This window comes from Brachypodium distachyon, chromosome 5, assembly GCF_000005505.3.
Source record: "Brachypodium distachyon strain Bd21 chromosome 5, Brachypodium_distachyon_v3.0, whole genome shotgun sequence".
NCBI lineage: Eukaryota > Viridiplantae > Streptophyta > Magnoliopsida > Poales > Poaceae > Brachypodium > Brachypodium distachyon.
In genome coordinates this window covers 7,501,373-7,573,461 of record NC_016135.3, presented here as the reverse complement: position 1 = coordinate 7,573,461, position 72,089 = coordinate 7,501,373, and the positions used below count along the sequence as shown (strand labels likewise).

Here is a 72,089-nt window from a genome sequence, read left to right as displayed (position 1 = left end):
ACGGACAACAAGAAGAACTACTGCGAATAAGGCTACCCACTAAGAATGGTGCTGCAACCTTCTGCCGCGGCAGAGATACGGCAGAGAGGCTGCTTAGAATACCGTTTTGCGACGACGATGCAAAGCACGAGATGAACCATCTACGGCTACTGTCTACAGAGAAATTATAGAGGAACATACACTCTACAGTATGGTGAAATCTAGAGCACATAATGATCAGAGGTTTGCTAACAATCAACGCAAGAACCGGGCTACTCGAAGAGAATGGAGATGAACCAAACCATACCCCAAATCTCACTGGAGATGAACGGAATCGACGAATCGAAGCTAGGGGACGAAGAAGAAGGCTTGGGGGAGGTTCACGGCGTCGCGGGGATCACGAAGGCGGTGGCGGCTCGGCGAACGGGGCAGCGCAGCTCCGGCAATTTCTCGCCGGAGTTGGGCGGCGGCGGCGGCGGTTTTGGGCACGGGGAGCGGCGCTCGGGCAGGGAGAGTGAGGGCGTGCGGGGCGTTCGTGAGAGGGGCGCGAGCGGATTTTATAGGACTCGGGGCGCGTGGGCGGGGTGGCCGGCGGTTGCCGCGCGACATGGAGTCGGGGGCGCGTGCGGCGACAGAGGGTGCGCGGGCGCGAGCGTGGCCAGGCGCGGGCGGGCGCGGGCGACGCGGGCTGCGGCGGGGTCGGCGGGGCGGTGCGGGGCAGCGGCGGCGGCAGTTGCGCAGGGAGCGGCGAGCGGCGGTTGGCCGGAGATCGTGGGCGAGTGGCCGGAGGTAGGGGATGACGGGTGGGGCCCACCTGTCAGTGAGAGAGAAGGAGAGAGAAAGAGAGAGAGAAAGCGTATTTCTCGTAATACGTTTTCCTGCGGAGAAACCGTAATACCAGAGAAAAAGAAAAAGAATAAAAGAAAAGGATTAATAAATACTTTTCAGGATCTATAATTCACCTGAAATTCCATTTAAATCATTTAAAATACCAAATGGCTTCAGAAAAATTCCCAAAAATTCTATAAAATAATATATTTCATTTAGAGTCCAGGAAAATTATTCCCACACAAAAATAAATTAGTGAATATAGTTTTAATGCTTTTAAGCTTTAAATAAATCCAAATAAAATCCTAAAATGCATTTTTAAATTCTAGAAAATTCTCAAATCAATTTCTATCAACCTACAACATTCCAAAACACCATTTTAAACACTTTCAATAATGCATCATAACGGACACCAAAATTTTAAGATATGATCAAGGTGATATGTATAAGAAATGAAAAGGTGCGAACTGGGAAAGCATTTCGGCATGGCTTCTACTGGCCAACAGAATTAGCCATACCGAGAAATTAGTCAAGACCTGTGAAGCGTGTCAGTTTCACGCAAAGAAGAGCAACCAGCCGGCTCAAGCCCTGCAAGTCATCCCGTCCTCGTGGCCGTTTGCGGTCTGCGGCTGGACATCGTCGGCAAGATGCCGTGTGCTTTGGGCAGCTACGAGTACCTCCTCGTTGCCATCGACAAGTTCTACATATGGGTCGAGGTGGAGTCTGTGCGAGCTGTCACGGCACATGCGGCCATCAACTTCTTCAAGGGCTTTGTGCGCCAGTGTGGTGTGCCCAACAGCATCATCACCGACAATGGCACGCAATTCACAAGTGCGGTGTTCCAAGCTTACTTCGAGGACATGGGTATTACGATCCACTTCGCCTCTCTCGCTCACCCAAGGAGCAATGGGCAGGTGGAGCGCGCCAACGCAGAAGTGCTGCAGGGGCTCAAGACGAGAACCTTTGACAAGCTCAAGGGCCACGAGAAGAACTGGGTCGAAGAACTCCAGCCCGTATTGTGGTCTATCAGGACCCCACCAAGTCGGGCAACGGGTCAAACTCCGTTTGCCCTCATCTACGGGGCAGAAGCTGTGCTACCCCTCGAGCTCAAGCATGGGTCACCTCACGTACGTGCGTACGGCGACGGGAGCCAACACGCGCAGAGGATTGACGACCTCGGCTTCTTCGAGGAGATTCGATGCCGGGCTGCTGTGCGAGCCGCGGCCTACCAGCAGGGGCTCCGTCGTTATGACGACAGGAGAGTCCATCCCCAGGGGCTCGAAGTTGGAGACCTGGTCTTGCGCCGGATACCAGGATCGAAGGCCGGGAACAAGCTAAGTCCAAATTGGGAAGGCCCTTTCCGGGTAGTGCAAGTGACCAGGCCGAGGGCTGTCCGGTAGAAACTGAAGAAGGCTTGTCGGTGCCATAGCTGGAATAATGAGCACCTACACAAGTTCTACCCGTGAAACGGTGGCGCCTTACCCACGGGTGACGCTGCTGTAGCATGCCTCTTTAAGCTAGTGTAGTCGGGTAAGGCCCGATTGTAATCCGCTAGCAAAATGTGAATAAAGATAAGTGTTGCTTCAATTCATGTTCTTTTATGCTGTTAATATTTGCTTCTGTCTCCTGCTCTATGTGCACAGAATTGTCTCCTCATCCTTGGCTGTGAGCAGGGGGCTGCCAGAACCCTGAAAACCAAGCTCGTTGCCGGGAACCCCGGAACGAGGCCAAACCGTTGCTGGATCTTGGAAAGCACCTTGGTAGGAAAGAGAATGCTCACACCCAAGTCTGAGGTCGACTCTTCTGTGCCCGGGGGCTCAGGCACACGGTGATGCTCGTGGAGCTGTCACGGGTGTTGTCGTTTTGCGAGTAAGTTGTACATATATGGCAATTACTTTGAGGCTTGATGCAGGAAACCGAGACAGGGCCAGTGCCTCCATGTGTACGTTGACGGCTCGGCGTGCGTGGCAGCAAGGACAGCGCTTCGGCTATTTAAAGACCGGAGTAAGCGCGAGTCCATCCACAAGCAAGAAAGCGAGTGATGTGACAGAGAGGCGATGGTGGTGTTAGGTTCCCTTTCCATATACTTTTCATGAAGTAAGGCTACATTGCGCATGGTCATGGTGATAAGTCCACGGTTCTCGCTACTGGTTTTATTCTTCTAAATAAGACTTACATTACTTGTGTAAATGTTCTGTATGTTGCTCCAGCTAATATTTCTTCTTTGTTGTGTTGCATCAGATGGTAACCAATGACATATCCATACTAAGCATTTGAATTATTCAGTGCCATTCTTCCATGCAGAAAACATAGTGAATTTGCTTAGCTATTTGTACTCTTATACTTTGTTGCTTTCCTGAACATGTCAACCGTATTCTACTTTGGCTTTGCTGAAGATGAAATGGTATATTTTGGTATGAAACCAGTGATTAGATGTATGTATATTACAATGTTTTCTTCTTCATATTCTCTCTTGAAGCGTACATTCATAAAAAGGGAAACGATGAGAGACTCTTTAAGAGTGGGAAATAAGGTGAGGTAACAAAAGGAGGAAGTCCATGGTGGAAATATTGCTCCGTTGTATGCTACTCGTATGAATTTGTGTAGCATGCCCAATTCATTCTTTGTATAGTGCCATGTTGCAGCAACACGACAATGAAAATTTGATTGTGCTATCCGGAGGAATGGAATTTGATTTCATTTCCCAAAAAGCACGATAGACCAAGCTGATTTCAAACAGCACGAGGCTCCCTCCTGGACTCCTAGCAGTATAGTAGCAAATCACTAGCCTGATAACACCAGCGCAGCAAAGCGCGCTTTCCCATCTAGTACAACTCTATATGCATTTGGTTACATATTAATGTTATCTGCCTGTGTCATATTAATTTTTATATATTGTTTAGGAGAACACAATACCAATTTGCTGTTGTTTCCATTCATTGTACAGGAACATAAAAAGGTTCAGGTGATCCTACTTCCATGTCTACAGATATTATAGAAGTCCAAAAATCTAAACATATATTTGCCTTCCTTTGACCACTAAGTTTCTTTGCCTTCCTTTGAACATCTTGAGAGTTTATGTATAGAAAAGATAAAAGGAGTATTTAAACCTGATGCCAAAATGATGCTTGCTCCTTAGGAGTAAAACAGAACAGATCGACGAGAGCAGTTAAATCTGCATGCCTAAGCCTTAACAGTTTGAACCCCAATGAACTAAAATTTCAGTTGGCAACAAATGCGTTTGCAATTTGCGTAGTGCATGCACCTTCAGACACAGAATTCATCTGACATTGAATTGCATCAGAAAATTGATGAGGACGAAACTGGTAACCTCGAAGGCGTTGTCGGTGTGATTAGCGGCAGACGGGCCCTGCCCACTCGCAGGGGCGCAACGGTGACAAGCAGATCCCAATTGTGGCGTGGCGACGGCAGGGGACGGAGGTCACAGAGCAGACGCAATGACGGTGGGTTGCGAGCGAGGTGGGGAGCGCGGGAGGGGACGGCGGCGGATCACGAGCAGGGATCAACGGCGGCGGGGCGCGAGCACGACGACGAGAGGATTGGCAGGGTGGTGGCGTGGAGACAGCGGGAGATCGCGAGGGCGCGAAGGTGTACGGTGGCAGATCGCGGCATGGAAGGGGGGCGGGGCTTGCGAGAGGCGGGGTACAAAAAATTAGACTATTCGAGTGATGATGATGTCAGGCTGAAAGAGTCTCCCGCCAAGACGACTGTCAGCCTCCACGGATTAATCACTAAGCGCACACGATTAGAATGTACTACTTGCTTAGTGAGTGTGTTTAGTTATACTGCTTAGTGGGGCTATTAATAGTCCGTATGTTTAGTGGGGTGAAGTTGGAAAGAACAAGTTCATGATTTTATAAGCAGTAGTAAAGATGTAGCCAAATCTAGTTCAGCCCAACCCAAACCCATCCACCCCAACACCACAGTAAACCTAAATACCACTCGTGGACCCTCTTTGTGAACCCTCAAATCCTACAACCTCCATGCCTCTAAGGCGCAGCTGCTCCCGTCCTATTTCATACCGCTGCACTAACCGGGGACCAGCGCAACCTCTTCATTGGCGCATAAACGTTGGTGTTCTTCACCGCGGCATGTCGTCCGCCCCTCGGACTTTTGTATTCCGACAGACATTCAATTTTGTATCCGTGTTCGTGCATATATTCACTCCATATTCCTTTTCCATAGTATCTTGCTGAAACATAAATGGAATGGCAACACTGGACAATGTTTGGATCATATACCCAAGAAATACAAAGCAACTCCTATTATGACTAAGAATTACAACGAAATCTCTTGAAAACATCTTTACCATGATATCAAACTTTCCAACACGGAATTATGTCGATGCTTTAGTAAAGAAACCGCAATTAGACTTGAACGGCAATACTATCACTCGTACCCCTGCACGAAGTTGACTACTTTCAAAAGTTTCAAAAAGCCTCTTGAGTCGCCCATCCAAAGAGATGGGAAGCCCTGAGCATTGAACGTACTTGGGTCAGAGATGATCCTAAAAGTACAGGTCATCGAAGCACAAGATGTATACCAGAACACGAAAAAAACTCCAAAGACACACAAGACCATACCGAATAAATCCCCGTGACACACTAACATAAAATCATCAAATCCATATGAACAGATCGGCGAGGACACAAACTCAAAATCCGCAAAATCAGACGCATCGAACCTGTGAGTAGAACTTTTTGGTCAACACCAGAGAAAAAACCAGAGTACCTTTATTCTCAACGGCATCACGCCCTCCGCCATAACGTTGCCGATGAAGACCACACAACTCGTAATAATAAACACTTCTCGATGCGTTTATCAGGACCCAAGGTTCCCCTCACCTAACAGCACCAAGATGGTATCAGGAGGCGAGGGAAACCTGCGAATTCTGAATTGAAAACCTAATTTTTCTGACCGCCGCCGCCAGGCTCTTCCGAAACAGTACATTTTCTTTTTCGTTTATCTTCTATGTAATCTATTAAGCTCAACCCGAGTCCATCCACATCGACCATACCCACTGGAAACCCAAATACCCAATACTTCTCCAAGAACCCATGATCCTACAACCTCCATGCCTTTTGCATACCTCTACGCCGACGAGTAAGTGCCGGCCTGTCGTCCATCCCTCAGACTAGACTTTTGTATTCCAACAAACATCTTTACTAATTAATTTCTAGTTTGCGTAGGTCCGTCGTCCGTACGTCGTCCCTCCGCGCCCGCACTATTGCGAAAGAAACCGTTTCTCTGTCGACCTGCATCGCAGCGCCCGCTCGATCTAAAAAAACAACCACCCCACCTCGCATCGCAGGACCAGCCGCCTCCCTACGGCGCCCCTGGCCTCCCTGTCGCGCCCGCGGCCTCCCAGCCCCGCCAACGCCTTACCCCGCCCCGCCGCAACCTTTCCAACCACGCCTGCCCGCCCCGCCTGCCACCTCCTCTTGCCATGCCGCAACCTTCTCCGGCCGCCCCAACCTGGCGACCACTGACCTCTCCCCTCATCCGTGAAGACTGCTGGAGGCGGCCATCCTCCAGGCTCTCAAACAGCCGGGGTCGGACAAGAAGGAGTAGAGAGCGGGAGAGGGGTGAAAAGAGCTATAGAAGTCGGCGGCGCAGGCAAGGGGTCAAGCGGTGGGCGCAGATGGTTCAGACCCAGGCTCTCAGCCATTCGCCCCCTTCTCGTTCGCGGACGGCGATGCAGGCACGGAGGCCCCGGCTTCTGCTTCCTCCCGTCACCACTACCCCACGCGGGGAGACGCTACTCTGCGCGCCCACCCTCACATTTGGACAACAGGGGCATGCCCCCCCTCGCCTCCCCACCCCGCCTGAAGGTGCCCATCTACACCTATCCCCTCTTCTCAGATAGCTCCAAGGCTATTGATCAATCTTCAGTGATAAACATGTGATTCAATAACATTGGTAGAAATGCATTTTTTGTGAAATCGCATGTTTATCGGAAAGACACCGCCAAGCAAGTTTTACTGGTCATACCATCTGAAGTACGTTGGTTGGGTGGTATATTTTGTGGGCGTGCCATAAAGATTATACGGTAGAGAGAAAGATTGTTTAATTGTGTACTGTTGACATGCTCATGAATGGGGGTGATATTCTTGTGGATAGGGATGACAACACTGATTTTAGAGAGGAAGACATCCATTACGTCTTAGAGGTAACTCGATGGTATTTCCTTTTATTACTGCATATGCGCTCGGTAGTGAAATTTCTACCAGAACACCATTTAAAAAAATGTAGTCGTCGTGCAGATAATTTTTATGTTTCTTCAGAAAATATTGCAAATAAGTTACAAGCACACCAGAAACAAATGAGGGGTGTTAAAAAGCCTGATTATTGGTACCTACAGTCGTTGCATATGTTTGAAACAAATTCTTACTTTTACAGGATTATGTATATTGTCAATGCAGATCATCAATTGGTCATACTGTTATAACGACTGAAGGTAATGAAATTGCAGATTTTTAAGCTGCATTTTCAGCATTGGCCCAAGAATTGTGTGCAAAAGTTATATAAGGCATGGTGTGAGACAGTGGCAGCTGGGAGGACCATAGTTGATTTTTATTGTGAATGAAAATGAGAATGAATCTCTGTGTTCTATTCCATTGATTGACGATGATATTTATACAGAGTGAAGAGGCACCAATACATGCATTGGTGTCCCAAACTTTTGCCTTCGCGTCCCAAATTTTCCAAAATTTGGGACACGAACAGTTACATAAGCAACTGCCTAATAATTCATTAACTAACTAATAATTAATCTAATTGATCATAAATAATTATCCTTAACACTCCCCTTTGATCAATTTGCTTTGTTGATTTGTATATTCTTGAATCATCATGGAATCTTGTAATCTCTTAATTTCCTCCAAAAACCCTGTGGGAAAAATATTGAGAAAATAATAATAATATTGATATGTTATGAAAAGTCCCTTTAAAAAACCCAATGGGAAAATTATGGAGAAAATGGTATAACATATTTTGAATATTGTCTTTTGATAATTCATATTGAATTATGTGGACAATAAATATGCCTTGTATATTATCAATAAAAACACCGGTGGGGAAAATAGAAAATATGAAATATGATCTTATGTTAATATTGTCTTATTAAAAACCTTTTATGAGAAACAAGTGAGTAAAACTCATAATAGGAAAAGAGTGCAATATGATGTTATGTACAGGTTAAACTCAGGTGAATACTCCCCCTGATGCTTGCAAATTTTTTAAGTTGTCGCATACCAATCCCATATATACATTTATGAAATGTGGAGTTGGGCAAGGACTTAGTAAACAAATCTGCGAGGTTTTCACATGATTTGGTTTGCAAGATATTTATCTCCCCATTTTGTTGTAATTCATGAGGATAGAATAGTTTAGGTGCAATATGTTCAGTTATATTGCTTTTTATATAACCTGATTGCATCTCAGTAACACAAGCTGAATTATCCTCATAGATAATCGTTGGTGATTCAATTGAACCAATACCACAGGATTGTTGTATGTGGTTAATCATTCTTCGTAGCCATACACTTTCACGAGATGCTTCGTATAAAGCTGTTATTTCCGAATGATTTGTTGATGTAGCCACTAGGGTCTGTTTAGAAGACTTCCACGATATGGATGTCCCACCGTGTAAGAACACGAAACCGGTCTGAGATCTGGCATTGTGGGGATCAGATAAATAGCCAGCATCAGTGTATCCGATTAGTCCAGAGTCTTGGTTTTTCTTTTGAAAATATAGACTTAGATCTTTAGTTCTTTGTAGGTAGCGAAATACTTGCTTGACTCCTGCCCAATGGCGTTTTGTTGGAGCTGCGCCGTGTCTAGCTAGTAAATTTACCGCAAATGTAATATCCGACCGGGTGCAATTTGCTAAGTACATTAATGCTCCAATGGCACTAAGATATGGGAATTCAGATCCCAAAATTTCCTCTCCATCACCTTTTTGTCTGAATGGATCTTTCTCTACGTCTACAGATCGAACTGCCATAGGTGTTTTGCATGGATAGGATTTGTCCATGTTAAATTTCTCTAAGATTTTCTGAATATATGTAGCTTGGTGAACCAATATTTCCGAAGAAGGTGCTCAAGTTGTAAACCTAAGCAGAACTTGGTTTTACCCAAATCTTTCATTTCAAATTCCGTCATTAGATGATTACGAGCCTCATCAATATCCTGTTTGTTGCCAATGAAGTTTAAATCATCAACATATACAGAGATAATGCAAAATCCTGTTTTGGATTTCTTGATGAATACATATGGGCAGTCATCATTGTTAAAGTAACCATTTTTAATGAGAAACTCACTTAGTCGGTTGTACCACATCCTACCCGACTATTTTAAACCGTATAAAGATTTATTCAACTTTATACAGTACATGTAACGTTTTGCGTTAGCATTCAGAATTCGGATTCCATCGGGAACCTTCGTGTAAATATCCGAATCTAATGACCCATAAAGATATGCAGTCACGACATCCATCAACTGCATAGATAGACGATTTTGAACAGACAATGAGATTAAATATCGGAAAGTAATTCCACTCATAACCGGAGAATATGTTTCATTGAAATCAATGTCGGGTCTCTGCGTGAACCCTTGTGCTACTAGTCTCGCTTTGTATCTCACCACCTCATTGTTTTCTTTCCTTTTCTGGACAAAAACCCATTTGAATCTCATTAGGAAAACATTTGGAGGTGTAGGTATTACTTCTGTAAATACTTTTATTTTATTTAGCGAGGCTATTTCTGCTTGAATTGCATCCTTCCATTTAGGCCAGTCGGAGCGTTTTTCACATTCGGCTATGGTCTTTGGATCATGATCATTTAGAAGGTTGTCTGCAATCTTAGTTGAGAAATATGTGTCGACGAATGTAGTCTTTCTATTATATGTTTCTCCCGTATCTAAATAATTTGTGAAAATTTCATTTACCTTTGGTGACTATTCGCGATTTCCCGTTGCGGTTAAGTCTAGGTTTTCCGATGTCCCAGCATCAGTAATTGAGTGCACTATTGAGCTGGGTTGTGGATGTTGGTTATCCATAGGGTGTATATTACCCAATTGATCTCGGTCAATCAAATGTTGACTCACTTTTGTTGTTGTTGTTGAAGGAGGTTCAGAAGGTTTATTCTTCTGTTTTCTTTGCTGCAATTCCTTTGTTTGTTCCTTTTGTTGCTTGCTGGAAGCTAGATCATTTTTCGTTGTCGTACTTCTCCCCCTCTTCCTTTGAACAGTAGGTGCAGGAGGTTGAGTGGTTTTTATAGGTACCTCCACTCTTTCTGGTACGTTCTGTGCAGGATTATAGGATGTAGTTACACCTTTGTAATCAACAAATGCGTTTCGTAAATTGTTTGCAATATGTTGCAAATTTATAATTTTCTGAACTTGTTGTTCAGTTTCTTGAGTATGTGGATCAGAGGCGGAAATGTCTTAGACATTCCAATTGATTTCCTGGCATTCTAGTTTTTGGTACTTTAAATCTCTCCCTAATGTCGGGAAATGTTCCTCATTAAAAATACAATTAGCGTACCGGGCAGTGAATAGATCCCTTGTGAGAGGCTCTAGGTACTTGATAATTGACGGTGATTTGTACCCCACATAGATCCCCAATTTTCTATGTGGTCCCATTGATGTACGTTGTGGTGGTGAAATTGGTACGTATGTAGCACAACCGAATTTTCGCAGATGGGAAATACTTGGTGGATCTCCATGTACTATTCTAAGAGGAGAAGTAGTGTGATAATGCAGTTGGTCGCAATTGAATTAAATCAGCGGCATGTATAACCGCATGACCCCAACAGGTTGTTGGTAGATTACAATTCTATACTAAAGGTCTTGCAATAAATTTAGTTCTCTTAATAAAAGATTCAGCCAAACCATTTTGTGTGTGGACGTATGGGACCGAGTGCTGAACTTCGATCCCTAATGACATGCAATAATCATTGAAGTCGCGTGAGGAGAATTCAGCGGCATTGTCCATTCGAATTGTTTTAATTCGATGCTCTGGATAATGAGCTTTTAATTTAATTATTTGGCTCATTATCTTTGCGAATGCATGGTTACGTGTGGAAAGGTGACACACATTAGACCATCTTGTAGATGCGTCAATTAATACCATGAAATACCTAAATGGTCCAGACAATGGTTGAATAGGACCACAAATATCATCTTGAATTCGTTCAAGAAACTGTAGTGGTTCCGCTTGTATTTTAAGATAAGAAGGTCTTAAAATGAGCTTGCCTTGTGCACATGTGCATAAAAAATCCTGAGATTCTAGGAATTTTGCTTTATTAAGATTATGACCAACAGAATTATTAATAATTTTTGTATCATCCCAATACCATGGTGACCAAGGCGATCATGCCAAGTCTGGAATGTATTGACATTCTGAAAAATTATTTTATACGCAACATGGGCTACAGGTTTTATGTATGTATAGTACAATCCGGACGAGAAGAATTTTTTCAAGAATTTGTTTGCCATATCCGTTACTTTCTGTAAATAGGAGAAATTCCTCATTGTTGTCATCGTGGGTTTCTATATGAATCCCATTTTGACGGATAGCCCTATAACTTATTAGAATAAGAGTTGAATCAGGATACAATAAAGCGTCCTCGATTATTACTTGTGTACCCATAGGAAGTGTGATGATGGCTCGTCTAGAATCAACAATTAACGTGTCGCGTCCAGCGATTGTCGAAATATTCCCTTGCGTTTTAGTAAGGGTTTGAATATATTTTGTTTCCCTAAGTATAGTGTTTGTGGTGGCGCTATCCACAAGGCAAAGTTCTTCGTCCATTTTGGATTGACTCCCGTAGAAAAACTATATATGGAAAGATACAATAAAGCGTCCTCGATTATTACTTGTGTACCCATAGAAAGTGTGATGATGGCTCGTCTAGAACCAACAATTAACGTGTCGCGTCCAACGATTGTCGAAATATTTCCTTGCGTTTTAGTAAGGGTTTGAATATATTTTGTTTCCCTAAGTATAGTGTTTGTGGTGGCGCTATCCACAAGGCAAAGTTCTTCGCCCATTTTGGATTGACTCCCGTAGAAAAACTATATATGGAAAAGGAAGAATTTTAATATCATTCTTAATAGATATATAGAATACATACAAATATATTTATGCATTAAATTGATAATATAATCGTAATTTACAATACATATGTCAAATATGTTGGTATCAAAGTGCTGATACAATAATGTAATATTACAATATAGATAACAACGATCATTATAATTTATTTACAACAATACTTATGAACGTAAATATAGATAATATCTATTTTGGAGATAGGTGAACTATTCTAGGTCTCCAAACACATCATTTGAAGTGAATTCAATGATCATGTTCTCCGTGCTTATTAGATCCCCGAACGATCGGATTGTCGGGTTGTTGCTTGGTTTTTCTTTGACATCATGCGAACAACCGGCTTCCTTGGAATTGTCGGATTGGAAATTGAAGTGTGATTCAAATCTTGGTCCTTGATGAGCAGGTCGCTTGCGTCCTACGGGTACAGATCTACCAAATGTCATGGACTACGACATTTCTTTGTAATGTACTTGTAGCACCCACATTTTTGACAAACTTCACATTTGTCATATTGTGGTTTGAAATTGACTTTCCCCTTATCCTGTACACGTGGCCTGTTTTTCTTGTTGTTGCCCTTTTGCTTGCCTTTGAAGTTGTTTGGTCGATTATTGAATCCATTGAACTTGTTGTTCTTCTGAAAATTAGCATGTACTTCAGGTAAAGGTACAGCGCCTACCGGACGCTGATGATGAGTTCTCATTAAAAGTTCATCATGCTTTTCGGCCTGAAGTAAAACAAGGATAAGATCAGAATATCTATTAAATTGGCGTGCACGATATTGTTGCTGAAGGATCCTATCGGTCGGAAGCATAGTAGATAAGGTATTTTCGATCTTTTCCGCTTCAGAAGGTTCCTTATCGCAAAATTGCATCTTTGAACAAATTTTATGAACGGCATGATTGAACTCTCCTATAGATTTAATATCTTGTAGGCGTAGCTGAGTCCATTCATGTGTGGCTTCAGGCAAAATTACGGCCTTGTGCTGTTCATATCTAGTTTGAAGGACAAGTCATAGTGTGTATGGATTTTCTTCCATGAGATACTCTAATTTGAGATCAACGTGGATGTGGTTCCTTATAATGTATAAGGCATTATATTTATGCAGATCTGTGATGGGCTCTTGTCCCTCTATAAGAGGTTGTATGGCCGCTGAAAGTCCGCGTGACGCAAGGCTCACTTTTACGTCCATTGCCCAAGTTGGATAGTTTCGACCGTCGAGCGTGAGTTTGTCAAACTCTTTCCCGGTCATTTTGTCCTACATGGGATTGAAAAACCATTGATTTTGTCAATTACTAGTAGGTAAAGCCAAAATATTGTGGTCATTGTTGTAAGTAAATTGCAATAAAACACATGAAATTTAATCAATGTTAAATTCATATAGTGTAGACCTCAAATAACACTTTGAAGATAATCACCGATTTATTGGTGTAGATCTCTCAACTCTACGCGAAATAATTCGCTGCTTTCAATAAGGTGTATGCTCCCACGGAACATTCAACGTAATATATCGTTTTACCGTTATTGAAAGACTGTAGCACCTTGTGTTATTTAATATTGGAAGAGCATGTTGAAAGTAGTCATTGTGCGTATTCACACAATGTAGACCTCTCAGCACTACGCGAAATAATTCGCTGCTTTCAGTAAGGTGTATGCTCCCACGGAACATTCAACGCAATATATCGTTTTTACCGTTAGTGAAAGTCTATAGTACCTTGTGATTCGTATATATTAAATTGAGGTAGTCACATGGTGATAATTTTGTTTATCACGAATGGAGATTTTTCTTGAATCAAGTCAATTTTTGGGCATTTTTGGTGCCTTTTTCGGACTTAATTGTTGAAGCAAAACTCTCAAAAAATGCAAGAAATAAAGATCTTAATTGCAAAGTGTAAATATCACATGTAATAGGGGATGTATATTATACAAACACATTGACCACGACAATATTTACATTGACATTTACATAAGAATATGTCTTTAGTAGGAATATATCCTAAAAAACCACTGGAATCTAAATAAATATAAGTGCAGGGACCTATATGTATGTAAGATACAACTATTAAATAGATACATGGACCAATTCGCAAATAGCCGGAATTTCTGGACTTTTTTGCAAAATGGCCTTAGCCAGTGGAGGGGGACGCCCGCAGGGGAGGGGCTTCGGGCGGAGTGGGCCTAGGCCTTGGTGGCCATTGGGCCGGCCCAGGTCGGGCTAGGGTGAACCGTCATATGCGGTTAAGAGGAGGGGGGCGGGCTCGGGCACGGGCGGTTAGGGTTCCCCCGTCCCGCCGCCGCCGCCGCCGTCTCCTCTCCCCAAATCTCGCCGCCGTCCGCCGCCGTTCAGCCCCCGTCTTCCGCCTCGCTCCTCGGCCGCAGCTTGATAGGGGAAAGGTGCCCGATCTTTCGATGAGACGGTAACTATCGATTTTTGGGTGGATGTCGACGTTGACGAACCGGCTACAAACGTGCGAGACGTTGCACCTTAGCGATCGCTACACCAACTTCCGAGGTTATTGACCACGCCGAAGCTAGATCAACCTGATCAGGAAGGATCAATCTCTGCATGCAACCGAAGAACAAGCAAGAATTATAGATGCAATCAAGATATTGCGAATAAAGGTGAAGCTTTATTGATGGGATTATGCAAGCGCGTAGTACAGAAGATCGATTTGACACTTGTGCCTGTGGCGAAGAGTAGCGAATAGCTAAGTCTTAAACTAAACAAAATCTGAATATAAACGAAGACCTAACGGGGGTATATATGGAGGACTAGAGGGGTATGCGGCCAGCCTTGGGAGAGGAGGCCGAAACCCACTCTAGGTTGGTTTCCTTCACCTATACGGACTCTAAAGTTCAGCCCATGTATGTGGACGAAAATTACATGGGCCTAGCCCAAACTTAAAAGGTGACGCAGCACCATATAATTATGTGGACGAAAATATGAAGGGAAAAGCTCTATATTTCGCCCACGTCTTCATCTCTCATTATGGTGGCTTCAACGTTCTGAAATCTCCCGTTGCGGCGCCATCTTCAGTCCTCACACGCTTGCTGCCTTCATCTCCATGCGTGATCATGCTCCAATGCTTGTCCTTCTCATCCATGCTAGGTCCATCATTCCTAAGTATGACAAACACATCTGATTTAGGCAGCATCATATTCTCATGTATGTGAAGAATCGTTCCAAGAAACGAAAGTACCTGATAATTAAGTTGGCGTGCGCGAGCTCTTGTGATAGGTCCTTGTAATGTGACTGTAGGTGCTGCGGGTGTATCGACATGTGGGATGTCCTCATCATCCTTCCCTTCTTGAAATGAAGTCGTCCCCGACGCAATGTCATCTTCTTCCCCCAAATATGGCTTCAAATCTGCAATGTTAAATGTCGGACTTACCGTACCAAAATCTGCAAGAAGCTCAAGTTTATATGCATTATCATTAATTCGTTCTAACACCTTAAAAGGACCAGCAGCCCGTGGCATCAATTTTGATTTGCGCAAATCAGGAAAACGATCTTTGCGCAAGTGCAACCAAACGAGATCGCCAACATCAAACACAACATGCTTTCGGCCCTTATCTCCAATAGTTTTAAACTTAGCATTCATGTGTTCTATATTTTCCTTAGTAGTAGCATGCAACTTCAAGATTAATTCAGCACGTTGTGAAGCGTCCAAATTATTTTGCACCGAAGATGGTAAAGGAAATAAATCAATAGGTGCACGAGGAACAAAACCATACACAATCTCAAAAGGGCACATCTTAGTGGTAGAATGCAGCGAACGATTATAAGCAAATTCAATATGAGGTAAACATTCTTCCCACAATCTTAAATTCTTCTTTAAAACAGCCCTCAACATAGTAGACAATGTTCTATTGACCACTTCGGTTTGTCCATCAGTTTGGGGATGACATGTAGTACTAAACAACAATTTAGTCCCCAACTTAGCCCATAAACATCTCCAGAAGTGACTAAGAAACTTGGTATCATGATCTGAAACAATAGTATTTGGCATGCCATGCAAACGAACAATTTCACGAAAGAACAAATCAGCAACATATGCAGCATCATCACTCTTGTGACAAGGAATAAAATGTGCCATCTTTGAAAATCTATCCACAACGACAAAAATACTATCCCTCCCCTTCTGTGTACGAGGCAAGCCTAAAACAAAGTCCATCGAAATATCCTCCCAAGGAACACTAGGAACAGGAAGAGGCATATATAAACCATGTGGATTAAGGCGTGACTTAGCTTTTTGACATGTCGTGCAGCGAGCAACGAATCTCTCCACATCCCTACGCATCCGCGGCCAAAAGAAATGTGTAGCAAGTATATCCTCCGTTTTCTTCACACCAAAGTGACCCATTAAACCTCCTCCATGCGCCTCCTGCAACAACAAAAGACGAACGGAACTGTCTTTCAGCAACATGAAAGCGTCTTGTTGTGCATCACCCCAAACAAAGGGAACATCTTTCTTTGTAAGCTCGTTTAGCGGCGCAGCAATGGATCCGAAATCTTTGACAAAGCGCCTATAGAACCCCGCTAGTCCAAGAAAACTCCGCACTTGTGTGACTGTTTTTGGTGGAGGCCAACTCGAAATGGCCTCAATCTTGGCAGGATCAACTTCAATGCCCTGCGCCGTCACAACAAAGCCAAGAAAAGCAACTCGATGGGTGCAGAAGGTGCACTTCTCGAGATTACCAAACAAACGTGCATCGCGTAAAGCATTAAAAACAGCACGTAAATGATCCAAATGTTCCTCTAACGATGTGCTATAAATAAGAATATCATCGAAGTATACCACCACAAAACGCCCAATAAAAGCACGTAAAACTTCATTCATTAATCGCATGAATGTGCTAGGAGCATTAGTTAAACCAAAAGGCATTACTAACCACTCATATAAACCGAACTTTGTTTTAAATGTTGTTTTCCATTCATCTCCTAACTTCATACGAATCTGGTGGTAACCACTACGCAAATCAACTTTAGAGAATATGGTGGAGCCACTCAATTCATCTAGCATATCATCTAATCGTGGTATAGGATGACGGTAACGAATGGTAATATTATTGATAGCGTGACAATCAGTACACATGCGCGATGAACCATCTTTCTTTGGAACGAAAATAATAGGTACAGCACAAGGGCTAAGAGACTCACGAATGTGACCTTTGTTGAGTAGTGCTTGAATTTGGCGCTGAATTTCTTTGGTTTCCTCCGGGTTGGTACGATAGGGCGCACGGTTGGGCAGCGATGCTTCAGGAATTAAGTCAATTTGATGCTCGATTCCGCGAATAGGTGGCAGTCCTGGAGGTACATCTTGTGGAAAAACATCCACAAACTCCTGCAAAATGTTAGCAACAGCAGGTGGCAAAGAGGGAGGCATCTCCTCGAATGAAAACAGGACCTCTGTGCAAACAATAGCATAACATGTGGTAGTACTCACATCAATTTGCTAGCAAGCAAGCAAGTACTCTTCAAACGAATTTCATTAGCGTGTTTAGGTGCAGATTTGGAAGTACTTTTAGAAGGCATAAGTTCCTTAGCAACCATCTGATTTTCACTCAACTTTTTTTCCTCATTATGTGCTCTACTAGCTTTAGCAAGATCGTCTTTTAAAATACTTTCAGGAGACATAGGGAGTAGCACAATTGGCTTATCATTATGAACAAGAGAGTATTGGTTTGTGCTACCATGGTGTACAGAATTTGTGTCAAATTGCCATGGTCTACCAAGTAAAAGAGCACATGCTTGCATAGGTACAACATCACACTCAACATAATCAGCATATGCAGCAATAGTAAAATGCATACGAGCAGTACGTGTTACCTTAACTTTGCCGCTGTTGTTAAACCATTGAATGTGGTATGGACGAGGGTGGGGCCGTGTCATGAGAGAAAGCTTCTCCACCATCTCCATACTCGCCAAATTGTTACAGCTCCCACCATCAATAATAATGCGAACACATCGATCTTTTACCACACCCTTGGTATGGAACAAATTATGGCGCTGATTTGGTTCGGCCTTCGTCACTTGTGCACTCAAAACTCGTTGTGCAATTAAGCTTGGGTATTTCTCAGCATCTTCGGCAGCCATAAAGTGGGAATCGTGCTCCTTGTTTGCTGCAGCGCATTGCTCCTCATGTGCAAGAAGAGCTAAAGTGTCCTCATCATAATCATTGGCGTAATCATAACCACCGTCCTCAAGAGCGATCATCACACGAGCGGAGGGGCAGTCACGCGCAAAGTGGCCAAGCCCGCTGCATTTTCGGCATTGAATCTGGCTGGTTTTGCCCGTAGACGCCATGGATGAAGAAGAACTTGGTGCGGGTCCAGCGGAGGCACGCTTGGCGGCAACAGGAGGCGATGTAGTAGTTGTAGCTCGCATGGGTGGGGGCGTGGAAGTGGATGGTGCAGTAGCCCGTGACGACGAAGGCGATGTTCTCCAAGAATTAGAACGCCCTGCAGAAAAGTTAGTTCGGGTCGCCTCTCTTCGATCCTGCACTTCACATTCAGCATTGCAAGCAAGGTGGAACAAACGAGTTATAGTATGGTATGACTTATATCGAAGAATGGTCTGAATCTCCTTATTTAACCCGCCGAAAAATCGTGCAAGTAAAGGTTCATTATCTAACACTATGCCACAACGCATCATACTAGTTTGTAATTCTTGATAGTACTCTTCTACAGAATTTTTTCCCTGATCTAAACGTGTTAATTTGTTGAGCAAGGTACGCTGATATGATGGTGGCACAAAACGCGTTCGCATGGCCCATTTCAAAGCATCCCATGTAGTGACTGGATTAGCATAATTAACACGACAATATTCAGTCCACCAGATGGAAGCAAAACTAGTGAACTCACAAGTAGCAGCACTAACACGTCTATCCTCTGGATAATTTAAGCATGTAAACGTTGCTATACTTCTAATTCCCATGAAAGGTATGCATCAGGATTATATCTACCATCAAACATGGGTATATTCAATTTTAATTTCGCAACATGGTCACCATCACGTACCAGTGGCACATGCGGGCGTGCGTGGCGAATGTAGGGGCGTGGACGACCACGCGGTTGTTGTAGAACTTCCCCCTCGTCCTCTCGCTCGCCCTCGGACTCGTCGTCCCCGTAAGACTCCTCATGTTGCTCCTCACGAGCAGCAGCAGCCGAGGTTTGACCTTGGTGAACGGGAACACGCTGTGCCCGCCCAGCGAATGCGTGGAGAGGGGGAGCTGATATGGGTCGGGGTGGCCCGATTTTTCGATGAGATTGATAACTCTCGATTTGGGTAGGAGGTGACATTGACGATCCGACTACGGCTTAGGAGGCAGCGCCTTAGCAATTGATACACCAACTCCAGAGGGTTATTGATCACGCGGGGGCACGATCAACCTGACCACGAGGGTCTTTGTTCCTGCAAGCAATCAAAGAACAAGCAAGAACAAGATAAATAGCGGATGCAATCTAAAATTGCGAGTATACTATATCAAACCAATGTCTCAACGAGACGATAAGTTGGAGTCTTGACGAAGGTAAAACAGGTGGTCTAACCGACACACGCGATTACACGAAAGTAGCAAAGATGGCTAAACTTTATCTAATCAAAATCCCAAGGCTGCTTAGGGGGGCTCATGGGGTATATAAAGGAGGAGGGAGAGATATTTTCGTCCACCTTGAGTAAGGAGGCCGAAATCCAACTCTATCTCTAACTTTCCTAACAAATTACAACTCTTTAGGAAACAAAAAAACAGATCCGTCAGCTTGTTTTGTCCGCCACGGTCAGCACAAGTCGAATCTCTTGATCGGCCAGATCCGTTGGAAAGGTCTTGTAATTACCTTTCCAACAAGTACTTGTTTGCTTGATTTGGACTCCGGATGCAGCCTGGGTGATTAAAACAAATTCGAGTCTCCTGACAGCTCGGACCCGAATCGGATTCAACTTTAATTCGTGATATCTTTCTCTAGCAAGCTCCGAATCATGTGCCGTTTGATTTATTGGAAAGTAGACTTGATAGGCTTCACTTTGAATCTCCCTTTGCAGGCTATCACACTTCATCTTCACTTTAGACTTGTAAAGTTCAATAAGATGTCTACATAATAAGATTACACAAGATAGTAGCTCCGCCTCTTTGCAAGTAACATATTGAAAACATTTTGTAATTGAATTCACCTGATTATAATTATTAGATACACCAACAACTAGGGTTCTAATGGTCGTATCCATGGTTAGCATGTCCATATCAGGAGCCCGAGTGGCGGTAGGTTGTGGCAAGCGCGCCATCAACTCCCGGAATTTGGCGTCGAGCTTGTCGGTGAAAGATGTTTCGAGGCCCTCAAGGTGTTCCATCGTATCATTAAAGCGTTTGTCGACGTCCTGCATGTGAGCGTCCAAAAGCTTGGTGAAGTTCGCCTGTACTTCGGCGCTTGTTGGTTTTGAAGTCTCCTCCCCACCTGTCATGATTAGGTATTCAAAAAGCACAGCAATATGGGTGTATATGTTTCGGGCAAGTGGTGGAGAATGCGTAATCTGTTAAGCAAACCAAGATTCTTACCCGTTCTTACCCTGCAGCAGGTGGTGACTAGCAACCGGTGTGATTAAACCTCAGGAAGATTGAATAAAGCGATTGCCAGGCGGTGTCAACGCACGGTGTAGGAGTATGTGGAGCTCTGGGTGGCTGTATCCTAATATCTGGAGCAACAATTCAAAACAGCAATGCCACAAGTTGAATAATAGCTCAACGACGGTACCGTGCTGGCCCTAGGCTATACCGTGCTAGAGACACGAGCCTAGAACACCTGGGAGTCACACCGCGACACCAAAAGCAACAGGTACAGTGCTGGGAAACGGACAGATATATACGAAAACTCACTATGATGGAACGTGACTCAAAACGAGAAGCAAGGTCTAAAACCTAGATAGCCTTGAAAAAAATTGTGGCCAAAAACTGAAACTGCGAAAGAGCTGCTTTGGAAAGCGTGCAGACGGCTCAAAATTTCCGCTATGATGGCGGATAGCTAAAAACGATCCCGGAAGTATAAAACAATGTATGCTAAATTTTATTTTTTTTACTCCCCGCCTCTTTCCTTGCGGCCGAAACTTTCTAGACTTATATCAACTTACAGATCGGATCGAGATCTCCTCGTACGGGAAGCAAACTCTAAAAAGGAAAACAAAATAAACCTGATTTGATTCGGTATATGAAATCGACAATGATACGGATATGGAGATGTGGTGGCGGAAGATGGTAAGTGGAACCGAAATTGATACGGTTAGGGATATGTGGTGGCGTGGAAGATCGACGAGCGAGGCAAGGTGGTGTGACGGCGGCGTGACGGCTATGAACAGAACTCGAAACTCTAAAGGTCTAGACTCTAAAACCAGCACTCGACACGACGATGCAGACTAAAATTCAACAATGCACGTACTGAAAGAAAACATGCAAAGGCTCGAAATTGTTTGTAGGACAAGATCTAACCCTAATTTTTTTTTTTGGCTTTTTCGTGGACTGTAGGGATAAATCAGATGCAACTAAGCTAGGAAAACAGTAAGATCTCACCGAGCAACCTGAAATCTGATACCACTTGATAGGGGAAAGGTGCCTGATCTTTCGATGAGACGGTAACTATCAATTTTTGGGTGGATGTCGACATTGACGAACCGGCTACAAACGTGCGAGACGTTGCGCCTTAGCGATCGCTACACCAACTTCCGAGGTTATTGACCACGCCGGAGCTAGATCAACCTGATCACGAAGGATCAATCTCTGCATGCAACCGAAGAACAAGCAAGAATTATAGATGCAATCAAGATATTGCGAATAAAGGTGAAGCTTTATTGATGGGATTCCGCAAGCGCGTAGTACAGAAGATCGATTTGACACTTGTGCCTATGGCGAAGAGTAGCGAATAGCTAAGTCTTAAACTAAACAAAATCCGAATCTAAACAAAGACCTAACGGGGGTATATATGGAGGACTAGAGGGGTATGCGGCCAGCCTTGGGAGAGGAGGCCGAAACCCACTCTAGGTTGGTTTCCTTCACCTATACGGACTCTAAAGTTCAGCCCATGTATGTGGACGAAAATTACATGGGTCTAGCCCAAACTTAAAAGGTGACGCAGCACCATATGATTATGTGGACGAAAATATGAAGGGAAAAGCTCTATATTTCGCCCACGTCTTCATCTCTCATTATGGTGGCTTCAACGTTCTGAAATCTCCCGTTGCGGCGCCATCTTCAGTCCTCACACGCTTGCTGCCTTCATCTCCATGCGTGATCATGCTCCAATGCTTGTCCCTCTCATCCATGCTAGGTCCATCATTCCTAAGTGTGACAAACACATATGATTTAGGCAGCATCATATTCTCATGTATGTGAAGAATCGTTCCAAGAAACGAAAGTACCTGATAATTAAGTTGGCGTGCACGAGCTCTTGTGATAGGTCCTTGTAATGTGACTGTAGGTGCTGCGGGTGTATCGACATGTGGGATGTCCTCATCACAGCTCGTCCGCCTCCCTCGCCGTGTGCTTCAGTGGGAGGATGGCCCTCCCTCTTCGGATGAGGGAAAACAGAGGGCGGAGGAGTTCCACCCGCCGCCGGCCGGTCCGGGTTGGTGGGTTGCCATGGCGGCCACGAAGCGGCGGAGGAGCCGACGCGCCTCCGGGTTGACATCCTCAAGTCCGCCGTCTTGGTCCGCCACAGTGGGGCCGCCGCCGGTTGACTTGACGTCGATGCGAGGCGGGGTCGCCGGCGGGGTCGGGGATGGAAGCGGCAGCGCCGTGCCGTCGCGCGTGGGGCACAGGCCATGCCCGTGGATGGGGCAGTAGGTGGCGAAGCAAGCGCAAGGATAAAATCATCTTCTTCTTCTATCATCGGTGTCGCCGGTCCGACCATCATCCATTCCATGGTGGGCTCGTAGATCGGGGAGGCCGGGTCAGTTGGTGCGGGGGCCGGCGGCGCAATGGCCGGCGAGGCGAGGGCTAGGGGCACGGCAGCCGCGGGTGCAGGAAACGGCGCGGCGGCCTCCAGGAGCGGGGTGCCCGGAGCCTGGGGCGCGGCGTCGCGGGCGAGGCGCGGGCGGCGCGCACCCGCGTGCGTCCGATGACGGGTCACCCACCGACGGGGCGGGGCCCACCGGCGGTTGTGTCCTCGGTTGCTAGAGAACTCAAGAACAGTTAGGAAAAGGGGGGGCAAATCCTTGATTGCCATGATTGTAGAGCAAACGTGGCTGATAACGTATTGTGAATGAAAATGAGAATGAATCTCTTTGTTCTATTCCATTGATTGATGATGATATTTATACAGGGTGAAGAGGCACCAATACATGCATTGGTGTCCCAAACTTTTGCCTTCGCGTCCCAAATTTTCCAAAATTTGGGACACGAACCGTTACATAAGCAACTGCCTAATAATTCATTAGCTAACTAATAATTAATCTAATAAATAATAATTCTTAACAATTTTGTGTACCTATCGGTTCCATCATGCATGGCAAGTGCTTATAATTTCATCGTCTTCTACATGGACCATAGTGGGTAATGTTTTATATGTCAAGAGAAGCTAATCTCTTCTGTCTTCTCGAGCCGCTTTTTATTTCTCTACAAGATGATCTAACATTGTTCTCTTATGCTCTGCTCTGTATTTCTCTCTTCTCATCACTTAATTGGTAAAAGCTGATCATATGATCTTCACTTGTATGCCTTTTATTTCTCTACAAGATGATCTAACATTGTTCTCTTATGCTCTACTCTGTATTTCTCTCTTCTCATCACTTAATTGGTAAAAGCTGATCATATGATCTTCACTTGTATGCTTTTTATTTCTCTACAAGATGATCTAACATTGTTCTCTTATGCTCTACTCTGTATTTCTCTCTTCTCATCACTTAATTGGTAAAAGCTGATCATATGATCTTCACTTGTATGCTCGTGATATTTCGTATGACTTTGTATCAACATTGTATCAATTTTCTTCATATATGGAGGAACGTGCTGGATAGAAATGGATCTTTTCAAGACGTAGCTCCTGCCAAGAAAAAGTGGAGATTGTCTATATTTGTTCAATGAATACATATGAAAGCAAAAGTAACGAAGAGGCCACGCAAGGACATTGTACTTGTTCACTTTTGTATCCGAACAGTGTTCGTGCCATTAATACACTCCATAATTGTTTCCTATAGTATCTACTTCCGTTTTCATTTCCAGAGTTTTGTGATACGCTAGGTTCATCTGTTTTCTCTCCGTTTTCAACCCTAGTCAGATATGTATCACCCGAGTATTGGCCAAACAATGAAGCAAATATTACTTGCGGTGGAAACTTTGTGGACACATCCCAGGCCAACCCAACATGAAGCCAATGAGTTCTGTCCATCTCCTCCGGTGAGTCGAGGTTGCCTCTCCCTTTGTTAAGTACAAAGATGAAATCCAATGTGTCCTTGACATCCAGAGGGAGTGTTAGAGCATCTCCAACCGTTCCCCCAAAAGGCCCCCCAAACGTCAAATGGAGCCACCGGCAAAACCTCACCCAGTTCACTTTCCTAAATCCAAAATATAGCCTGCGCTGCCCAAAAATTTAGCCGGTACCCCCATGCCGCTCCCTACTCACAAGGAGGCTAGCGGGGGCACCGGCTGAAGCTGAAAAGCAACGCGAACCACCACTTTCAGTGAGACAAACCAAATTTGAGGGGGCGACGTTTGGGAGGTGCGGCTGGGTGCCGACTCCACCTCAAATGAATTGCTTGCGCCGACGCCCCCCATATGGCCAAGCGCCGGACGATTCATGGGGGCGACGAGTGGAGATGTTCTTAGTGTAAGTGTTACTTCAAGGTCTTCAAGCTAGGACATGCCCATGTTTGGGCAAGAAACGGAGGGCAAGGAACAATCCATTGGGGAGAGAGCTTGGGCAAATGATTTGCAGAATGAGTTACTCCGTAGAAGCTTAGTTGCAAGACTTTTTTTTTATCAAATATAAAGTATTATTCAGTTCGAGAAAAAAAAATGTAAATCACATATCACTGTTGTTGGATTTGGCTATCATGTGTCCGCGCTGCATAGAGACCTGGCTAAATCTTGGCAGATGCTGAACACTACTTCACTATACTTCCTAAATCACTTTCTCATGTTCAATTGACACGTGTGAAATACCCATTTTAACACTACCTATAAGTAGAGAATAGGCACAAAATCCAAAAACTTACAGTTCGTTTGGCACCTCTCATTTCATTTCATTTGGTAGAAATGAAATGAAATCTAATTTTCGATAGGATTTCATTTGGTTAAATTTGAATTCCGGATCCAAAAATCATGTTTGGCTACCACATGGATTTGTAGAGTGGGAGATAATTCCAGAGAAATGATGTCTTTTAGAAAGAAATTGAGGTTAGTCGTAGTGTAATTCTATGGAATTGCAAATTGAGTTCATGTAGCCAATTCCGTACCAACCAAACAAGTTAGTTTTTAGAATTCAAAATGAATTCCACAATTCTAACCCTAAATGATGGGTGCCAAACGACCTGTTAGGGCAAAAAAGGTCATCTTGCCTTCGCTAACAGAACTCATCATTCTAAAAAAGAACTACATCCACAAAAATTAGCATCAACCAGATTAAATCAAATATTTATGCATGAATAGAAACCAGATGAGACGCAACACGAGCAGCCAGGTGAAGAAAAAATGTATTCCTCTCATGCAATTTTCTAAGCAAAAGGAATTAGATATTCCTGCCAGCTCATAAGTATGATGGGTAGAATACCAGAGCAAAGTTATTACGAATCATGTTCAGAACTAACAGAAAGTCTTCAAAGATCATCCATGATCAAGAAATCTATTCCACCCTAGATGAAGTTTATGTTTAACGGTTGAAATGAGCAGGAAATTGGAATGGTATAAATGAATGCTAATTGTAAACAAGAGAGTACAGTAACAATTAACAACTTAACATATTCAGAGGGAAAGAAAAACTGTAACACATTATCACTACAATAGCTGCAGATATAGTAACACACTTTCTGCATAAGGATACAAAAAAGGATACAGTTTGAAGGCTAACAACCCAGATGCCTACTGCAAGATCATATCAAACAGCAGTGTAAAATTAAGTGCCAAACACTAAAGAGCCAAAAATAATGCAAGCAAGCATACCTCACATACTCCCTCTGTTCCTAAATACTTGTCGCTGTTTTAGTGCAAGTGTACTCGGTTTGCTTCAGTGAGCATGATCATGTTTTTTTATGTGATGTACAAGAGGAGGAATCTCATGATGGTGTCTTTCTTATACATCATAACACGTGCTTGTTGGAGGATCTTCATCAGAATATCTTTTCCGGGGGTCATATCAATCACTGAACTGATCTGGATTCACAGGCATTGATCTATGTTGGTTCTGAGTAGTTCTGTTTCTACCATTGCTTCCATCTCCTGACATGGTGTCCTATTCTCTCTCGGAGGACCTTGATTCAGAATGGTAATCTGATTTCCTGTCATCATTGGTGTTTCTTTTATATGCATCGTTCTCTTGCTGGTCAGAATAGCCTTGATACATTGTGCTTTCGGATTCTTTGGTCCCTCCTTTTTCTTGCCCAGACGCATTTTGGCAATGATGTCCACGATGTTCGTATCTCATGTTCCCATATGAATCCCTTGTGTCATGGCTCCTTGATGAAAATCTTCCAAAGGAATCAGTAAATGGTGTGTTCTCACCACCAGGCAATCGAGAACCCAAAAATGCCTTATCGCAAGAGCTGCCCATGGGATAAAAACTTCCTTGGTATGCACCTTCATGAGAATTGCTCGTAAGCATGTCTTTTGCAATGTCACCAGGAGCTTCCTCAAAACAATCGACACCTCCTGCCTGTTTTATTTCCTCCATGTGCTCATCAATTATGTCTCTCAATATCTTGAAGTGAGGCAAAAAAGCCATCAAAATATCAGATCAACATCATGACAAATATCCAAATCAACTGAACAAGTGGAGATGCAACATGCACAAGGATTGCATGAACAGTATGACATCAAATTGATAAAATTTTAAGAAAAAGAAAATAAAAATAAATTAACATAAAATAGAAAAAACAAAGAAATGAGACCTAATCAGATTTCAATAGGAAGTTATATCAAGTTGACATTCCCTGTCAAAAGTGCTCACACAGTGAATAATGTTGTAGAACAACAGGATGTCAAGTAATGTTCCACCTATTACAAAATTAACATATATAATCTACTTAAAGACATGAAATCTTTGCGAATGTTGAATAATGTTCCATCAAAAAAATACCATATGTAATCTACTCAAAGATTTGACATCTTTAGGATATGAAAACAGATGAAATAAATTGGAAAACGCAAATGCACCTCTGTTGGATTTCGTTTCATTTTCTTGCCACGGTAAGACATTCTTCTTCGCTTGTAATCTCGTTCTTCAGCTAAGAGCTCCTCCCTTGTCTTGGATCTACCAGATTCCTTTTAAAGTAGAGAGATAAGTAATTTTTAAAATAGCCTTGTACAGAAATTAAATTCTAGCAAATTATACAAAAGTGACAATTTATGAAATTCAATCATCCGTTGATATTTTTAAAGAAAAAGTATATTGAAATCACTGTGTACATACAATTTAGCAATACATTGAGATAATCTATTACATTTCTTGATATGGGCAAGCATTGCACTAGTAAATAGTAATTAGTAAATAAAGAGAGAACAAGAATGCATATATCAAATAGACATAGAGCCTAGAGATCAATTAAGGTTCAGAAATTTTATAGCGTTGCAGACGTTACTGCTGCAATGGCCCAGCATAAATTTCAAATACGTGATGTTCACAAGATTCTACCAATAATAGGTTAGTATAACTCAACAGAACACAAGACATGTAGACAGATCAGTGTGTTATCTGGTTTCTGGAGAAGTACTTTCAATAATGTGGCTGCAGCCTGCATGTCTTTTACCTGGTTATCCACTCGGCGTGATAGAATTCCATCATACTCCAGAACAGCTCTATAGTTTGGTCGCTTACACCGCTCCTCATGGCCTCGTTGCAGTACTTGTGAATATTCGAGTAACCTATCAAGAAGCAAATTTACTGGTCATAGTTGGAAGATTTTTCCAGACTGAGCAAAAAAAATCACAAACTGCAGAAATACACTCTGAAGATGATTACTCAACATCAGTCGTCACAAATCACGCTGCTTAATAATTTGGTGCGTTGACTACTTATAGATAAGTATTGAGCTAGAAATGTACTCAAGGTCAATCTGTACTTCAAAATATTGCTTAAAACACCGGGCTTTGGTTTTTACTGAACAGTGACATGTTATTCCTTAATATCTGCATGAGTATATCCATTTGGTCTGTCTAGTATGAGTACATTGTAACAATAATAGATTATTAAGTGGAACATAAAGTTTCAAGAAAACATACCGCTGGTACTTGGATGGGTGTGGTGCTTGCAGAGACCTGATCTTCTCCTCCAGGGACAACCTCTCATGTAAGGCCGTAACGGCAGCAGCAACCTGGGAAACAAAAATAGGGCCTGGCCCAGTATCTCTCAACTCACTTCGTTCTTCACTAGCAGTCCCACCAACACCAACAGCCAAAAAAGACCCTGACCGCAGAATCGCCTCCTTCACAGCCATAATCGCAAAGAACCTGCCATTGCCCTCCCCATACAAAATCTCAAGCTGCACCGCCAACCACGAGACACCACCAACCAGCCTGGGGCAGTCGAACCTCACGGCCCTCGGATCAAGACGGAACTCCACACTCTCCCCCTTGAGCGGCTGTTCCAGAGAGCACCATGCCTCGGCCGCCGCCGCCTTGAGACACAGCATGACCAGCACAAACACATGGTCCCGAGTCACCGCATCAATCGCGACACCGTACCTCGGCGAGCTCGCGAGCAACCACCGTCGCAGTTCGGACCCCCACTGCAGGGAACCAAGACGCAGTGCCGCCAACACGCGGGATGCTGGGTAGGAGTAGGCCCCCGGGAGATGGTGGCTGCCCCAGGAGTCCACCTCCCGGCGCAAGAGGCAGAGCTCGGACGGGAGGATGCGGGGAGGAGAGGAAAGGGTTGGGACGGTAGTGGAGGAGAAGAAGTCTGCACACTCGGCCGCGAGGAAGGAGGGGAGGGACGAGACGGCGGGCGGTGGATTGGTGGTGCGGACGACGGCCGGGCAGTCGTAGTACGGGGCATGTGCAGCCGGGAGGGGGAAGGGGATTGAGGAGGTCGGTGAAGAGGGGAGGAGTGGGAGCGGGGTGGTGGACGGAGGTGTGGGGTGGGTGGAGGAGGAGATGGCGGTGGTGGTGGTGCATGGTAGAAGAGGGGAGGGGAGGGAGGATAGAGCGGAGGAGGCAGCGGAGAGGAGGGTACGAAGGTGGGCGAGAACAGACGGCGGGATGGGCGGTGGAGGCACAGGCTCCATTGATGGGCTCAGGAGGACGAGGGTTTGCAGGGTCGAGGAGAGGCGACGGGCGACCACTTCGGGCGTTCAGAAATGAGTCTGACTAGCAGCCGGTCCCTGGCGCACGGGCCAAAGCGGGGATCTTGCGTATGAAATGTGCAACACTAAGTTGCTCCCTCTGATTCAAATTTTTGAATCAAATTTGTCCAAATATGGATGTATCTATTCTTAAAATGCGTCTAAACACCTGTAATATTTTGACAACAATATAGAATTGGAGGGAGCAGTAAATAAGAAATCCGAAGGTATTCGAGAAGCAGGCTAAAAGCTATGCACTCGGGGTATTAAGCACGTCAGACATAGCAGCTGATTGCACAATTGACAAAATACATACAACGCCAGCCAATTATTGTCCCGGTGCAGGAAGCTCTGTGATATTGGAGCGCTTCGGTAGCCTGGAATGTATGCTGTTGCATTCTCATAACAGAACCGGCACTTGGAGGAATTCAGAACTGACCACAGTAGTCTAGTTCCATTGAGATTGCAGCTGTACTAACAACGTGGACATACAACAAGTAAGGGCAACAGGGCACGCAAGCATCGGGCAAGAAAGCAAAGTAAATTAAACTTGGCAACTGATATGGGTCGGGGTGGCCCGATCTTTCGATGAGATTGATAACTCTTGATTTGGGTAGGAGGTGACGTTGACGATCCAACTACGGCCTAAAAGGCAGCGCCTTAGCAATCGATGCACCAACTCTAGAGGGTTATTGATCACTCGGGGGCACGATCAACCTGACCACGAAGGTCTTTGTTCCTGCAAGCAATCGAAGAACAAGCTCCGAATCATGTGCCGTTTGATTTGTTGGAAAGTAGACTTGATAGGCTTCACTTGAATCTCCCTTTGCAGGCTATCACACTTCATCTTCACTTTGGACTTGTAAAGTTCAATTAGATGCCTACATAATAAGATTACACAAGATAGTAGCTCCGCCTCTTTGCAAGTAACATATTGAAAACATTTTGTAATTGAATTCATCTGATTATAATTGTTATTATATACACCAACAATTAGGGTTCTAATGGTCGTATCCATGGTTAGCATGTCCATATCATCCTCCCTTTCTTGAAAGGAAAGCCGTCCTTGGCGTCGTTTATGCTGAAAATATGCTAACAAAAGAGACAAGGTATGCGCATGGTATATGTATATATCGTTATTTTTAACTCCACTCCCATGTTGCACAATTAATGTTTTATAACACAATCTAATGAGATAATTAGTCAAACAATCATCATGAATATCATTCCAGCCAAAAGATTGACAATATGTTTTGCATATATAAGTGAAACAATATCTTGTATTTGGTTTGCACCCCTCACCATATACCATCCCAACACTGGAGAATAATAATTAATGTTACCCAAATTAGTTACTACAAGATGCTGAAATTTAGAGCATGTCAAAGCACTAATATTCAAACAATCGTGTAAAGAACTACTTGGCAAATAATCAACAACAATATTGGAGCTCTTATCAAAATGATTAGGCATATGCAAAAATTTATTTTCTCTCGAGAAAGGAAAATTATCACAAGTAATGCAAATTTCATCCACAAAAAAGTTATTGTTCACATCATGTTCTCCAATTAAATGAATAACGTATCCATGAGCATTAGCAAAAGATTTTGAAATTGTTAATTCAGAAACTTTATCCATTGCATGTGACAAATACATAGGTGTATCAAGTGTAATATAACACAAATAATTAATAGGTGGATCCTTATCAATCATTTCATGTCTAATCAACTCGACACAACCTAAATCAAATTTATCTATCTCACTTGTTTCTTCCAAAACATTAGTTATTTGTGCACTCATCAATATCAAAATTAATTTGTGCACTCAAATCATTAGAACAATTAATTTCAGCAGTAGGTGCACTTGAATCACCATGTACGACAATAATTTCACATGGTGCAGAAAATTCAACAGGTATCACATTTATTTCATCACATGCCCTTTTTAGTTCAGCAACACAATCCTCTGTATCATTACCTTGTGGGCTCGACTCATTTGTAGTAGACCTTCGCTGTAATTTCCCCTCAACTTTACGAGCAAGATTAAGCAAACACAAAAGAGAGTCGTATTTTTCATATTCAATCATGTAAGAAATATCAAAATTAAGCCCACAATAAAACCTATCCATTTTTCTTTGTTCGGTTTCATCTAAACAGATCGCAAGGTTATAATTTGGAACTCATTGTAGTAATCATCAACAGTTTTATCATCTTGTGTCAAACGTCGTAATTTTGAACGCAAGTTAAAAACATAACTAAAAGGGACATATTTTTCTCTCATTATTTTTTTCATATCAACCCGTGTGTGGGGAATTTTTTTTTCTCTATCTCATTCCACTAAGATAAAGCAGCAAAAGTAAATTTACTACTATCAATTTGAACCTTGCGACTATCAAGTACATGGAAGCATGTGAATTGTTCACTTAAACCTAGCTCCCAATCTATATACGTTTCAGCATCATTTTTTCCCCTCAAAGAAAGGTACACACAATTTTATTTGTATTAGAAGGATTGTTTTGTACCGTTGCCGTGGCATTGTCAACAAGAGACGTGGAGGATGGCCGTGGTGAAAAGCACTCATCGCGGTCACGGGATAGCATCGGTCTAGTTGCCATGCTTCATGTCGCAGATGTCTGATTGCGTGAAATTTCCTGAAACGGTGATCACGCCATTGGGCCCTGGCATTTTGAGCTTGAGATAAGTGTAATGCAGGACCGCCATGAAGCGAGCCAACGCGACTCGGCTTTGTACCACGTGGTACTGTGAAGGCCAGTCGACTACCTCGAAGTCAAACTTTTCACGCCAAAAATTGTCAGGTGAACCGAATACGACGTCCAGGCTGATTCTTCCAAGTGGCGTGGCTGCTTTGCCCGGTATTATGCCGTGGAAGGTTGTATCCGTTGCAGGAAGCTTGGTCACGGAATGGTTCATCCCGCGGAGGGTGTCAGCATAAATTAGATTAAGACCACTTCTGCCATCAACAAATACTTTGTTCCTCATACACCCACCAATCTGGGCTTCGAGCACCAGGGCAGTGTGTCCGGGTCGTGGGACCCTGGGAGGGTGATCTTCTCAATAGTAACTGATTTGCGTTTCAGACCAATCCAGGTACTGTGGCGCTGCTGCTGGCGTGGCCACATCCATATGTACTTGTCGGGTTATTAACTTATGAACCCTGTTTTTTTGTTGACCAAAAACTGTAGGGAAAACCCCTACAGTAACTTAAAACGAAATAAATACAAGAACTATACAGCGGGGAACAACACCCAAGAGAAAACTAAACCTTACCTACTCATATACAACAAGGACTCAAGCCAAGCAGCAAGCCGAGGGGCCAGCCCCGGCTTAAACCTATGACCTAGCAAAGAAAGATCATGCACAAACACCGCACGCCGCAAACGAAAAGAAGGTATAATTCCTTCGAAAATGAGGCCATTCCGTTGCTTCCAAATATGCCAACATGCGAAAGCAGTCACCTCCAACAGAAAAGGTTGTCCGAAAGAACTCATCGCTCGCTGCACCACAATATCAACCGAAGGCCCTGAACGCCAATAAATCTGAAGGAAGGACCAGATCCTCCGGCTGAAATTGCAAGTGAAAAACAGATGTTGCCAATCTTCAAGCACCCCCGCATTGCAAAGCACACAACGATCATCATCATCCCTTAACCAATGCCTGCGCCGGAGCATGTCTCGAGTGTTTAGTCGGTCCACCAAGAGAAGCCAAGAAAAAACTTTGACCCTGAGAGTGCATCTAGAACGCCAAAGCCAAGTGAAAATCTTGGGAGCAACCACATGCTTAAAACCCAGGGCATAGAACTTAATAGAAGAATACCGTTCTCCCCAAGCAAACCCCAGCAAACCGACTCCACAGATAACTGAATAGAGAGACGCAAAGACTCCAAATGACCAAGCTGCAGAAAAGCTTCCTGGGAAAGAGGCAACCTGAACAGCGAGAGAATGTCTGGGGCAAAGCAGACATCAGCCACCAAGAGTTAACCGTCCACCGCAAAGGAGAAAAGATGCGGCCATTCCACTTTAAGAGCGATCCCATGCCACTTATCATGCCATGTAACATCCCAAATTTTTTTCAATTTGCATGCCATGTCACCTGCATATCATTTTGGTCTTATTTGAAATTTTGATGCCAAATAACTATCTTCCCACGCTTGGTGATTATTGAGATTGGGGATAACATGACTTTCCCAAATATTAAAGTTGGAAATATTTATTTTGGCTTACTTGGGCTTATTTTGTGTTAGAAATGAAATTCTGGTTTTGCTGGAAGTAAGAAGGTTTTATTTGGAGTTAATGTGGTATATTAAAAAACCATATTTCAATTCCTATGATTTGTGTAATTAGAAAAAGGGTTAAAATACATAAACCCACGTCTGGCCCAAGCCCATTTTCATCCTAGCTGCAGCCCAGCCTCCAGGTTTCATCTTATTAGATCTCTATCGATTAGATCCTTTTTCACCAGTAGATATTCGTTTCTAGACACCTACTGTGCACTGTTCTAGAGTAGCCTTCTTTCAGTCGTTCATTAGTTCAGTTTGTAGTTCCGTCTAATATGAATCTTGCTGTAGATCCTAGTGAGTTGAATATTTCTGTAATTCAAAGTGTAGGTAACACACACGACACATTAGGATGCTTCTTGCACATAATCTAGTTTGCTAGTGCGTTGTCGATTAAAACTAGTATTCCCAGGACGCTGTTATTGATTAGCTGTTTTCCCGAGTCTGTAGCTTTTGTTTCGCAGAACCAAAGTGGACGAATCTTTCTGTTCTGTAAAGTTTGGATTATCATCTAAACGTTAGTACACTTCCCACATGTTATATGCTACGTTGTCATTAGTGCAATCTCAATGAGAAACTCTATCTGTTAACAGCACACAGCCTGTCAAATCTTTCCGTTTCAAACTCCAGTCTGTCCAAATCATCACTCCAGCTTCTAGATCCTTACCTAGGACTTAACTAACAGTAATTATGTCCTATTTAGGAAGTATTTTTTATTATTATTCTTTTGGTTGGAGTTTTGTTCGAACTGTTATTTATTATATTCGTTCTTCCTGCTAGATTATCCGGAGTGCGATTGTGAGGGGTGCCAGGCAACGTCTGACCACTTCGACTACTCGGGATCAAGCAAGTTACACTTTTGAACATGTAGACACCTATATTTCTGCTTATGCTATTTTGATTTACCATGTCTAGAGATGCATGTGTAGGAGTATTTACTTATGAAGTATGTTTAAAATGTGTTTGCAACTTGTTTAGTTATAGTCCTAGTAGAATGCTTATAGGTCTATTGTCATGCCACCAATTACCCTATGATGTAATCTATGTTATTTGCAAATGCTCGCTATATTATTGTATCGGGAGGGTACAAAACTATCTTCAAAAGTATTAAGAGCTCAGCACGAGCGAGTATGTTTTTGAAAACTGTTTTCGAAATAAAACAAAAAATGTTTTTAACTAGACGGAGTGGTATGTTTCTGACCATATGTGGTTGTCTACAAGAGCTGTAACCCCGTAACGGGTGCAGACTCAGGACTTCGGTGGGGACCGCCGTCCAGTGCCAAAAAGTTGAAGTCTTTTCCATGCACCCAAAAGCTTATCATACAACCACTTGTTATTATGGGCTCTAGCTTAATTGAGTAGCTAGCAGGAAACCCTTGCTTTGGTACCGTCATCCGGAAAGGGGCCAATGTGTCCATAGGGGGCGGGCAGTGCTAGGACTAAGTATAGGGGGCCACTAGTGAAAGACTTCGTCACAATCTTTACCTGTTGCGCACGCTTGTCGTCAGGCAACACCTTGGACTGATTGTGTCAAGTGGGGAAAGCGGACAAACCTCTCGAGAGTGTCAACCTAATCGATTAGCCATGTCTCTGGTTACGGGCGAATTTTGAGCTACTAAGTCTGGATAAGGGGAGATCTTCTAGTTTTGTTTTCAAAAACCTAAAAACTTTTTTGACCTGATGGAGCGGCATCCACAGAATGGGTCACGGGAAGAAAGGGATGCTATGTGAGTGTCAGCGGCATGACCCAGAGTGCATAGCTAGGTCAGTGGAGCAGTATCCACAGATGACCATACTTACATTTCCAAAACTATAATTTAGGAAATTGTAGAGGTAGAGTTTTCAAAGGAAAATGTATTATGAGTAATTGAAAAATCCAAACATGCTGTCTTTGCAAAAGGAACCATAAAAGCCTAACTAGGAACTACCCTTAAGCATATATTTGCATTTCTCCTAACATCACAGGTGTGACTTGCAAGTACATTCAATGTACTGACCTGCACGTATCATGTGCAGAGAATGACGCTTGATGAGGGATCATACGCAGGGTCGCGAGTCTACACACAATAAGCCTGTGGCATTGGTGGACTCTATTTTATTTTCTACTTGGATCTTCTGTTTGTAATAAGTTAATACTCTGGATTCTACTTGTTGCAAACGATGTATTAAAGATGTGAGTTGTGATATTCATCTTGGAACTGTGTGTACTAGCTATTGATCCAGGGACTAGTACAGAATACACAGAGATTCGGACCCCTACGGGTCTGGGTCACCACAGATGGTATCAGAGCCCATGTTGTTTGTAGGTCGTGACCTTAGAAATGGAATGCCTTAAGGACTTTAAATATTATTTTTACATCATATGTTCAACATTCTTATATCCTTGTCTATCATCTTTGAAACTAATCTGACACACTCCTTTTTTCTTTGTCCAAATTTTAGATGGATTCTTACGACCACTTTCACCAAGCGGGACATGCTCACTTCATGTTTGAGGATATGCTGTTCAACGTCACCTGGCACCTACGCCTACCAGCGCCAGAGTTTCGTGGATCACGGGACAACAATGTTGGGAACCGGATCGTCGTCGCCATTGTGATCCATGGACGGCAGATTCACCCGACGACCACGGACATTGTCTTCACCACAACTGCAGAAAGTTGGGAGGCAGGATTGGTGCAGGCGATGCAGGTGGCCCTCAGCCGAGTCTGTGGGGAGTACACTAACGATGTTCGCCGCAGCGTCTTTGGCGAGTTTGGGAAGAAGGATCGCTATGGACTCCGCCAACGCACTGGTGCATGAGGATATGACCCGCTACCTCGGTGATGTCCAGGCTCAGTGTGAAGTCAACAAGGTCCTCTCCGAGACACACCTCAATGCCCGGGTTGAGCTCACGGAAGAGCTAGCCCAGATGGAGGTTCAGCTGGAGGCGCTAAAGCAGGAGAACAACCTCCTCAAGACCAAAGGCGTTGAGTCACAGCAGCAACTCCAGGCACTACAGGCTGAGAACACTAACATCAAGGAGGAGCTGGAGCAGCTTTAGGAGACAGCTGTCATACAGCAAGAGGAGCTAGGGGAAGCCGCAGATGAGAAGGAGGAACTAAAGAACTAGATCCATAGCTTTGAGATGGAGGTGTACCTTCTCAAGGGAATCATTTCCACCCTCAAGGAGGAGCTGGAGGAGGCACGTGACGATGGAGAGGATCTCCAGGATGAGGATGAGGCATTCTTGAGCAATGATGAGGATTACGGGGAGGAGATGCAAGTCAGGGTGGAGGAGTTCGACTATGAGATAGGCGACAACTCCGAGGACGAGGATGAGGAGATGGATGAGGAGGAAGAAGGCCCTGAGGAGCTGGATTTCAACATGAGCGACGATGACGAGTAGAGTCATTCCCTTAGAGTCCTCCATCGACAGCTTCGGCTTAATAAAAATTTCGTGTTAGATGCTGACCAATCGACGTGTGATTGGTAGACTTATGCTATGAGTGAACTTGCTTTAGTCTTCTCATTAGTTTAATAAAGTTGAGGTTGAGTTTTATTTGGGTTTTTTTCATGCGGCCATGCATAAGGGTAGACTTAATTCTCTTAGCCCCATCTCTCTTGACTCTCTTCTTTTCAGTCAGATGGCCAACCGCAACACCAGGGGTTCCAACAGCAACACTGGCAACAATGGAGGGAACATACCTGGGTTCACCGAGTTCCTTCAGGCTCAAACTCAGCTTGTGAATCTTTTGACTCATAACCTGAACCAAAACAACAACAACAACAACCCACCACCACCACCACCAGTTGACCGTCTCACGAGGTTCCTGCGCCTCCATCCTCCCACGTTTTCAAGCTTAGCGGAACCGATTGATGCAGATGATTGGCTCCGCACTATCAACTTGAAGCTCAACACCATCCAGTGCACTGACGCGGAGAAGGTGTTGTATGCCTCTCACCAGCTTGAAGGATCCGCTGCAGCTTGGTGGGATAACTTCAAGATTGGACATCCTGAGGATGTTACTTGGGAAGAGTTCACCGCAGCTCTCCGCATTGCCCACATTCCAGCTGGTATCATGGGTCTCATGAGGAGGGAGTTTTGCTCTCTGCGGCAGGGCTCCATGAGTGTCAAGGAATATCTTGAGAGGTTCAACAGATTGGCACGTTATTCACCAAGAGATGTTGCCACCGATGCAGACCGACAAGAGAGGTTCCTGGAAGGATTGAACGATGAGCTCAGTCTGCACCTCACTTCTGCAGATTTTGACACCTGTCAGGGGTTGATTGACAAGGCAATTCGCCTTGAGGGCAAACAGAAGGAAATCGACAGGCGCAAGAGGAAGGGAAACCACCACGGGTTGGATGCAAGGCAACACAGCGAGCCACGCACATCATCACCTCCAAGGCACCATCACACTAGTTCATCTTCTGGGAGGTTCCATGACCAGAAGCGCCACCACTAGAACCAGCATCAGATCCAAGGCCATAGGAGTCAGCATCGTGGGAACAATCATGGTGGCAATGTCAGCAACAACCATAATGGACACCGTCACCATAGGAGTGGGTCGGTTCCTGAAAAGAGAGACATTAGTCAAGTGGAATGCTACAATTGCCACAATATGGGGCAGTATTCATCTCATGGTCCTGAGAAGCAGCATGGACGCAAGGACCAGGAAGATAAGAAGCCCAACCCCTTCGTGAAGGCCAAGCTGAATCATGTCTCGGCAGAAGAAGCTTATGAAGCGCCTGATGTCATAGTTGGTACGTTTCCTATCAACTCCAACCCCGCAGTCATACTCTGGATAAGCATGTGGCATTGGTGGACTCTATTTTATTTTCTACTTGGATCTTCTGTTTGTAATAAGTTAATACTCTGGATTCTACTTGTTGCAAACGATGTAATAAAGATGTGAGTTGTGATATTCATCTTGGAACTGTGTGTACTAGCTATTGATCCAGAGACTAGTACAGAATACACAGAGATTCGGACCCCTACGGGTCTGGGTCACCACATGCCAGAAAAGAGCCGATTGACCAGAACCAACCAACACCGAGGAGATGTCAAGAAACTGATCCACTAACTTCATAATATCTTTCCACCAAACAGAGCCACATAGCTGAGTCGCATGCGGAACGATCCAATGATAGTACGAAGATCAAATAAGCTGTACCCAAGGAGTGGAGGTTCTGTTATAGAATTTATGTAATTGCTTGAGAAGAAGACCCTCATATTGTCGTTGAAGATTTACCACTCCCAACCCTCCTTTAGCCTTGGGCTGACAAACCCTTCTAGACCCTGTTCGTTGGCCTGCTCTTCTGAATCATGCAGACGTGGCCTGCTTGTGATGGATACGACTCGACAGCAGCAAGTGTTTGCCCTGAAGAGTGGTTCATTACCTCGACCAGGTTAGCCTGTAGTATGTGAGCCGATGAGGCTCCCATGATCGGAGTCGCTGATGTCGTCATGACGGCCCTATTGCCGGGGTGATGGGAATGACTCATTTGAGAGTTTGTCTATTGCGCTCTGGTGAGCTCGTGGTGTAACTCCTTGAATCGTCTGCACTTCTTCAAGGGATGGCTAGGCTTGATGTTGCCCTGTTCGTCTTTGTAGACGTGGAACGGGCAAGAAGCCATCAACTGCTGAGAGAGCGTAGGTTGCCCTTCCCTGCGTCGCCACTGAGGTTTAGACTCGCGGATTTCACCACTGCGGTCACCCTCCGAGTGGGAAGTGGCTGCGATGAAATCAGGCGAGGCTAATTCTTCATGCGTGCGATCCTTTCGTTTCCTTCGTCTCCCGAAGGCGCGATCTGCGTTGTTAGCTGGGGATCGACCTCGTTCATTTCGAACTGAGTCTTCTCCATCCCTTTGTAGATGTTGATTCCACCGCTGATGTGACTTGCTGAGTTTTTTGGATGCTTTTTCTGGCTACCATCAAATTAAGATGGCGGTCGAAGACGAAGAGAAAAAAGCGTTCATCACCCCGGTTGGATGCTACTGTTATACATGCATGCCTTTCGGGTTGAAGAACGCGGGCTCAACATTTCAGCGCGCGCTGCGCGAATGTTTGGGACCCCAGCTAGGCCGGAACGTGAAGGCCTACATGGAGGACATCGTCATCAAATCGAAGCGCGGGGACTCGCTGATTGATGACCTCCGCAGGATCAAACTCAAGCTGAACCCCGAGAAATGCACCTTTGGTGTGGACTCGGGCCAGCTTCTGGGTTTCTTAGTTTCGCACAGGGGGATACAAGCCAACCCACAGAAGATAGAGGCTATCGAGGAGATGGAGGCTCCCCGCAAGGTGAAGGATGTCCAGCGCCCCAACGGCTGCGTTGCCGCACTGGGCCGCTTCATCTCAAGGCTGGGCGAACACGCCCTACCTTTCTTCAAGGTGATGAAGAAGAAGGGCCCGATAGAATGGACCCCCGAGGCCGAGCCGGCATTCCAGGATCTGAAACAGTACCTGAAGTCGCCTCCCGTCCTCGTCGCCCCCAAGCCGGGCGAGCCGTTGCTACTCTACCTCGCAGCGACTGACCAGGTGGTCAGCTCGGTGCTGGTTGCCGAAAGGGAGGAAGATGTTCCGGGGACCGAGGTAACAGGGCAGGGGGCTGAACGGCCCCCGACAACCACCTCGGAACCTGGGACCACCCCCGAGCCGGCAACTCCAGCACCGCGCATCCCGTGTACTTTGTCAGCACAGTGCTGCACGATGCCCGTACAAGGTACCCGCAAATACAGAAGCTCCTCTTGGGGATTCACCTTGCGTCCAGCAAGCTGCGCCACTATTTCCATGCGGTGGTGTCGAGGTTCTGCCTTGAGCGAGCCCTCACCAACGGCGAAGCCACCGGGAGGGTGGCCGAATGGAGGATGGAGCTGTCGGAGTGCGACCTCCACTTCGCCAACTCCAAGAGCATCAAGAGTGCGGCCTGGGCGAACTTCGTCGCGGAGTGGACATCGACGAGCGTGGAAGACGATGAGCCAGAGACCAGCCTGCCCGGCAAGCTGGACGAAGACCACTGGGTCCTCTACTTCGACAGCGCATTCAGTCTCCAAGGAGCTGGCGTCAGGGTCGCCATCGAGTCACCGACAGGGGACCAGCTGAGGTTCGCTGTCCAGCTCGATTTCCCGAACTCCACCAACAATACGGCGGAGTACAAGGGTTTGCTCGCCGGGTTACGGGCAGCGATCGCACTCGACATCAAGCGCCCGGTTGTTTGCAGGGACTCCCAGCTTGTGATCAACCAGGCGAACAAGGACTACGACTGCCCGCAGATGGCACCGTACGTGGAGGAAGTCCGCAAGCTAGAACGCAAGTTCAAAGGTTTGCGATTCGAGCACGTCAAGCGAAAGGACAACTTCACGGCTGACGAGCTGTCCAAGATGGCAGCAGAGCGCCGAAAGCCCCCGGCGGGGGTGTTCTGCCAGAAGCAAGTGGCTCCTTCAGTCGCCCCCGAGCCAGTTGCCGGGGACGCCCCTCCGGCAGCCGAAGGAAACCCCGCAACAGCAGGGGTCCATGCCGCTGACATAGTGGCATGCGTTGGTAGGGAGACCCCTCCGTGGGCGGTGGAAATCGCCCGCTACTTGAAGGGGGAGGCTCTCCCGGAAGATGATGTTGTTACGGAGCAAGTAGCGCGGCAAGCCAAAATGTACACTGTGATGGATGGAAACCTCTACCGCAGGCGTGCAAACGGGGTCAAGCTCGTCTGCGTGCCGCAAGATGAAGGGCCCGCGCTGTTGGAGGAGATACATCGAGGCACATGCTGACACCATGTGACCTCCCGGGCTTTAGCCGGCAAGGCGTTTAGGCACGGTTTCTACTGGCCCACGGCCCTGGCCGACACGGAGCGGCTGGTGAAGACTTGCGAAGCATGCCAGTTCCACTCGAAGAAAGCAACCAGCCGGCGCAGGCCTTGCATGTCATCCCAGCCTCCTGGCCGTTTGCGGTCTGGGGGCTGGACATCGTCGGCAAGTTGCCAAGGGCAGTCGGTGGCTACGAGTACCTGTTCGTGGCCATCGACAGGTTCTCCAAATGGGTGGAAGTGGAACCAATGCGCAAGGTGACCGCCCAGGCGGCCATCAAGTTTTTCAAGAACATTGTGTGCTGGTTTGGTGTGCCTAACGTCATCATCACCGACAATGGCACGCAATTCATGAGCTCGGTGTTCCAAGCTTACTGCGAGAGCATGGGCACCAAGTTACACTTCGCGTCCGTTGCTCACCCGAGGAGGAACGGGCAGGCGGAGCGAGCTAACGCAGAAGTGCTGCGGGGGCTCAAGACGAGAACCTTTGACAAGCTCAAAGGCCACGGGAAACACTGGGTTGAAGAACTCCAGCCCGTGCTGTGGTCAATCAGGACCACACCCAGTCGGGCAACGGGCGAAACCCCTTTCGCCCTTGTCTACGGGGCAGAAGCAGTGCTGCCCCTCGAGCTCAAGCATGGATCTCCCCGAGTACGCGCGTACAGCAACACTAGCCAACACGAGCAAAGGGTTGATGATCTAAACTTCATCGAAGAGCTTCGATGCCGGGCTGCTATGCGAGCGGCGCGCTACTAGCAGGGACTCCGTCGTTATCACGACAAGCGAGTTCGTCCCCGGGGGCTCGAGAACGGAGACCTTGTCCTGCGCCGGATACAAGGAACGAAGGCCGGGAACAAGTTGACTCCGAAATGGGAGGGGCCCTTCAGGGTAGTGCAGGTGACCAGACCGGGGGCTGTCCGGCTGGAAACCGAAGACGGCTTGCCGGTGTAAAATAGTTGGAATATTGAGGACCTGCGCAAGTTCTACCTATGAAGTGGTTGAGCCCGACCCTCAGGTGATGCCACCGATGCATACCTCTCGAACTAGTGTAGCCGGGCAACCCCCGTGTGTAAACCACTAGTTATTGTGAATAAAGATAAGTACCTTTGCCTCAATTTTAAAGTTACCTTGCAAGGCAGATGGACTTGCGAGGGGGGCTTCCCCCGCCTCACCCGTGCCGGCGGGAGCCTCTGAGAGGCTTGCCGCGGGCGAGCTGCCACTTGCTGAAAAAGAAGGTACGATTGTATGGTTAACTGACAACTGAAAAATGCAGCAAAGGAGGAGCGAAGGAGCCGTACCAGTCGCCGGCCCCACCCCCGTTGGGGCTGGGTCTTCGGCAGGCACGATGACGGCGCCCCTAGCCCCTGTGTCAGTCAGGTCAGCGGCGCCGCCGGCGTCCGCGCGCGCCCTCTTGCTCGGCGTGGCGGACGGGGAGTCACTCCTCCCCCTCTTGCTGGCGCCCACCGGCGAGTCGGTCCTCGGGGGGTTGCGTCAGAGCGCAAAGCCCCGGAAGACCCCCCGAGCAGGCGGCACTGTGGGTGCCCGCGGGGTCGCAGCGACCCTAGGCGTCGCGGGAGTCGATGACGAAGCCGCCGCGGCGTAAGGGGCCGACCTCGGGAAGGCTGCCGCTGCGGCCCCGGTAGATGTTGCTACTGACACCGTTGCCGGGTCGCGGATGGTCCCCGCCGAGGCATCGGCAGATGCCCCCGGGGCAGCTGCCACCGCGGTGCTGGCGGCCGCTGCTAGGGCGGATGTCGCCGCCGTGGCCCCGGTGACCCCCGCGGACGTGTGCGCTGCCAAGGTACCGGCGGGCGCCCCTGAGGGGGCCGCCGCCGCGGTGCTGGCAGCCGCCGCTGGGGCGGATGTCGCCGGCGAGGCTCCGGCGACCCTTGCGGGCGTGGTTGCCACCGAAGTACCGACGGGTGCCCCTGAGGTGGCCGCCGCCGCGAGGCTGGCGTCCGCGGCCGGGGCGGATGTCGCCACGGGGGCAGATGCCGCCGCGGCCGTCGAGGAGATAGCCGCAGCTGCTGCGTACGTCCTTGATCTCCGAACGACCAGGGGCACATCGTTGCTGTCCTCATCGTCGTCGTCCACAGGGACGACTTCCGGGGACGCTGCAGCCTGGCCCGCCTCGTCATCCAGGGACTGGAGGGAGGGCCAGCTGATCTCCGACTCGCCCCCGCTCTCCTTGAGCACCTACTTCCCGCGAGGTGCTGGCAGGGGAGCGCGGGGGGTCCGGGTGGGGGTATTGTCCATCAACCCCCACTCGTTGTAGGGTGGGAAGGCGGTGACGATGTCATTGAGCGCCGCAACGCCGGCATGGAGGGAAAAGGCCCCCGGCGGGAACCTCGTTGATTGAAGGTTTCGCTGGAGATTCCCCTCACCCACACCTTGAGGTTTCCAAATCCACGCCATCCTGGTGGAGGCGTGTCCTGTCCCCGGGACCCGTGTACATCCACGCGGGCCGGGAGCGCAGTTGGAGCAGGGCAATGCGCCGGTTGATGAAGGTACGCGCCACGTCCACGTCGGTGAGCCCTGCTAGCCGCAGCGCCTTGATCTTCTCCACGATGGGGAGGAGATCAACGTCGCGGTGGTACCTGTCCTGCCAGCCGCTGTGGGGTTGCGGCAGCTCCGTGGGCGAGAGGATGAACTCCTGGGGGTCTTCCACTCGGACCCAGCACCAGTTGCCCCGCCACTCCTTCTCAATCTTCTTTCCCGACCGGATGATGAACTCGGACTTCATCTGGTCGCGGGCGCGGAACACCACCCCCGACGACATCGCTTTCGCGTTGTCGATCCGGGAGTAGAAATAGTGACGGAACAACGCCACCGATGACATCACCCCCACAAACGCTTCGCAGAGGAATTGGAAGGTGGCGAGGAGGAACAGCGATCTGGGGTGAAGCTGCGCCACCCGCAGCTGGTACGACTCCATCAGCACGTGGAGAAACAGCGAGAATGGCGGCACCAGCCCGGTGAGGAGGAAGCGCCTGAACACCCGGAAGTCATTGTCTTGGTGCTCGGCGCCCGCCGGGAAGATGTGGGTCTCCCGTGCTCATTGAATTGGAAGGCGACGGCGTGCTGGACCTTGGCCAGCGCTTCGCCGTTGTAGCCCGGCCGGTAGAAGGCTAGTGAAGCCCTCATCTCCCGCCTCTTCCGGTCTCTATCGGCGGCTGCTCTGGCTGCCGCCTCGCTCTGGCCAGCCGCTGCTCTCCCGGGGGCCTTCCCCTCTTTTCCCTTCTGGTGGTGGGAGGTGCCATGGGGAGTACGGGCAGGGGTTCGCAAGAACACTTGAGCGCAGGATGTGAAGGAGGTGGAAGACGAAGGTTGTGGGGGCAAAGTGTTTTTCCCCTTGGGACAGCAGTAAAATCTTTATAGCACCCGGCCGTTTGGTAACGGCCGGTTCCGCACCCTGCGCGTGCACGGGGATAATTCCTAATCAAGGGAGTAATGCGGAGAGTGGCCTTAACATCCTAGTTTAAGGGGGAGGTTATGGCAGAAATCACGCGCCCACTACTCCATCAGTAACGGCAAGATGCGAGGGGCAGCGAACAGACGCGGACCCGAGCCGAGTCGGGACCCACGCGTCGGTTGGGGCGTAGCCCGGCAACCGGCCAGGGGAAAACTCGTCCGAGAACGGGTGTTGCCAGCCCACGCCCGGGAGCTATTGTCGCACCAGTGGCACCCGGGGTACCGTCGTTGCGCGACGCGTGGGTCGCGTCACTAGGTTCCCGGGATGGCATCATCCCGGGAAGCAGTTAACGTGCTACCCGGCAAGCCACCAGCCCGGGAGGGCTAGGGGGGCTTCGGGGAATATTCCCGCCTGGTAACCTCCCGGGAAGTCACTTGCCGGAAGGGGGGTTCTCGGATGCAGGCTCCCGTCATGAGGGCGGGGCCAAGAAGGCAGAGCAGCGGCGCCACGTGGGCGCGCGTTAGGCATCGAGTGCGTAGTTCCGCCAGGTCGAGGAGTGGAGCACACGGTGCATTTAATGAGCCGACAGGAGGGAAGTTGCCCGTCTAGTCAGGTAAAAAGTGGCTGTCCAGGGCTAGTTCTTAGGCCTTAGGCCCCTAGCTGAGGAGTTGGCACTCATGCATGCCACCAGCGCACCGAGGGGGTCATGAGGACATCCCCACTAATGATACAACCATAGCCCCTACAGCACCTACACCTCAAGTATCGGAGATACATGGACCAATTACTAGAGCTCATGCACGACAACTAAATTATCAGGTACTTTCGTTCCTCGGTACTTCATTTAATATTAATGAGAATATGCTGCTGCCTAAGATGGGTTCTTGTATGTGTTTTAGGAATGAAGGACCTAGCTTGGACCTCAAGGATCAGCGTTGGACAGCAAACCATGGAGGTGGCAGCAAGGTGGCGGGAGCTAGCTCAAGTGATGATTTCAGAACATTGCAACCACCATAACGAGAGATGAGAAGAAGGCCGCATCCTCTTCATCAATGGGATTTCGGCCAAGTGGAGGATTCCTCCTCCAATGGGTATCTATGGGCCAAAGATGAGGGTTATAACCTTGCTTTATTGGGCCTAAGGCCATGTAATAGGGTCCAGCCAATTTTTAGATGTTTTCGTTGTGTTTTAGGAGGATTCCTAGGCCGTTTCGGAGTCCCTTAAGGGCCTGGCCGAAAACCACCTAGTTCCCCTCCTATTTATACCCCATGAGCCCCCTATGGAGCCTTGGGTTTTGATTAGATAAAGTTTAGCCTTTGCTACTTTCATGTAATCGCGTGTGTCGGTTAGACCACCTTTTTTACCGTCATCAAGACTCCAACTATATTGAGTATTCAGATTCGTGAACCTTCATATCTTCTATTCGCAATTTCAGATCGCTTTTCATCTTGTTCTTGCTTGTTCTCCGATTGCTTGTAGGAAGAAAGACCTTCGTGGTCAAGTTGATCGTGCCCCCGCAGGATCAATAACCTTCTGGAGTTGGTGTATCGATTGCTAAGGCGCTGCCTCCTAGGTTGTAGTCGGATCGTCAACGTCACCTCCTACCAAATCGATAATTAGGTATCTCATCGAAAGATCGGGATACCCTCGAGGCTATCGGGGGAGTTGCCCAGCCTCCCTGCTCGCCACTTGTAATCCATGCACTGTGGCACCTGCGGTATCCCCTTGCCTATAAAAGCAGGACCCCCGCCAACGGTCGAAGGGTTCGTTGGGTCTTTGGTTGGTTAGTTCGAGCTAGGTTCAGTTGGATCAGCTCACAGCTAGCTCCTAGCGATAGCAGAGAGTAGAAAGGAACACTTAGCAAAAAGGGAGAGAGTGCCCGGGAACCCACCCAGCAACCTGTAAACACTTGGTTTTGTGATTAATACCAGCTCAGACAAGCAGGACGTAGGGTTTTACACCTCCGGGTGGCCCGAACCTGGTTAAAAACGTGCGTGCATGTGTCCTTAGCTTGCATGTATTCTGGGTACATTACTTTGCAGGTTACGTACACCATCGGTCACGCCGGTGATCGCCGGAGCGATCCTTGACGCCCCTGCCGAACCTAAAAGGGGGTGTGCCAGCACGTCCCAGGTGTCTGTAACATCCCAAAAATTTCAAACTTTTACATGTGCATTGTATCCATAAGCATCATAGCACATTTGAATTCAAATTTGAATCCCAAAAGCCTTTGAAAATATTTTATTTCAATTTAAACCCTAGGGTTTACACCCATTTGAGCTTTGGATCTTCAAAACCAATAAGGTTTTGAAGCGATCCTCCCTCTTACAAGGGTTCGATCTCTGTGCTTACTGTGCTAGTCCCTGAATCGACTCACTAGCACACACAGTTTCATGGTGAAATATACAGAAACAAAGGTCAAAGTACTTTATTACATCGCATCATCCAAAATTTAATACTACTTACAACCTCGCATGACCTCTTGGGCCAGCATAATCAAATACTATTTCAACATCATAAAACATTGTTTTCAAAAACTGCAGCGGAAAAGGGTAGAACATAAGGGCCTCAACTACTCAAAGGTGAGAGCATGTTGGAATGTAGGCACATGACCCACAACAAAACGACGAACCTCACTCATCATCGGATCCACCCTGCATTGTTAATTGCAGCCACTATGTGGTCAATACATTTGAATGCATTGGCAAGTTCATCTGCGTTATAAAGGACCTACCAAGTACATGCATAATTTGGCTATGTGGAGTATGGGTGTTTGCATAAAAGCATCATAGTTCAATCCTATCATTTTTAAACAAATAGTTTTAAATTCTATTGGACACGGGGTAGAAACACCCATGCTCCTATTAACCTAGGCACATTGAGTAGACACATCAATGCTCCTACCCAGTTCAATCCATTCATTTTATTAGGAAATTGGAATGAGTGAGACCTTCCTTACAGCCCCCATATCTAGTTGCTCATAATTGTCCGTAACCGGGGACACGGCTAAGTACTTAGTTTGACACTCTCGAGAGGTGGTACACTTTACCCACAAGAAATCGACGTGTTAATCCCTTGCTGTCCTCAGGGTAGAGTAGCAACGGCATCGATTACAAGAATTTTCATACCATAATCACCCACACCACCTGAGGGACGCGTTCCAACCTACACTGCTACATACCGATGTCACCTCGGATCCAGGATCATATGTCTTACATCCATCCTGGCAGAGCCCATATTACCATGTGGTTGTACTGAAAGCTACTAAACAGGAAACTAGTCCAGTCTCTGCTTACCCCGGGTGGCATTCCACATTGTGACGCAGGCGCTCCCCGAATCGCACGGGGAGACGACCATGGACGCTCCCGAATCTCACGGAGAGACGACTCAGCGGGCCCCATAGAAATGGACCTAACGTCACGACATCCGAAAACTCAAAGCCGCCCACCCAGGACGATTCATTGAATTACTTGTTTTGCCATACACTAGAAAAATCATAATGTAATTCAATAGTATCACATTGTAATCATACCACCCTCGTATATTATCATAGCATAGCATTTTACTACTACGATGGCAATTGGTGGTAAGGGCATGACAAGGGTATCCTATACTACTAGGATGGATCATAGCTAGCATAGATACAATAATTGTCGTTGCTCGGTGCTCCGACATCGGGGGCGTGCGGCCACGTCCCCCTCTTAGGTTCGGTAGGGGCGTCTGGGGCAAAGACCCGGCGATCGCCGGCACGGCCGGTGAGGCCCTGCGGGGCCGGCAAGACGGAGTGCTAGGGGTGCGCGCTAATCCAAGAACAGATGCACGCACGTTTTTTTTACCCAAGCTCGGGCCACCCGAAGGTGTAAAACCCTACATCCTGCTTGTCTGAGCTGATATTGATTGCGGATCAAATGTTTACCAGTTGCCGGGCAAGCTCCCGGGCTTTCTCTCAACGGCTAGGTACTCCTCACTGCTCTCTGCTAGCTGTCTACTGGAGCCCACTAAGCTTCTGCCGAGCGAGCTGAGCGAACTTGCTGAACTGAGCCAAAAAAATGCGGAACCCCCTGACCGCTGGCATGGGTCCTCCTTTTATACTCAAGGGGATACCACAGGTGCCACGGTGCATGGGCTACAAGTGTCCAGCAGGGAGGCACACAACTCCCCGGTGAGCTGGTGGCGTCCATGGGTGCCACCTCCGCTGCTAGGAGCCTAAAACCCTAGGGTAAGATTGGACAACCACTGTTCCTTTGATCGGAAAGGTAACTACCCGTCTTTCGGCTCATTTACTGAGCCGTGCGCCTCACTCCTTGCCTTGGTGGGACCGCGCGTCCCACGCCCGCCACGCGCCCGCATGGCGCTGTCCACTGGGCCCCATGGCCGAGGCGGGGGCACGCGCCCGAGAACCCCCACTCCTAGCAAGTCGACCCCGGGAAGCACACGGGCCCAACGCACCCGGGAACCCCCTCCCGGGAAGCAGCTTCCCGGGAGGTGCCGAGGTGGGAATATTCCCTGAAGCCCCGCTAGCCCCTTCCGGGCTGGTAGCTTGCCAGGGAGCTCATAGACGCTCCCCTGGATGAGACCTTCCCGGGAACTCGGGAACGTGGCTCACGCGTCGCACAGCGGTGGTACCCCGGGTGCCACTGGTGCGACAGTAGCCCCCGGGCGTGGGCCGGCATCACCTGTTCCCGGAAGGGTTTTCCCCTGGTCAGTTGCCGATCAGTCGCGTGGGCCCCGATCAGTCGCGGGCCCGCGTCCCTTCGCCTCCCCTTGTACGGAGCCATTACAGACGGACTAGTGGACGCGTGATTTCCGCCCTAACTCCCCCCCTAAATAGGGAAGTTAAGGCCACTCCGCGCATCACTCCCAGTGATTAGGAGTTATCCCCGCGCACCCGTAGGGTACGGAACCCTCCTTGGGTACCTGTTCAAGGGAAACGATTTCCGAGGGATGCGGTAGGAGCGCGGGGGCAAGATCGCCGCCAGCGGCAACCACCGACGACGATGCTACCACCACGCCCACGCGGCAACCCTTGCCTTCAGGGACGGACCCCGGCTCAGGAGGACTCCGCCCCGGGAGCAGCCGCAAGACGGCTATAACGTCCTCACCACCAGTTGCGCCCCACCCCGAACGGCGGGCACGGGTGGCGAGGAAGTTATAGCATCCCGGCGACAGCCCCCGCAACCGGGGAGACCTGGTTTTTTCTGGGGAGCTCGTCCCAAGGGATGTGACAACCCTTGTTGCCCGGAAGCAAAACTGCTCGAGGGCCGTGGCAGGGACGCGGTGATGGGCTGGAACGGGCGACGAGCGCCGGCACCGGCGCCATCACAGCGTCCTCGCAACGACCCGCGCCCGAAAAAAGGCTCTCTCAAAAGGAATGCAGCCGGGTCTCTATGATAGTGCACCCGACGGCACAAGGCACGGAAGGCATGCACTACCATAGAGTCTCCGCGGCAGCCCCTGTTCCTTGCGAAGGTGTCCATGGTTGGGGCGCGCCTTTTATAGGCGCAGGAGGGGGGTTTGCCATCGCGCGCGACGGACCCGCGCAGCACCCGTGGCGCCCTTCCCTCGAACGCGGCACGGTTTCTGCCGCCATGTTTACCAGGCACACGTGGCGGCAACCTGCCAAGTCAGAAGCCTCGGAGTGCGGTGAGCCCCTTGTGTTGTGGTCCTCCCGCACCACAAGGCACCGGTATATGGTGCGACCCGTGGGCAGCCCACGGGCACCACAGTGTACAAGATTCCACCCTTTCCTGCAGGTTAGACTATTACCAGGCCCGAGGTGCTGCAAAAAATTTCAAAACTTACGAAAGTAAGCAACACAGACAAACCCCTCCTGCCGCCTGCCTCCCAGCCCCCGGGCGGACAACCCCCGGCTTGGTCACCTGCACTACCCGGAAGGGCCCCTCCCAGTTCGGAGTCAACTTGTTCCCGGCCTTCGTTCCTTGTATCCGGCGCAGGACAAGGTCTCAGTTCTCAAGCCCCCGGGGACGGACTCGCCTGTCGTGATAACGACGGAGTCCCTGCTGGTAACGCGCGGCTCGCACAGCAGCCCGGCATCGGAGCTCTTCGATGAGGTTTAGATCGTCGACCCTTTGCTCGTGTTGGCTGGTGTCGCCGTACACGCGTACTCGGGGAGATTCGTACTTGAGCTCGAGGGGCAGCACCGCTTCTGCCCCGTAGACAAGGGCGAAAGGAGTTTCGCCCGTTGCCCGACTAGGTGTGGTCCGGATGGACCACAGCACGGGCTGGAGTTCTTTGATCCAGTGCTTCCCGTGGCCTTTGAGCTTGTCAAAGGTTCTCGTCTTGAGCCCCCGCAGCACCTCTGCGTTGGCTCGCTCCGCCTGTCCGTTACTCCTCGGGTGAGCAACGGACGCGAAGCACAGCTTAGTGCCCATGTCCTCGTAATAGGCTTGAAACGCCGCGCTCGTGAATTGCGTGCCGTTGTTGGTGATGATGCTGTTAGGCACACCAAACCGGCACACAATGCCCCTGAAGAACTTGATGGCCGCCTGGGCGGTCACCTTCCGCATTGGTTCCACCTCCACCCACTTGGAGAACTTGTCGATGGCCACGAACAAATATTCGTAACCACCGACCGCCCTCGGTAGCCTGCCGACGATGTCGAGCCCCCAGACCGCGAACGGCCATGAGGACGGAATGACATGCAGGGCCTGCGCCGGTTGGTTGCTCTTCCTTGAGTGGAACTGGCACGCTTCGCACGCCCTCACCAGCCGCTCAGCGTCATCCAGGGCCGTGGGCCCATAGAAGCCGTGCCGAAACGCCTTGCCGGCTAAAGCCCGGGAGGCCACATGGTGTGAACATGTGCCTCGGTGTATTTCCTCCAATAGTGCGCACCCTTGGTCCTGCGGCACGCAGATAAGCTTGACGCCGTTTGCACGCCTGTGGTAGAGGTTCCCATCCACCACAGTGTACATCTTGGCTTGTCGCGCTACTCGCTCCGCGGTGACGTCATCTTCCGGGAGGGCCTCCCCCTTTAAGTAGCGGGCGATTTCTTCCGCCCAGGGGGGAATCTCCCTGCCAAGGCATGCCGCTATATGAGCGGCATGGACCCCCGCTGCTGCAGGGGTTCCTTCGGTTGCTTGAGGACAGTCGTAGTCCTTGTTCACCTGGTTGATCACGAGCTGGGAATCGCCGCGAACAACCAGGCGCTTAATGTCGAGGGCGATCGCTGCCCGCAACCCGGCAAGCCGGCCCTCGTACTCCGCCGTGTTGTTGGTGGAGTTCACGAAGTCGAGTTGGACAGTGAACCTCAACTGGTCCCCGTTCGCTGACTCGATGACGACTTCAGCGCCTGCTCCTTGAAGGCTGAACGCACCGTCGAAATAGAGGACCTAGCGGTCCTCGTCTAGCTTGCCGGGTAGGCTGGTCTCCGGTTCGCTTTCTTGTACGCCCGTGGACGTCCATTCCGCGACAAAGTCCGCCAAGGCCGTGCTCTTGATGCTTTTGGAGTTGGCGAAGTGGAGGTCGAACTCCGACAACTCCATCCTCCATTCGGCCACCCTTCCGGTGGCTTCACGGTTGGTGAGGGCCCGCTCAAGGCAGAACCCAGACACCACCATGACGCGGTGCGCCTGGAAGTAGTGGCGCAGCTTGCGGGACGCAAGGAGAATCCCCAGGAGGAGCTTCTGTACTTGCGGATACCATGTCCGCGCGTCGCGCAGCACCATACTAACGAAGTACACCGGGTGCTGCATCAACCGCTTCCGCGGAGCCGAAGTTGCCGACTCGGGGGCGGTCCCCGGGTCTGAGGCGGTTGCCGGAGGGCGCTCAGCCCCCTGCCCCGCAGCCCCAGTCCCCGGTCGGCTCATTTAGTGAGCCGTGCGCCTCCCTCCTTGCCTTGGTGGGACCGCGTGTCCCACGCCCGCCACGCGCCCGCGTGGCGCTGTCCACTGGGCCCCACGCCCGAGGCGGGGGCACGCGCCCGGGAACCCCCCGTCCCAGCAAGTCGATCCCGGGAAGCACACGGGCCCAACGCACCCGGGAACCCCCTCCCCGGAAGCAGCTTTCCGGGAGGTGCCGAGGCGGGAATATTCCCCGAAGCCCCGCTAGCCCCTTCCGGGCTGCTGGCTTGCCGGGGAGCTCATAGACGCTCCCCTGGATGAGACCTTCCCGGGAACTCGGGAACGGGGCCCACGTGTCGCACAGCGGTGGTACCCCGGGTGCCACTGGTGCGACAATAATAATCCTAACAATGCAACTAATAAAAGCTAGTGCGTAATAAAATAATGGGATGATGGTCAAAGTGAACTTGCCTTGATAGTAGTTGATATTCAAACACTCTTCGCAATCACACAGTTCTCTCTCCGAGAAAACTATACAAACAAACAAACACACACACACCATTCAAATCACGACAAAAATGTATGCTATGATGCAGTGCAACATGTGACATGAGTGGGTTGATTTTATTCGGTGATCAACTGATCTTAAGCATTGGTAATTAAAACAAATGCATTTCGGTTTTAAACAAAAGGCACAAACTATTTATTAAAAACCCTAAATAAGGTTTTTATTGGCATCAGCCAATTAATTTAGATCAAAATATTTATTTCTCTGTGGACGGAGGATAATAAAACAAATTTTTGGGCACTGGTTTCATTTAAAAAGGACCCCTAAATAATTAGTTATGATTTAAATGGCATTAAACTTTATTCTGTAAAATGACTATGATTCAAATGTTCAAATTTGAAATTGGACAGTGCCAAAAGATTCTACATCTCCTAAGGATTCCAGAAAGGTGTGGATCATCAAATTTGGCCAAACAGATTAAAAGATATGATCATTTGAAGTTTCGGGGGCTTTTCTGCAAAAGTGCCATTTCTAATTATTTGGGGAATTAAAATTAGATTTTCATTTTATAAAATAGGTGCCACGTGTCAGCTCCTGATTGGTTGGTACCGGTTCGATTAAAAATAAAAAGTGAGATCTAATCTCGGCCGTCAAATGAGAACGGACGGTTGAGGGCTCTCGGGCTCACCTCCGGACGGCTAGGGTTTCGGCGGACGGCGTCCGGCGGCGGCGCGGCGCGGGCGGGGCAGCCGCGGGGTCTCCGGTGAGGCGGGCGACGCGGGGAAGCGCGCGGGAGGCGCGACACGGCACGGCAAAGTCGCAGACGCGGTCGGCGCAGCTCGGGACGGTCGGGGTCGTCGCGTAGGTCGAAGATGAGGCGGTGGCGCGGGTGGCGGAGCTCCGGCGAGCTTCGGGCTCGGGCATTGGGGCGCTGTAGTGCATGAAAAAGAAGAAGGAGCGCGTCACTGTGTGCGCGAGAGAGAGAGGAGAAGAGGGAGAGAGGTGGCTTCGAGGATGGCTCACCGAGGCGAGAAAAGCGGCGGCGTCCGAAGCTTCAACGGCGAGCAATTCCGGCGGCCTGGCGGCGAAAACGAGGGGGAGAGCAGAGGGGAAGAAGAGAGGGGGTGCGAGCTTTATAGGGATGCGGGTGCGCAGCTTCGGGAAGGCTGGAGGAAGCGGGGACGGCGATGGCGGCGAGACGGGCGCGACGGGTTTGGCACGCGAGATTTCCGGCACTTGCCGTCCGAGGAAGACGACGAGTCTGACGTGCGGGCCCCGCTCGTCAGCGGCTCGGGCGCGGTGCGGGCGCCGGTGGGCTGCGGTGCAGCTTGGGCCGGCGGGCGCGCGCGGGCGAGGTAAGTTGGGCCGGTTCCGCTCATTTGGCCGGGCCGGTCCGGTTTTCTCCCTTTTTTTTTCTTTTAGCCTTTTCTTTTTCTCCATTTCTCATTTCTTTGATAACTTTTGATTTTGAACTCCAAATTGGTCCAAATAAATTCCAGAAAATTTGTAAAATCATGTTTTACCATGATACAACTTTTGGGAGTCATTTCCCTTGAAAATAAAATATCTAAAAATACATTTGCCCTATAAATGCCTTTAGGGCTATATAACTATTTAAATAAAATACTTTTTCAACTCCAAATAAAATCTTAAATTTTTTGGGATAGCTCATATATGCAATAAACCCCTTTTATAAATAAACCCTATTGGTTTGAAGATCCAAAGCTCAAATGGGTGACAACCCGAGGGTTTAAATTGAAAAAAAAATCTTTCCAAAGCCTTTTGAGATTCAAATTTGAATTCAAATATGCAATTGTGGCATGATGCTCATGGATGCAATGCGCATGTAAAAGTTTGGAATTTTTGGGATGTTACAGGTTTATTTATAAAAGGGATTTAATGCATCAATAAGCTAACCCATAATTTTTGGATAATTATCTAGAGTTGAAAAACTATTTTATTTAAATAGTTATATAGCTCTAAAGGCATTTATAGGGCAAATGTATTTTTAGATATTTTATTTTGAGGGGAAATTACTCCCAAAAGATGTATCATGATAAAACATGATTGTACAAATTTTCTGGATTTATTTGGACCAATTTGGAGTTCAAAATCAAAAGATATCAAAAAAATAAGAAAAACAGAAAAAGAAAAGGCTAAAAAAAAGGAAGAAAACCTGACCGGCCCGGCCAAATGGGCCGAACCGGCCCCGCACCGACCGAGCCGGCCCCGCGCCAGCGCTTGCGCTCCCGCTGCCACTGACAGGTGGGGGCCCCCTGTCAGGGCGTTCGTCCCCAAAGGAAAGCGCTCGCCGCCGAGTCCGCGCCGGACTCCCCGCGCCGCCGCAATCTCCGGTTCCCGTTGATTCCGACCTTCCCAGAGCAGCCCGAGTGCGTCCCTATAAAGCCATGCCCCTCCTCAGTTCTTCCCCTCTGCTTGCCCCCGCTCGCACGCGCCCACGCCACCGGAATTCTTCGCCGGAGCCGCACGCGCGCCGCCGCCGTTTTCGTGCCGCGCCGACGAGCTCGGTGAGCCATCCTCGTCGCCGCTTGCGCCTTCATCTTCCTCTCTCTCTCACGCACACCGTGACGTGTTCCTTCTTCTTTTTCGTGCACTGCAACGCCCTGATGCCCGAGCCCGAAGCTCGACGGCGCTCCGCCACCCGCGTCGCCGCCTCGTCTTCGACCCAGGCGACGATCCCGACCGCCCCGAGCCGCGCCGACCGCGTCCACGACTTCGCCGTGCCATGCCGCGCCTCCCGCGCCCTTCTCCGAGCCGCCCCGCCCGTGCCGCATCGCCGCTGGGGCCGCCCGCCGGTACCCTAAACCTCGCTGGTGAGCTCCATCTTCGATCCCGACCGTCCATCCCTAATCCACGGCTAGGATTAGATCCCGGTTAATTCTCATAAACGAACCGGTATCATCCAATGAGATAGTGACACGTGGCACTGCTTAAATAAAATAAAAATCTAATTTTAATCCCCCGGTTTAATTAAATGGCACTTTTGCAGAAAAGCCCCTGTAACTTCAAATGATCATAACTTTTAAACCCTTTGGCCAAATTTAACAAACTTGACCTTTTTGGAAAGCTCTCAACCTGTAGAATATTTTGGCACTGTTTAAATTTGAATTTGAATATTTGAATCACATTCATTTTACAGAATAGGGTTTAATGCCTTTAAATTCATAACTAATTATTTAGAAGTCCTTTTTAATTGAAACCAGTGCCGAATTTTTTTTTTATCCTCTGTCCATTGGGACAGAGAAATAATTATTTTGAAATAAATTATTTGGCTGATGCCAATAAAACTATAATTTAGGTTTTTGTTTAATTGTTATGCCTTTTGTTTAAAACCCTAATGCATTATTTTTAATTGCGAATGCTTAGGATCAGTGGATCATCCAAATATAATAAACCAAGTCATGTCACATGTTATACATTGCATCGTGGCATATATTTTTACTTTTGATTGTATTGTGTGTTTATGTATGCAATGTTTGTATTTGATTAGTTTTCTCGGAGAGCGAACTGTGTGATTGTGAAGAGTGCTTGAATACCAACTGCTATCAAGGCAAGTTCACTTTGACCATCATCCCATTATTTTATTAGTTGCATTATTAGGATTATTATTGTATCTATGCTAGCTATGATCTGTTCTAGTAGTATAGGATACCTTTGCCATGTCCACACCACCAATCGCCATCGTAGTAGTAAAATGCTATGCTATGATAATATACGAGGGTGGTATTATTACAATGTGATACTATTGAATTACAATATGGTTTTCCTAGTGTATGGCAAAACAAGTAATTCAATGAACCGTTCTGGGTGGGCTGCTTTGAGGAATAGGAGATGTATGCGACATCAGGTCCATTTCTATGGGTCAATTTCTATGAGTCGTCTCGCCATTTCTATGGGAGCGCCTGCGTTGCAATTGAGGAATGCCACCCGGGGTATTCAGAGACTGGACTAGTTTCCTGTTTAGTAGCTTCCAGTACATGGTATTATGGGCTCTGCTAGGATGGATGTAAGAAATATGAATCCGGATCCGAGGTGACATCGGTATGTAGCAGTGTAGGTGGGGGCGCGTCCCTCAGGTGGTCTGGGGGATTATGTTCTGAAAATTCCTGTAGTCGATGCCGTTGCTACTCTACCCTGAGGACAGCAAGGAATTAACACGTCGATTTCTTGTGGGTAAAGTGTACCACCTCTCGAGAGTGTCAAACTAAGTACTTAGCCGTGTCCCCGGTTATGGACAATTATTAGCAACTAGATATTGGGGCTGTAAGGAAGGTCTCACTCATTCCAATTTCTTAATAAAATGAATGGATTGAACTGGGTAGGAGCATTGATGTTTCTACTCAATGTGCCTAGGTTAATAGGAGCATGGGTGTTTCTACCCCGTGTCCAATAGAATTCAAAACTATTTGTTTAAAAATGATAGGATTGAATAATGATGCTTTTGTGCAAATAGCCAAACCCCTCCTAGCCAAATTATGCATGTACTTGGTAGGTCCTTTATAACTCTGGTGAACTTGCCAATACATTCAAATGTATTGACCATGTAGTGGCTGCAATTAACAATGCAGGTGGATCCAACGATGAGTGAGGTTCGTCGTTGTGTTGTGGGTCATGTGCTTACATTTCAACATGCTCTCACCTTAGAGTAGTTGTGGCCCTTATGTTCTACCCTTTTCCGCTGCAGTATTTTGAAACAATGTTGTATGATGATGAAACAGTATTTGTTTATGCTGGCCCAAGAGGTCATGCGAAGTTGTAAGTACTATTTAAATCCTGGATGATGCGATGTAACAAAGTACTTTTGACCTTTGTTTCTGTATACTTCATCATGAAACTGTGTGCGCTACTGAGTCGATCCAGGGACTAGCACGGTAAGCACAGAGATCGAACCCTAGTAAGGGGGAGGATCGCTTCAGTGTCGGAGCCCCGTGCGATGACATCGTGCTCCTTCTCAGACACCTCCTTCTTGCCGCTCTTCTCTCCTTTTCCGCTGGCGCCCTTGGGACGTGCTGGGCCTTTGAGTGCCATTGGTGGAGTGGGGGAAGGGGGAGGGGGGAAGCTTCTCGGGAGTTGGGGCGCAAGGGGCTTGGGGGAGGCAATGGCAAGGGCAGTGGCGGAAGGGAATCCTTGCGACCGCCCCTGGGTATTTATACCAGGCAGGCGGAATTGCAATGGGCGCCCCCACGATCGGCAATCAAGTGCCCTAAAAATTTGGAGGAATCAAGACGGTTTGCGCGACGTGGCCATAACTCCCCGTTTCCCAGATGGGTAGTGAGGCCAGGGATCGTGCACCCGCCCCTTCCGTTCCGACGAGAGGAGCTGTAACGGCGGCCTACGTGCCCGGGTTCCCAGCTTGGCCTAGGGACCCACGCGTCGGGAGGGCGTAGCCCGGCTACCGACCTAGGATGACACTACCCGGGAGCTCAAGGTTGCTGGCCCACACCCGGGGGCTATTGTCCTACCAGTGGCCCACGGGGCCCCACTGATACAGGACGCGTGGGTCGCAACTGACGAGACCCCGCTAGGCTGGCTCCTCGGGAAGGGCGAACCTGGGAAGCTACCAGCTCGCTGCCCCCGCAACTAGCCAGGCAATGGTACTGGGATGCCTCCCGGGTGCTGGAGCTTAGGGGCTTGCGGGTGGGGCCGGCGGACCTGTGGAGAAAAGACGAGACAGCGGGCGCAGTGCAATTAGTGCGTCGACATGAGTCACATCGGCAGGGCTATTCTTGCTCATCAAGTCTAGAGCGGCTACCCTAGGATATATTTTATTTACAATACACCGTGGCCTGGGCGCTGCATGAAGCCCAGCGTGGATATACAGTAGGAGAAATCATGTGGCGATGGCACGCGCGCCGTTAACGTGTCGTGCTGCATGTCTTGGCACCTGTGGTATCCCTTCTCTATAAAAGGAGGACCAATGCCACCGGTGAAAGGGTTCCGACTTTAGTCAATAGCAAGTAGCGTTGCATTCACCCGAATAGCAGAGTTCCTTAGAGGGACAAGTAGTCAACCTGGGAACCCCCTGGGCGATCTGTAAAGCACTCTTACTCGTTTATACAACAAAAAGCAGGACGTACGGTGTTACACCTCCGGGTGGCCCGACCTTGGGTAAACCTAGCTGTCAACACTTCGTGTCTTTGGTCACGCCGGCGATCGCCGGAGCGATCTCCTCGCCCTCCACCGAACAAAAAGGGGCTGTCCAACATCCCCGGTGCCGGAGACCCGTGCTCCTACAGGCGGAGGCGGGTTGCTACCACTCGCCCGTACTCGGGGTTCGGCTGAGGGACGAATGATCCGAGGTTCTGCGGAGTCGAGACAGTGTGACTCCGGTGCGAGCGGTGTTGGTGATCACTCGCACGGGGATGGTCTTGGCGCTCGATGCGCCCAACGGGAGCGTCATTCGTGTGGCTGGCTCCGGTTCTCACATTCGGGACTGGAGCTTTCCCTTGCTGGTTGTCTCCTTGCGGCCGGGGAGGAGGCGGGGGGAGCAGCACCTGCAGCTCTTGCGCCTGCTGTTGCTGCTACTGCTGTTGTGGCGGTGGCTGCTGTTGTTGCTGCCGCGCCTGAGAGGACTCAAGGTCCCCTTGCCCCTGTGATGCCCGTGGGGCATCACGTGATCTTGTGCGCGTCACGGGTGTGCCGCGCGTGTCCACCTTGGGGTTGTCACCCTGTGAACGCGAGTGCCGAAGAAGACGATGCCGACGATGCCGGCGGTCACCAGAAACTTTCCGCATGGGCCCCCTACCTGGCACGCCAGATGTCGGAGCCCGAGACTCCGGCACCGAGGATGTCGAGCATCCCTTTTTTGTTGTTCGGTCGAGGGCGGGGGGGATCGCCTCCGGTCATCACCGACATGACGAAGAAACGTTGTGTAGACAGTGGGATTTACCCAGGCTCGGGCCACCCGGAGGTGTAAAACCCTACGTCCTACTTTCTGCGTGTATATTCCAATGAAATGGGTGTGTTTACAAGTTGCCGGGTGTGCTCCCCGGCTAGCTACTTAGCCCCTCTCGGGGCTGCTCTCTTACTCTAAACCTTGCACTACCTATCGCTGGCTTCAGCTAGGGATTCAGCGAAATGGAATAGGATGGAACCTTTTTTATGTTGGCTTCGTCCTCCTTTTATAGTCAAGGGGATACCACAGGCGCCAGTGTTAGCTAGGGTTTATAACGGGACACGCGTTGAGGCAATTGTCGGGACAGACAAGACAGGGGTTGCCCGCCCGAGCCGCGTGCACAACATATACTGCATGGGGCACTATTACACGCGGTGAAACGTGTCGGAGCCTACTGAAGCGACCGCAACCTTACTAGGGTTCGATCTCTGTGCTTATTTGTGCTAGTCCTTGGATCGACTCACTAGCACACACAGTTCAAGATGTAATACCAAGATACAATAGTCAAAATGTACTTTTTTACATCGTATCATCCAAAACTTAATTGTACTTGCAAACTTGCATGACCCCTTGCTGTCCCAATATCCCATGATGCTTATGGATGCAATGCACATGTAAAAGTTTGAAATTTTTGGGATTTTACAGACCTAACCTCCTTAAGATGAATCTCGTCCTCGAGATTCGGTGCGGTTAGCAAAGAGGTGTGGGTGGTCTTCTCGAAGATCGTCTTCGCGTTCCCAAGTGGCTTCTTCTTCAGTGTGATGGTCCCACTGAACCTTGCAAAACCTGATGGTCTTGGATCAGGTTTGTCTCTCAGCTGTATCCAAGATTCTGATCGGTTTCTCCTCATAGGTGAGGTCACTCTGTATCTGGACTTCCTCAAGTGGAATTGTATCCCTCAGGGGCGTGTCGGCCATCTCGGGGTGACACTTCTTCAGTTGTGATACGTGGAAGATATTGTGGACATTGGACAGTGCTTCCGGTAAGTCCAATTTTTAGGCCACTTATCCTTGGCGTGACAAGATCTTGAAAGGTCCAATGAAATAGGGTGCTAACTTTCCCTTGATTCCAAATCTCCTTACCCCGCGTATCGGCGAAACTCTGCGCTCTACCTTCAATCTCGTAGGTAACCTCCCTACGTTTGGAATCTGCGTCGCTCTTCTGCCTTGATTGAGCTACCTTCAATCGGTCTCGGATGAGTCTAACCTTTTCCTCGACATCCTTTATCAAATCTGGGGTCCCCTACACCATCCCATAACAATGGTGTTCAGCACTTCCTTCCATACAAAGCTTCAAAAGGTGACATTCCTATGCTGGCTTGGAAGCTGTTGTTGTATGAAAACTCTGCATACGGCAGATTGTCATCCCAACTGGATCCATAATCTAAAGCGCAGGCTCTCAACATATCTTCAAGGATCTGATTAACTCTCTCAGTTTGTCCATCCGTCTGCGAATGGAAAGCTGTGCTAAACTCTAGTCTCGTTCCGAGAAACTCATGTAGTTGTCCCCAAAACCTTGAGGTGAATTGGGTACCTCTGTCTGAAACTATTTCCTTGGGTACCCTGTGTAAACACACGATGCTTGACATGTAGCGCTTCGCTAACTGTGCACTAGTGTAGGTAGTCTTCACTGGTATAAAGTGAGCAACCTTGGTCAAACGGTCAACCACTACCCAAATGGAATCATATCCTGATCTGGTCCTTGGTAACCCGGTGATAAAATCCATGCCAACTTTATCCCACTTCCAGTCTGGTATTGGCAGTGGTCTTAGCAATCCTGCTGGCTTCTGGTGCTCGGCTTTAAATCGGTTGCACACATCGCATAAGGCAATGAACTCTGCAATGTCTCGCTTTAATCCGGACCACCAAAATGTTTCCTTTAGGTCCATGTACATTTTCGTGTTCCCGGGGTGGATTGAGTACCGTGAATCATGAGCTTCTTGTAAAATCAGCTTCCTGATTTCCGGATCCTGCGGTCCACATATGCGTTGACCGAACCATATGGTTCCTTGGTCATCCTCACGAAATTCCTTCGCTTTCTCAGCAACCATGTTCTCTTTTATCTCCTTTATTTCTGAGTCGCCCTTCTGTGCTTTTCTGATCCTGTCCAATAAAGTGGGTTGTACTTCCAATGTGGCCAGATGTCCTTCAGGCACAATCTTTAATCTCAGGTCCTTGAACTGTTTGCACAACTCTGGCGGTAACTCTCCAGCTGTCAGTCCATTTATATAGCCCTTGCGGCTCAATGCATCGGCTACAACATTAGCCTTGCCGGGATGGTATTGCAGACTTAGGTCATAATTCTTTATCAGTTCTAACCATCTACGCTGTCTCAGATTCAACTCCTTCTGGGTGAATATATACTTCAGGCTCTTGTGATCTGTGAACAACTCACAATGCTTCCCCATCAGATAGTGTCTCCAAGTCTTCAAAGCGTGTACTACTGATGCTAACTCCAAATCATGCGTGGGGTAGTTGCCTTCGTTGCTCTTCAGTGGTCGCGAAGCATACGCTACAACTCTTCCATTCTACATCAATACTCCTCCCAAACCTTGACGTGAAGCGTCGCAATAAACTTGAAAGTCTTGGAGGTTTGGTAGCACAAGAATAGGTGCGGACACCAATCTCCTCTTTAACTCCTGGAAACTCTCTTCACATTTCTCGTTCTAGGCAAACTTCTACTCTTTCTTTAGTAATTCTGTCATTGGTTTAGCAATCTTGGAGAAGTTCTCAATGATCTCCGATAATATCCCGCAAGTCCTAGGAAACTGCAGATATCTCCGACGTTCTTAGGTGATTCCCATTCTGTAACAGCGGTCACCTTAGCTGGGTCGACAGCTACTCCTGCTCCTAACACAATGTGTCCGAGGAAACTGACTTCTGACAACCAAAAGTCGCACTTGCTGAACTTGGCGTATAACTTGTGCGCTCTCAGCTTCTCTAAAACCATGCGCAGATGCTGCTCATGCTCTTCCTTGCTCTTGGAATAAATCAAAATGTCATCGATGAACACCACAACAAACTTGTCCAAGAATTCCATGAACACCTTGTTCATCTTGTTCATGAAGTATGCTGGTGCATTGGTCAATCCAAATGGCATCACGGTATACTCATACAGTCCATACCTAGTGGTGAATGCCGTCTTGGGTATATCCATCTCTCGGATCTTCAGCTAAAAATACCCTGATCGCAGATCGATTTTTGAGAACACACAGGCTCCTTCCAACTGGTCGAAAAGATCGTTGATGATAGGTAAGGGGTATTTATTTTTTATCGTCATCTCATTTAGTAACCGATAATCGATACACATCCGTTGGCTCTTGTCCTTTTTCTCCACAAACAAGACAGGTGCTCCCCATGGTGATGAACTGGGGCGGATGAAACCTTTCGCTAACTGTTCAGCTAGCTGCTTCTTCAATTCCTTTAACTCATCCACAGCCATCTTATATGGTCTCTTGGCTATGGGTCCACTTCCAGGCATCAACTCGATGAGAAACTCTACATCTCGGTCTGGTGGCATACCTGGCAACTATTCCGGGAAAACATCCGGATACTCATTCACTATTGGAACCTCGTCCAGGCTAACCCCCTTAAGAGAATTGACCTTAGGTCTCTTAAGTTCAAAAGCTGACTTGAAACGGATTCTCTTATTCTCTGGGGTGGTGAGGGTGATGGTCCTTCTGACACAGTCTATGAGTCCCTCATACTTGGCCAGCCAATCCATTCCTAGGATGACACACAAACCCTTGGACCCTATTATTATTAGGTCCATGGGAAAGGTGTGTTTCCCTATTTCCAAACTTAGTCCACGACAGTCATAGGCGGCTATCAATTCTCCCCCTAGTTAATTTACTTTCATGGGGTTTGCTAGTGTGCTAACAGGTAATCCATTTTGATGCACAAATCCTCTCGAGATGAATGAATGAGATGCACCGGTATCAAACAGTACTAAAGCTTTAAATGAATTAACGCTAAAGGTACCGATGACTATACCTTGCTCCTCAGTGATCTCTTCCACGTCGATGTGGTTCACGTTGCCCTTCTGGAATGGGTTTGGTTTAACCACATTCCCTGTCATCCTCTCCGGGCAGTCGTTGGAGTAGTACCCCATCTTGTGGCACTTGAAGCACTCCACCTGGCTGATGTCCCTGCAAGGGTTGCGGTTCTGTCCGGCTCCATTGCTATTGGTGTGGCTCTTTCCATTGCCATTTTGGTTTCCACTTCCATTGTGGTTACCATTACCGTTGGCGCTGCTGCTGCTGATTCTGCTGCGGTTGCTGGTGCTGCTGGTGCTTGCTGCTGCTGTTGTTGTTTCCGGTATGGCGGTTCTGATGGCCATACCCTCCACTGCGTCTGTCATTGTGGCCCCCGGCCCTGTGCACAGATGAACTGCCATTGCCGTCCTGGGTGATGCGCGGCTTGTGATGTGGCACCGCGTGAGAGCCTCCCTTGTGGAGTCTCCTCTTGTGGTTCTCCATCTGATGGAGCTTGTTCTCCAACACAATCGCCTTGTCAATGAGCGATTGGTAGGTAGGAGTGTAAGCAACAGCTAACTGAATGGAGAGTTCATCGTTCAGCGCATCCAAGAATCTCTCTCGGCGCTTAGCATCCGTGTTCACCTCGTCCGGCGCATAGCGGGCGAGACTATTGAACTGGTCGATGAACTCGACCACTGTGCGGCTACCTTGTCTGAGTCGCAGAAATTCCTTCTTCTTCAGATTGAGTACCCCGCTGAGATGTGGGCGGTGCGGAAAGCTTCTTGGAACATATCCCAGGTGACATGCTCGATGGGGGTGGTGATCAGGTAGTTCTCCCACCACGAAGCTGCTGGTCCTTCAAGCAGATGGGCTGCAAACCGAACCTTTTCTTCCTCGGTGCAGTTGATTGTCACTAAGTTCTTATTAACAGAGTAGAGCCAGTCGTCTGCCATGATTAGCTCAGGTGAGCTGGGAAAGTGGGTGGGCGCAAGCGCAGAAACCTGGTCAACATATCCACTTGTGGAGGGTGGTGTTGTTGGTTGTTGTTGTTAGGGTTCTGTTGGTGGTTGGCGTTGTTGTTGGCTAACTGCTGAGTAACCATCTGAAAGAATTGGGTCTGTGCTGCCAACAGTTGTTGCATGGTAGCAGCATTCCCTTCTGCTTCGGCGTTGTTAGCCTCGGCATTGTTGGCGGGGTTCTGGCGTCTTGGAGGCATCTGTTTAGGGTAGCATAGATGAGGAATAATAGACAGAATAGAGCTAAGGATGTCTAAACCCCCACAAAACCAGATATTAACACAAGCATATCTCAATCATACACTCAATCATAAAAAGGTTTTGGAACATATAGCAAAACACACTTGTTCATGATGGGGTACTGCCCATAAAGAGTACGGAAAATGCAATCGATCTACATTGCCATACACATAGATTGTATGGTCAATGACTAACTCGCAATACTGATAACGAAAAGATAACTAATAAAAACTGGTAGGCATCGAGACTAGAGAGGTGTGGCTATCGTCGTGGCCCCATTCACCCTCTTCCTCTTGGAGCGGGTGTTGGTGGCAGGGGTGTCCATCTCGTGGACCTCCTGGGGCTCCTCCTCCTCAGTCGGCACCTCCTCCTGAGGTACCTGTTGGAGATATGCCCTAGAGGCAATCATGTGATGATGTTATTTCCTATGTATTCATGAGTTATTGTTATTGTCCTTGAACATCATCACTGATATGTATCAATAAATACGTGATTTGTTTGTGAGACTATGTATTCTATGATGTTGTTCTAATGGTCCCTAGTCATTGAGGTTATGCGGACACATAATCTAGACTAGCAATGTGAATCAGTATGATGACTATGTTTCACAAGTCATAGGGCAAGGTGTTGCCGACTGATAGCATGGACTCGACAATGAGATTGTTGAGTCGGACAGACCCGCACTGAGACACAACGAGATGATTGTCATTTGTTAGTCTCAAGTACGATGTATATGCCAGTCCTAGACCTGAGGTCATCGTATGAGCTTGGGATGTGAATCGGCCTACTTAGGGGTTGCCAAACGCTACTCCGTAACTGGGTGGTTATAAAGGTAGCTTTCGGGTTTGCTGAGAAACATACTGCGAGTCATGGTTGATCAAGATGGGATTTGCCCCTCCTGTTCGGAGAGATATCTCTGGGCCCTCTCGAGTGATCAGATTCGGAAAGCATGGCCATGCGACTTGGGTTAAGTGTTAACCCGTTCGGGAATCTGTATCACAGGAACGAGAAGAGACTCGAGCTATCCACAAGGATGACACGCACTCGCCTTGAGCTCGACACACATATCGCGAGGCAAAAGGAATGTTGCATATGACACATTGTATGGTTCGTCAATATACCTTGTGGTTACTCGGGAGTTGGCACGTGCTGCTAGGCGCCGCTACCAACTATCGACTTGAGTCGGTGCCAGTGGACGAGTAAGGTGTTACTCGGGCCCGCAGTCCGAGCTCGTAGTCGTGGCCGACTGACCGCGAACCTGAAGGGTCACACGCTTAAGGGGTGGGAACCGAGTTGGATCGGATCCAACTCGTATCGGGCTTGGACTCCTAATGGGCCTCAAGTGTTGAGCCCACTAGGGACGTCTATATAAGTGGAGGAGACCAACCCGTCTAGGGTAACCCCAGTTCAGACGCGAGTTAGACTCGGCCGTCGCACCTCCACGCCCAAAGCCTTGCGATCGGATCTAGCAGTCCGCCGCACGGAGTTCCTCCCTGTACGTGTGGATACCTCGGAGGCGCTGCACCTGCGGCGCTTGGACGAACTGTTCGTGGGATCGGCGAGGAGGAGCAGGCTGTTCGACTACTCGGCATCGACGCGCTACATCGACTCTACTTCCGCTACGGGTCTGCGCGTCTAGTGGTAATCTCGTGATCCATTATCTACAGCATTGATCCGGGCGGAAGCGGTAGAAAATTTTATTTTGTGCTAGCGTAGCATACCGCGTTCCCCAACAGTACCACCTCCTGATCCTGTGGTGGCGGTGGGGCCTGGTCTGGTGCCGGTGCGGCAGCTGGTGCTGGCTCGGCGGCGGCTGCGGCTACTGCCTCAATGAAGGCCTTGAACTGCTCGCAGTAGTAACGATTCTGGTCTCTCTCATACTGCAACTGATTGATGACTCCTTCCATATTGATGGCAGTGTTATGCAACAATGCCTTGTCCTCCTGCCATTGAGTCTTCTCTCCCAACAGATTACCAATCTGCTCCTCGGCTAGGTCGGCCTTGGTCATCTCGTGCTCGAGACAAGACTCCAAGTCCACTGTGTTTAACTCCAAGTTTTCGAAGTGGGTCGTCACTGGGGTTGCCTCCTCATCGTTGGTTGTAGCCACTGCCGAGCATGCATGGTTCCGCCTTCCAAAGAGGAGGAAGGGGGAGTTCTCGGGGAACTCATGCCGATAGTCCCTGCACACCTGTGCGAAAGCGCACTGCATGGCGAACTGAAGGCCTTGCTCGAAGATGGGGTAGCGAGCGATGAAGGTGATATCCTGTGTAGCAGGCACGATCTCCCGCCCGCGGATCTTTGCCTCAATCTCCCACCTTGGTTGCCATCCTTCTGGCACGGCGGGCTCGACTCGGCCTCTGAACCTGGGTGGTGGCAGGTCAAGAGACGCACACACTGCCGCCAAAGGGGCACTGAACAACTGGTCATCGTCCATGGAGGGGTAGTAGACTCTGGTGAACAGCGGTACGATACCAAACGGTGTTGGGCTTCCCATCTATAGAAAATAAAGAAGGTAGATAAGGGAGTATCAGTGACATGATCAAATGGTCGGATGTATGAAGGAAAATTGAAATAAAGGTAGTAGAGTGGGAAAAAAGTAATAAATATTAATATTAAAGGTGGAAATGCAAATATAAAACTGGATGCATAATATTATCTGGGTAACATAGTAACATGATTATAGTGGTGGATGGTGCAATAAAAATAAATATGCATCTGTGGTATAATTAAATAAGCATGCATATGTGGTATAATTAAAATAAAATAATTCATCATGTCATGCATATGCAAGTTATAAATGCAAGATTCAGATGAATATCGATAAGGAATAAAATATATATATATATATACACACACACACACAAAGATCAAATAGGGATAAGAAATAATCCTAAGGTTTGGTCTTTGGTCTGTCTTATCCTAATCCAAACTAGGGTCACGTTCCTACATGCAACACATTGCTCTGATACCATCTGAAGCGACCGCCCCCTTACTAGGGTTCGATCTCTGTGCTTATTTGTGCTAGTCCCTGGATCGACTCACTAGCACACACAGTTCAAGATGTAATACCAAGATACAATAGTCGAAATGTACTTTATTACATCGTATCATCCAGAACTTAATTGTACTTACAAACTTGCATGACCCCTTGGGCCAGCATAAACAAATATTGTTTTAAAACCATGATAACATTGTATCATAAACTGCAGCGGAAAGGTAGAGCAAATGGGCCTCATCTACTCCTAGAGGAGAGAGCATGTTGAAATGTAAGCACATGACCCAAAGAACATCGACGAACCTCACTCTTCGTTAGATTCACCTGCATTATTAATTTGCAGCCACTACGTGGTCAATACATTGAATGTATTGGCAAGTTCACCTGAAAGTTATATGCAATTGAGGTATAGTGGAGTTCAGGCTTTTTGGCGTGGTAGCAAAACATAGTTTATCCTACTACAATTGAATGTTACATTACTGTTAACTAATGGACACGGGGTAGAAACACCCATGCTCCAGACCACCTGAGAGACCCGCGCAACTACCTCAGTACAATCCCGCGGATCTGGGTTCATATTTCTTACTCCATCCAGCCAGAGCCCATTTAGCTTGTGGTTGTACTGGAAGCTACTAAACATGAAACTAGTCCAGTCTCTCATACCCCAGGTGGCATTCCACAATTGCGACACAAGCGCTCTCCGAATCCACGGAAGAGATGTCCATGGACGATCCATCTCCGAATTCACGGAGACTCGACTCAGAGGGACCCATAGAAATGGACCTGGCGTCGCATAACATCTCGAATACTCAAAGCAGTCCACCCAGGATGGTTCATTAGGGTTGCTTTTGCCAAGTTTCCAAAATCACTCCACATCATCATTTCACAGTGATTGAGATTCCCTCCACCGGCGCTAGGGTTTCGGCAAGGAGCTCCGGCGAGCGGCGGGGACCGGCGGCGGGCGGTTCCGGCGACGTGGGCGGCTCAGGGAGGTGCGCGTCGGGTGCGGCTCGGCCTGGCGGGGTCGGGGACGCGGTCGGCGGCGCTCGGGGCGGTCGGAGGCGTCGCCTAGGACGAGAACAAGGCGGCGGCGCGGGCGGCAGACCTCGGAGAGCTTCGGCGACGACGGGGGCGGCGCTGCGGTGCATGAAACGCGACGAGGGTGCGTCAAAAGAAGCACACGGAGATGAAGAAGAAGAGAGGGAAGAAGATGGCGGAGCTTACCCTTAGGGTTGCCGGCGGTGACCAAAACGAGCAGCGGCGTCCAGCGTACTCCGGCGAGCAATTGGGCAGCGCGGCCGCGTGGATTCGAGCGAGAGAGAGGGGGAAGAGAACGGGGAGGCCGCGAGCTTTATAGAGACGCGCTTGGCAAGCTGCGGGGTGCACGGAGCGGACGGGGCGGCGGTGATGGCGCGCGGGAATCCGGCGTGGATTCGGTGGCGGCGCGGGCTTTCCTTCGGGAAGACGAAGGCCCTGACAGGTGGGCCCCACCTGTCAGTGGCAGCGGGCGCGCGCGGACCGGCTCGGTCGGTCGGGCCGTTCGGCCGGGCGAGGCTTAGCGGGCCGGCCCAGTGGGTCGGTCCGTTCTATTTTTTTTTCTTTAGCCTTTTCTTTTTTTTGTTTTTCTTATTTCTTTGATATCTTTTGATTTTGAACTCCAAATTGGTCCAAATAAATTCCAGAAAATTTATAAAATCATGTTTTACCATGATTCAACTTTTGGGAGTAATTTCCCCTCAAAATAAAATATATAAAAAAATACATTTGCCCTATAAATGCCTTCCGGGCTATATAACTATTTAAATAAAATAATTTTTCAACTCCAAATAATTATCCAAAAATTATGGGATAGCTTATTTATGCAATAAACCCCTTTTACAAATAAACCCTATTGGTTTGAAGGTCCAAAACTCAAATGGGTGTAAACCCTAGGGTTTAAATTGAAATAAAATCTTTTCAAAGCCTTTTGAGATTCAAATTTGAATTCAAATATGCAATTGTGGCATGATGCTTATGGATGCAATGCACATGTAAAAGTTGCAAATTTTTGGGATGTTACACCTACGCAATAGGCTTGCTGAACAAGCCATAGGCAGACCGTCCTAGGCCTGTCGAAGCATTAAATGTTGCTGCCTTTAGTGTCTATTGCTTTCCCATCTGCTCTACCAGGAGGGCGCTTGCCGGACCGCCCCTCGGTTGTCGGGGCTGGCTCTTCTTGCGGGGAGCGCCAACTCCCCCCTTGCCGGGTGAAGCTTCCCGGGGCATGCCTGCCCAGGTACCTCACCTTGCCGGTAACTCCCATTGCGACCCACGCGTCAAGCATCAATGGGACCCCGTGGGCCACTAGTGCAACGTAACCCTAGGCGGTTTTGTGCCTTCGGGCATGAACCGGTACCGCTGCAGTACTACTGCTCTGGGTCAGGCAGCAGTACCGGCCTGGGCTGAATCTCTCCTCAATATTGCTTCCACTCCATGTCTAATTCCTGTCTTCCATGAAGTTGTGTATGCTTATCTTTTCCCTCGCATCCTATTTCTGCACAGGTGCAGGTTCTAGTAGAGGAGGGAGAAAAGGATCTAAGAAGGCCGCCGGTAGGGGGCTAACCAAAGAGCAAAGGCAGCAGATCATCACTGAAGTGTATGAACGACCTCGCAAGGCTCCTCGAACTCGCAGAAATCCATCCCCTCCACCACCTGCTGCTCCCAAGGCCATTGATGCATGGCACCCAAAAGATTTTGAGGTGGAAAGGAACAAGAACCCTTATCCCGAGGGTATGGAAGTCAATACGGGAATAAGCATTGGAAGAACCTTCTACACAGCCTTTCAAGAAAAGATCTTCAATGAAAAGTATAGGAAAGGTGGAGAGATCAAGTGTGTGGTGCAACAGCACATTGATGTGAATCATATGAGAGATAAGCGGTACTTTAATGAGGCTTATCAAATTTGTGACAACTTTTGTTTGCTTGACATCATGGAATTCAAGCGAGACTATGATCCTTTCCTTGTTGCCCAGTACTTCGCTACCGTGCACTCTCATGAGGATGAGGACTGGACTGTCACTTGGATGTCTCGTGATTGTGTATACAGCATGCAACTCTTTGGATGAGTTTGGAGCTTTTTCTGGGTTACCGCAACCGTGGTTGGGTTCTCCCTCGTATTGGAGGAAGAGTGAAGAAGGATACCATGGCTCACTTGTATATCAAAGGAAGAGCCCGAGCTGGTAAGTCAAAGGATCTTTTGCCTACTTATGATATCATGAGATCCATGGTTTCTTGGTTGATTTGCTCATTCTGACACATGAGAAGGACACAAATGAGAAGCTGAATGTGATGGAGCTTCTTTGGCATGAGATGCTTGTCGTGACCATTCAGAGGGGACCTATGTTCCTACCTACTTGGCTACATCTGCACAATCCCTCAGATCCAGGATCATATGTCTTACTCCATCAAGCCAGAGCCCATAGTAGCATATGGTTGTACTGGAAGCTACTAAACAGGAAAACTAGTCCAGTCTCTGGTTACCCCGGGTGGCATCCCACATTAGCGACGCAGGCGCTCCCATAGAAATGGCGAGACAACTCAAAGAAATGGACCCATAGAAATGGACCTGACGTCGCATGCATCTCAAATACTCAAAGCAGCCCACCCAGGACGGTTCATTGAATTACATGTTTTGCCATACACTAGGAAAACCATACTTTAACTCAATAACATCACATTGTAATAATACCACTCACGTAT

At 48.1% G+C, this 72,089-nt stretch overlaps 2 protein-coding genes and 1 long non-coding RNA gene across 5 annotated transcripts; 2 read left to right on the top strand and 1 right to left on the bottom strand.

Moving 5' to 3' along the window:
- Window positions 1-6,068: 6,068 nt before the first annotated feature.
- LOC112269256 lies at window positions 6,069-7,488 on the top strand. 3 transcript variants are annotated; one of them, XR_002960800.1, is made up of 2 exons: window positions 6,069-6,997; window positions 7,228-7,488. It is a non-coding gene; the product is annotated as an uncharacterized LOC112269256 (long non-coding RNA). The 3 variants fall into 3 exon arrangements; XR_002960799.1 differs by having other exon boundaries at window positions 6,076-6,659; XR_002960798.1 differs by having other exon boundaries at window positions 6,079-6,659; window positions 7,251-7,488.
- An 18,108-nt stretch (window positions 7,489-25,596) lies between these two features.
- On the bottom strand, window positions 25,597-29,437 carry LOC100844940 (U11/U12 small nuclear ribonucleoprotein 48 kDa protein). Its single transcript, XM_010241462.3, has 4 exons — window positions 28,351-29,437; window positions 27,879-27,993; window positions 27,286-27,393; window positions 25,597-26,830 (listed from the first exon to the last, which is right to left on the bottom strand). The coding sequence occupies exons 1-4, from the start codon at window positions 29,352-29,354 to the stop codon at window positions 26,366-26,368; spliced, it is 1,692 nt and encodes a 563-aa protein (XP_010239764.2). The 5' UTR covers window positions 29,355-29,437; the 3' UTR covers window positions 25,597-26,365.
- Window positions 29,438-43,163: 13,726 nt separating this feature from the next.
- Window positions 43,164-62,537, top strand: LOC112269367 (testis-specific gene A8 protein-like). The gene is made up of 2 exons (XM_024456036.1): window positions 43,164-43,519; window positions 62,534-62,537. The coding sequence occupies exons 1-2, from the start codon at window positions 43,164-43,166 to the stop codon at window positions 62,535-62,537; spliced, it is 360 nt and encodes a 119-aa protein (XP_024311804.1).
- The last annotated feature ends 9,552 nt before the right edge of the window (window positions 62,538-72,089 follow it).

Coding starts and splice junctions, on each gene's coding strand:
- LOC100844940 (XM_010241462.3), bottom strand. CDS start 29,354: ATGGAGCCTGTGCCTCCACCGCCCATCCCGCCGTCTGTTCTCGCCCAC. Junction 27,394..27,878: donor CACGCCGAGTGGATAACCAG/GTAAAAGACATG, acceptor CTACTTTAAAAG/GAATCTGGTAGATCCAAGAC. Junction 26,831..27,285: donor TGAAACGAAATCCAACAGAG/GTGCATTTGCGT, acceptor CCTCACTTCAAG/ATATTGAGAGACATAATTGA.
- LOC112269367 (XM_024456036.1), top strand. CDS start 43,164: ATGGTCCCCGCCGAGGCATCGGCAGATGCCCCCGGGGCAGCTGCCACC.